We start from the raw sequence: 71,469 nt of genomic DNA on the forward strand, positions 1-71,469 counted from the left end.
CTACATTGGGCAGCAGGTTAGTATAGTGATCAGCACTATGGCTTCACAGTGCCAGGATCCCAGGTTCGATTCCCATCTTGGGTCACTGTGCGGAGTCTGCACGTTCTCCCCGTGACTGCGTGGGTTTCCTCCGGGTGCTCCGGTTTCCTCCCACAGTCCAAAGTAGTGCAGGTTAGGTGGATTGGCCTTGATAAATTGCCCTTAGTGTCCAAAATTGCCCTTAGTGTTGGGTGGGATTACTGGGTTATGGGGATAGGGTGGAGGTGTTGACCTTGGGTAGGGTGCTCTTTCCAAGAGCCGGTGCAGACTCATAGAACATAGAACAGTACAGCACAGAACAGGCCCTTCGGCCCTCAATGTTGTGCCGAGCAATGATCACCCTACTTAAACCCACGTAACCCGTATACCTGTAACCCAACAATCCCCCCATTAACCTTACACTACGGGCAATTTAGCATGGCCAATCCACCTAACCCGCACATCTTTGGACTGTGGGAGGAAACCGGAGCACCCGGAGGAAACCCACGCACACACGGGGAGGACGTGCAGACTCCACACAGACAGTGACCCAGCCGGGAATCGAACCTGGGACCCTGGAGCTGTGAAGCATTGATGCAAACCACCATGCTACCGTGAGGCAAATGGCCTCCTCCTGCACTGTAAATTCTATGATTCTATGAAACAGTTTGGCTGTTCAGATGCAGATGGTTTATAAGATGCCGTACATTTAATTTCCCTTTCTGCAACGTGCAATAAACACAAAATGTTTGTCATTCCAGAGGTTGTGTTAGGGTAATCATCAAAATGTCTTTATTTTGTATAAAAATTCCATTCTGGCTTGAAAGGAGTTGTGTTTCCTGACTGAGCAGTACTGTACTGTAACAAACATCACGCGTTGAGAATATCTTCTCCTGCAAATCTCCTGCCTTGAGTTAGGACAAGCAACCTGGGTGGATCCATTTGATCAGTAACTCCTCAGGGGCTTTGAGAACAGGTAAGGTGGAGCTCTGAGGGAGTTTAATTTCCAGTTAACAACAGTTGATCTATTTGCAGCTTTTTAAAAAAAAACAATAAAGAGTTTGACAAGCACAATCTCGTTACAGTATAAACTATGGTAATACTTGACGTTTTACACGGACAGAATGAGGAAGGTTAAGTGGTTCAATCTGACGGGCTCTCGGGCAGTTCTGATCTTCTAGTTCAAAGCAGAGGGATTCAGAGCTGCTCTCCCCATCTACGATGAGACATTTAATCATCACCTCCGCACAGGGCCAGCATAACACGCTGGTAATCACCTCTCGTTGAAGACTAGAAGAGAAAAATAAGCACCGGTTACGTGTGGCAGATCAGCTATGTCCACAGGGTTCAGACATACACACCTGTAACTTAAAAGCACAATGCTGGAAACTTGAAATAAGGAAATGTATAGCGCCTCATCCTTCTCCACGGTACAGCCTTTCAACAGATTTCAGGCCATACTCTCTGTTCCATTTTGTTTCCTTCCCTCTTTTCTTTTTCTCGGTCAGAAGCACACCGCTTGGTATGCGCACCATCCAGCATACACACTCGCCAGGTACACACACACGCCAGGTACCACTCTGCCAGGTACACACATTGCCAGGCACACACATTACCAGGTACACACACACGCCAGGTACACACACTCGCCAGGTACACACACGCCAGGTACACACACTCGCCAGGTACACACACTCGCCAGGTACACACACTCGCCAGGTACACACATTGCCAGGCACACACATTACCAGGTACACACACTCGCCAGGTACACACACTCGCCAGGTACACACATTGCCAGGCACACACATTATGAAAATGAAAATGAAAATGGCTTATTGTCACGAGTAGGCTTCAATGAAGTTACTGTGAAAAGCCCCTAGTCGCCACATTCCGGCGCCTGTCCGGGGAGGCTGGTACGGGAATCGAACCGTGCTGCTGGCCTGCTTGGTCTGCTTTAAAAGCCAGCGATTTAGCCTTGTGAGCTAAACCAGCCCCAGGTACACACATTACCAGGTACACACATTGCCAGGTACACACATTGCCAGGTACACACTCGCCAGGTACACACTGGGTACACACATTGCCAGGTACACACTCGCCAGGTACCACTCTGCCAGGTACACACTCGCCAGGCACACACTCGCCAGGCACACACGTTGCCAGGTACACACATTGCCAAGTACACACATTACCAGGTACATACACTCGCCAGGTACACACTCGCCAGGTACACACATTGCCAGGTACACACATTGCCAGGCACACACATTACCAGGTACACACATTGCCAGGTACACACATTGCCAGGTACACACTGGGTACACACATTGCCAGGTCAACACTCGCCAGGTACCACTCTGCCAGGTACACACTCGCCAGGCACACACGTTGCCAGGTACACACATTGCCAGGTACACACATTGCCAGGTACACACATTGCCAGGTACACACATTGCCAGGTACACACATTGCCAGGTACACACTCGCCAGGCACACACTCGCCAGGCACACACATTGCCAGGTACACACATTGCCAGGTACACACATTGCCAGGTACACACTCGCCAGGTACACACATTGCCAGGTACACACATTGCCAGGCACACACATTGCCAGGTAACACACATTGCCAGGTACACACATTGCCAGGTACACACATTGCCAGGTACACACATTGCCAGGCACACACATTGCCAGGCACACACATTGCCAGGTAACACACACTGCCAGGTACACACATTGCCAGGCACACACATTGCCAGGCACACACATTGCCAGTTACACACATTGCCAGGTACACACTCTGCCAGGCACACACTCTGCCAGGCACACACTCTGCCAGGCACACACTCTGCCAGGTACCCACTCTGCCAGGTACACACATTGCCAGGTACACACATTGCCAGGCACACACTCGCCAGGTACACACTCTGCCAGGTACCCACTCTGCCAGGTACCCACTCTGCCAGGTACACACATTGCCAGGCACACACATTGCCAGGCACACACATTGCCAGTTACACACACTCGCCAGGCACACACATTGCCAGGCACACACATTGCCAGGTACACACATTGCCAGGTACACACTCGCCAGGTACACACATTGCCAGGTACACACATTGCCAGGCACACACATTGCCAGGTACACACATTGCCAGGCACACACATTGCCAGGTACACACATTGCCAGGTACACACTCGCCAGATACACACATTGCCAGGTACACACATGAGACAAAGATGTGCGGGTTAGGTGGATTGGCCATGCTAAATTGTCCGTAGTGTCCTAAAAAGTAAGGTTAAGGGGGGGTTGTTGGGTTACGGGTGTAGGGTGGATGCGTGGGTTTGAGTGGGGTGATCATTGCTCGGCACAACATCGAGGGCCGAAGGGCCTGTTCTGTGCTGCACTGTTCTATGATACAAGCACGCATGCCATTCAGTACACACACCTCCCAGTACACACACTGCCAGGTACTCTCGCCAACAGGTACACACACTGCCGTGTACACACACCATCACACTTTCACTGGAGATACAATTCGTTTTTGACCATGCCACGTGTTCCAAGGGTGTAGCAAACTCGCCCAGTAATCTCCAGGAAAATACATGGCAATGCAGGTAGGCAGATAGGTGGTTGGAGGAGCGGGTAGTTCGGTAAGGAAGCTGTGCGGTCGAGGTGGTTAGGATGTGGTTCGCACGGCAGATCAGTAGGGAGGTTGACAAATGGATAGATACTTACTGAGAGATATTGGTGCAGAGTTTGCCCGGTTTTCTTCTTGAACTCTTTCTTGATGTTCTGTAGGTCGATTTCAGAGCGGGATACCACAATCCTGGTTAGCACACTCCTCTTTATAGTGCTCTGCAGAGAATACACCTGAGGTTAGATTCTACTTCCTAATGCAATGTCAGGCAGAGCCCTCTGAGAAGAACCTTTGTGCAAATGATGCACGAGTTATCGCTTTTACCTGGCATAACTTGTCATTGAAAAACTCCGGTTTGTTCTGGATACACTGGACTGTAGAGAGAGGGAGAAATGAGGCAATTAACAGCCCAATCTGAACCAGTTTCACAGAAACATCTTGAGCAGAAGAATTAACCAAGCTAAGCTTGCTACCATCAGAACCGGTACTCGAGATCCGTTTGGATATCAGTGACAGGAAAGCGGTCAATATTCCCCAAAGAGTCCGCCTCTCTTCAGCTGCTTTTATTGATCTTTTATTATTACCATCTGACAAACCTTATTACCAACACAGTATTAAACTTGCACAAGAAAATAGCTTACAGCTACTCCGTAAAAATGCCCGAAAAGGCGGGGACTTCTGGCGGTGACATGTCGGTGGAGGTGGCTCCCGCTAGAGCTTTCATGTTTGAGCCCTTTTCACCTAGTTTTGGGGGGGAAATTAAGTATGAACGGTCTCCGGTAAGGTTGTGGTAATTAGAAGATGTTGAAAGCCCAATGGAAGAACAGAGGGTGAAAAGGAACGAGCACTCGTCCAACTGAGAGCTCTGGTTCGGTGAAAGTGCTGTGGGAGGAAAGATGTTAGGGGCAGCACGGTAGCATAGTGGATAGCACAATTGCTTCACAGCTCCAGGGTCCCAGGTTCGATTCCCGGCTTGGGTCACTGCCTGTGCGGAGTCTGCACGTTCTCCCTGTGTCTGCGTGGGTTTCCTCCGGGAGCTCCGGTTTCCTCCCACAGTCCAAAGATGTGCAGGTTAGGTGGATTGGCCATGCTAAATTGCCCTTAGTGTCCAAAATTGCCCTTAGTGTCGGGTGGGGCTACTGGGTTATGAGGAATAGGGTGCAGGTGTGGGCTTGGGTAGGGTGCTCTTTCTAAGAGCCGGTGCAGACTCGATGGGGCCGAATGGCCTCCTTGTGCACTGTAAATTCTATGATCTATGTTGGGAGCAAGCTCGGCGGGTGGGGCTGCACCCATTACGGTGGACAGGCTGGCCGAGGTGTTGATGGTGGAGTTCGAGCGGCAGTGTGCCAGGCATTTTGAGCAGCATGGGAAGAAGATAGGAACGCTCAAACAGTTGGTGGACCATATGGTGGGCCCGATAAAGGAGGCTCTTCGAAAGACGTTGGCAGCGGTACGGGAGCAAGGATGGGGTGTTGAAGGGGGCGGAGGAGGCATTGCCATGGCACAGTGACCAGCCCGCCTCGATGGGAGAGGAGCCGTGGAAGGTGGAGGAGAACAATAAAGGACTGAGAGCCAAGGTGGAGGACCTGGAGAACAGGTCGAGACGGCAGAATCTCTGGATCGTGGGACTGCCTGAGGGGCTGGAGGGCCAGAGGCCGACAGAGTGTTTCTCGGAGATGTTTGCTAAGTTGTTGGGGGAGGAGAGAACACCTTCCTCTTTGAGCCGAATTGGGCTCATCGCTCATTGAGCAGAAGCCGAATGATTCCGCAGCGATCAGACGAAGGAGAAGGTGCTGAGATGGGCCAAGCTGAATCGAGAGGTGAGGTGGGGAGGCAGTGTTATTCATATCTACCAAGATGATGGGCAGCCTTTAATAGGGCGAAGGCAGTGCTTTACAAGAGTAATGTGCGGTTTGGGGTTGTCTACTCGGCGAAGTTGGGAGTGACGCATAACTCCAAGGATTATTACTTTGAGACGGTGGAGGAGGCAGAGGCATTTGTGATGACTGAAGGATTGGGACTGAATTGAGTTTGGACTTTGCTTTCTTCTGTTGTGGTTGGATGGGGACTGTTTGGGGATGTTGGGGTAATATGTTGGGGGAGTTTTCTCCTTTGGGGTGTTTTAGGTGGGGTTGTTTAGAAGGATGGGGGGGGTGGTTCTGTTGTTTCTGTACAAGGCATGTGGGTGGAGGGGGCTCTGGTAGAGGCACCTCACTTGCAAACGTAAGTTGGCTGATGAACGGGAGCGGGGTGGGGGGGTGGGGGGGCGCGGCTGGCTGCGCCAAGCCTCTGTGGACAGTTTCGAATGGCCTGGGAGGTGTGAATGGAGGGGAACTGGGAGTATGCAGAGAGAAGTGGGTTGGAGAGGAAGTGGCTGGGGGCTTCTGGGAAGGTGGGGAGGGGTAGCTGGCTGACAATGACTCAGGATAGGGCTTGGTCCCATTTCTGGGGATTGTCATGACTGATAGGACGGTGGGGGGGGGGGGGGGGGAAGAGGCCCCTGGTCCGAATGGTAACGTGGAACGTGCGGGGATTGGGGGACCGGTGAAGCAGGCGAGAATCTTCTCTCATTTGAAGTGTTTGAGAGCGGACGTGGTGTTGTTGTAGGAGAGATACTCGAGGGTGAAGGACCAGGTTAGGCTACGGAAGGGTTGGGTGAGTCAGGTATTCTACTCGGGCTTCGATAGCAAGACCCGGGGGATAGCGGTACTAGTGGGTAAGTGAGCTCGATTTCAGATAGAGGTGTTGGCAGATCAGGGGTTATTGTAACGGGTGCGTTGTAGGGCAGGTCAGTGGTGTGTATTCCCCGAATTGGAATGATACAGGGTTTATGAATAGGATATTGACAGCCAGACCATGTCTAGACACGCATCAGTTGATTTTAGGTGGGGATTTAAACACAGTGTTGCATCCACCATGTGGTGTGAGGTGTTGGGGAAGGTGAATGCCTCAAGCTCATGGGCAAGGCTGGGACAGGGGCTGGTTTAGCACAGTGGGCTAAACAGCTGGTTTGTGATGCAGAACAAGGCCAGCAGCGTGGGTTCAATTCCCGTACCGGCCTCCCCGAACAGGTGCCAGAATGTGGCGACTAGGGGCTTTTCACAGTAACTTCATTGAAGCCGATCTGTGACAATAAGCGATTATTATTTTTATTATTAAGGCTGGGGTAAATAGAGTTAAAAGTGGTGCACAGGGCGACCCTGACCAGGTCATGGATGAGCTGGTTGTTTGAGGGGGTGGAGGGCATCAGCCAGCGGTGTGGGAGGGGCCAGCCAATTATGTAGCTATGTTCTGGTCCTGCCCAAACTTGGAGAAACATTGGAGGTTGTTTCTCAGCATCATATCGGCGATCCTACACATAGACCTGGAGCCCAGTCCCCTGGGGACCATGTTTGGGGTGTAGGACCTGCCGAAGCTGCAGACGGGAGCGGAGACAGATTTCTTTGCCTTCGCCTCACTGAGTGCTCGCAGGGCGGGTCCTGTTGGGGTGTAGGTCACCCTGCCTCCCATTGCCTCAGTACAGCTTGGGGACCTGATGGAATTCCTGTATTTGGAGAAGGTTAAGTTTACATTAAGGGGGGCAGTTGAGGGATTCCACAAGAAATACGGCCTGTTCATTCTTCACGTTATAGAGTTGGTTCACGTCATCTGCTAGGGGAAGGGGGGATTGCACAGGAGGTAGGGGTGGGGGGACTGTTCTTTGACTTATTGGGGTGTTGCTTGGTAGAGTGGGAGGGTGTTCTGTTGTGCTTTTGTTTTGCATTTTGTTTTATATATAAAATGTAAAAAATCGAATAAAATGTATTTTAACCAGCACTGACTGACGCCACCTTCAAAAGGTGGAGACAGGACGGGGGGACACTGACAGTCAGGGACCTATACACGGATGACAGGATCGCAACACTGGACGAACTGACAGAGAAATTTCAGCTAGCTGGGGGGAACGAGCTACGGTACCTGCAGCTCAAAAACTTCCTACGAAAGGAGACAAGGACGTACCCACAACCGCCACGACAGACACTACTGGAAGACCTACTGGACGCAAGTATCCTAGAGAAAGGGAACTGTAGCGACATGTATGACCGACTGGTAGATAGGGACGACACCGTACTGGACGCAACAAGGAGGAAATGGGAGGACGACCTGGGGGTGGAGATAGGGTGGGGACTCTGGAGCGAAGCACTGCATAGGGTCAACTCCACCTCCACGTGCGCAAGGCTCAGCCTGACGCAACTAAAAGTGGTACATAGAGCCCACTTAACGAGAAACCGTATGAGTAGGTTCTTCCCGGAGGTGGAGGACAGATGTGAGCGGTGCCAAAGAGGCCCGGCCAACCACGCCCACATGTTCTGATCTTGCCCCAGACTTGTGGAGTACTGGACAGCCTTCTTCGAGGCGATGTCCAAAGTGGTGGGGGTGAGGGTGGAGCCATGCCCGATAGTGGCGGTCTTCGGGGTTTCAGACCAGCCAGATCTATTCCTGGGGAGGAGGGCGGACGCCCTTGCCTTTGCCTCCCTGATCGCCCGCCGTAGAATCCTGTTTGGCTGGCGGTCAGCAGCACCGCCCAGAGCTGCAGACTGGCTGTCCGACCTCTCGGATTCTCTCCAAATGGAGAAAATCAAATTCGCCATCCGAGGGTCGGACGACGGCTTCCACAGAACGTGGGAGCCATTCATGCAATTGTTCCGGGACCTGTTTGTGGCCAACGTACAAGAGGAAGAATAGTCGGGGGAAGGTAGCCGGCGGGGAGGGGGGGGGGGGGCTACGGGCTCGTTACGGGGGTTTGATGGCTAGCTAAGGCCCAAAACCAAACTAAATAAATGCCAATAAACATGTTGGGGAATGTAAAATATGTATGCCGGCAAAGAGGGGGAGGCCACAGTTATTACTACGAAGATGCTCACCTGTAAATATATATGTTAATTTTTGCGTGTTTTTTTTCCACTCTCTAACAATTTGTAATTTGTTCAATATAAAACATGAAAACTGAATAAAAAACATTTATAAAAAAAAAATGTATTTTTTTTAAAAGTTGAACAATGACAATGGAACACTAACTCCAAACTGTTATCCCTTGTCTCCACTCAAGCAAAATCCATCTCAGGTCAAACCCCACTTTTAAATACTGTCATGTGAGGATACCTTTAAGAAATGGGTGTTTATCAGTGATGTCAGAGAGTGGGTGGTGCTTGGCTGTCTGTCAGCTTTTTTACTTTCGTTTTAAGCTGTTTGCTGCAGGGTGTGTTTTAGTTTTGTTTTCAGTGTTGGAGCTGAAGCCAGACAAAGCAGGTGTACTGTTGATCTCTCTGCCATGAAAAGACTATCTCTTGATAATTTGGTGAATTCGGAATTATAAATGTTCTCAGTAGTGAATGTAAACCTGATGTGCTTCTGTTAAAAGCTTTCTTTTGTCTTCTGGATGTTGTTTGGGAAATTATTAAGGATTACTTAGTGTTGTATTCTTTGGGGGTTGTATTTGAATTGATGGTTGCTAAGATAATCACTGTATGTTTTAAAAAGGTTAATTTAAGTTCATAGAATAAACTTTGCTTGGCTTTAAAAAATACTTTTCCATTTCTGCTGTAGAGTGGGCCGTGTGCTCCTAATACCACAATCTAGTAAAAGTTGTGGGTCAGGTGAACTCTGGGACTGGTTTAGCACAGGGCTAAATCGCTGGCTTTTAAAAAAGCAGACCAAGGCAGGCCAGCAGCGCCGTTTCAATTCCCGTACCAGCCTCCCCGAACAGGTGCCGGAATGTGGGACTAGGGGCTTTTCACAGTAACTTCATTTGAAGCCTACTTGTGACAATAAGCGATTTTCATTTTCATTTTTCATTCATTTTTCAACTCCAGGATACCACTTTGGGGTTCTCTAAAACCTGGCCCACAACAAACTGGGGGCTCATCCGGGATGAAAGTCTATCTATTGGATTGGCTCAGTGAACTTAAAGACAGTGAGGGGTGAGCATATTGTGGGTGCTTATCAGGTGTGGTATTTTAGTCTAAGTAGGGAGTGTATTGTGGACAATGGCTCTTTCAGAGGCTCTGAAGTTTTTGGGGGTGGAGACGGTCACACGCAGTACCTTAAGGACAGAGACTAAAAGCAGGCTGTTAGATTTGGCAAAAACATTGCAGTTAACATTACCTGACAAAATGCGAAAAGGTTATGGCAGTGGCTCAGCATTTAAAGTTGCCTGAGATACAGTTTGACTCATTGGAAATGGCACAAATTGATACACTTTGTGGTTCTCTAAACCCTGGATCATGACAATACAGTTACCCAACTCAGGAACACTTGTTTTATACTTAGAGTCCCTTTTAAAAGTTTGGTTGGGGAGAGAGAGAGAAATCCAGCCAGGAAACAGCCTGCAGATTCTTGTCCGTCTCAGGCAATTGTTTAACCTTCCAGCTTTTGACAAACTGCTCCCGTCCTATTCACAGAGAAATCTTTAACTCTCCGTTTTTCCAGAGACTGCTGGTCTGTCCGCATCCCCAGTCTAAACGGAATTTTAACACTGAAACCTCAACACCTGATGCGTCCGTCTCTGATTCCTCTCATTAACCTTTGTCTTCAAAAAGCCCAGCTACCTTTCAAACCAGGATTTAAAAAAACATGACTACAGCAGTCGCGCACTAACCCAGGATTTAACCCTTTACTGCACCAAATATATATAATACCTAATATCCAAAATTCCTTCATTCACCACACCTTTCAGTTTGTGATGAGACAGCCTATTGGGATTTGGCAGGAATTGGCTCCATATTTACCAGACTCTCGGCTGATCTCACTCCTCACCTGGTGGTGAGGTTCAGACTACGAACACGATGCTGGCACTTGTCTGGGGAGATGTATAATTAAGACCGATCGATCAGTCAGCCCGTTCAAGCCTGTTACGCAGGAACAGGAGACCATTCAGCCCCTCTCGGGAGGCCATTCAGCCCCTCTCGGGAGGCCATTCAGCCCCTCTCGAGTGTCTGCTGCACAATAACCATTTGGACCCTCACAAGCCTGTTACACAGGAGAAGGCTATTCAGCCCCTCGAGCCCATTCCGTTGCCATTCAGCAAGACCATGGTTGATCTGATTTTTAATTCCAGCCTCTTGTCACTATCTGATTCTCGAGTTGGGTGGGTGATGTGTCCCACAATAGAACATAGAAAAATATAGCACAGAACAGGCCCTTCGACCCACAATGTTGTGCTGAACTTTTGTCCTAGTTTAATCATAGTGTCCAAAATTCTATGATAATCTAAGGGCAATTTATCATGGCCAATCCACCTAACCTGCACATCTTTGGACTGTGGGAGGAAACCGGAGCACCCGCAGGAAACCCACGCACACACGGGGAGGATGTGCAGACTCCGCACAGACAGTGACCCAAGCCGGGAATCGAACCTGGGACCCTGGAGCTGTGAAGCAATTGTGCTATCCACAATGCTACCGTGCTGCCCTTAAGAACAAATTAATCTACACTCCATTATTCTACCATAATCCATGTACCTATCCAATAGCCGCTTGAAGTTCCCTAATGTTTCCGACTCAACTACTTCCACAGACAGTGCATTCCATGCCCCCACTACTCTCTGGGTAAAGAACCTACCTCTGGCATCCCCCCTATATCTTCCACCATTCACCTTAAATTTATGTCACCTTGTAATGGTTTGTTCCACCCGGGGAAAAAGTCTCTGACTGTCTATCTATTCCCCTGATCATCTTATAAACCTCTATCAAGTCGCCCCTCATCCTTCTCCGTTCTAATGAGAAAAGGCCTAGCACCTTCAACCTTTCCTCGTAAGACCTGCTCTCCATTCCAGGCAACATCCTGGTAAATCTCCTTTGTACCTTTTCCTAAGCTTCCACATCCTTCCTAAAATGAGGCGAACAGAACTCCACACAGTACTCCAAATGTGGCCTGACCAATACAAGACTAACACAAGGAGAGTCAGATCTCATCTGCAATAACACTGTTTTCAAACGTAAATCCTCCCACCTTTCCATCTCTCGCTCTGGGCTATGTGGCAACCTGTATCTCATTACAGTGAGCCTGGCTGCATGGGGTCCAAGTTAATGGGGTTAGGAGTAGAGCTGACAGATTCTGAGGCTTGTCTACAGAGTCACTGACGAGAAGTTCTAAGCAAACCCTGGGCTAGATCTACCCCAATGCTTAAAGGTAGCACATGATCACATCTCCTTGGTGTATATGGTGAGGGCACACTACTCGGGGAGGCTCAGTGGAAAGTTGGCAACTCAGACCTGATTCCTGGGATCCCTGACCAAATTCCCAGGTTGACCACTATTCACTGGTATTGTTTAAGGGTGTGGACTGATTTGAGTGGCGAGACCTGCACCCTGTGCTCCTCACATAGTCAATCTCCGCAGCGTTCAAGGAGTCGACCCACTTTTTAAGAGGATTCATGATTAACAGCACCCCGTTAAGCATAATGTCAATGAGGAAGCCTTTTGAATGGTAAGTTCCAAATGTCTTTGCATGCCTCCCATGCCATGTTTTGCCCCACTCACCCCCTTGGTGCCTTCTACCCTTCATGCCCAATCACCCACTACACATTCTGCACAGAACTAATAAACCCTACAATGTGTTAAAAAAAAACTTTTGAAAAACCTCATTCATTCTTAAAGTAGCTTTTATATTAGCCCAATAAAAGCATCAATCAGCCAGACTCTTTAAAGCATCGGTAGCAGAAAGTGCAAACACCTGAAACCTCTTCATCTTGTGTAAGTAAACATTGTGAAATTGACAGAATAAATCAGAGTTGGAGCTGTAAATCAGCCTGGGCCACAGCTATTTCAGCATTCTCATAGCTCTCTGAGTTCTCAGCGAAGAATCAACAATGAGGATGCTTCCACACCCCACCTGGCAACCTCTGACCTTTTCCGTGGGGGGGGGGAGGGGGTGGGGGGTGGGCAAGCCCTACTTCTGTATGCACAGTCTGTCCCCACAATCCCCCAGACTACCCCCAACGGAACAAAAATCCTGCCATTAATGACACTGAAGCGGGCACAATGTCGAGCCAGACATTTTTCCAATACCTGTTCCCTGCCCCTGCCAGCGTGGAATTGAGAGCCTGATTTGACGGCTCAGGAGATTTCAGAAGGATGGCCAACCAGTGATCCCTCCCTCCCACTCGATCACCTCTTGGGCCAAGAACTGGAGCAGCGGCAGAGGATGAGGTAAAGACAAAAACAATTGTTTAAGGCGTGAAGTCACTCTTACCCAGGGCTAGAAAAGTAGTCCTCAGATCAGCCTTGACCCCATGTTTAATGCTCTCAATAATATCGCAGCTGCTGTAGGTCTTATATCGGCCAAAAACTAAACAGAAAATTCAAATTAGAACTTTACTCAGGTGAATGCACCATTACTGGTGAAACTGAAATACCGCGCGTGAAATAATTGCTGGTAAAATCACATTATTGCTCACACAAATTAACCACTGAAATCTCATGATTCAATCAAGATGAACCAAAATACTATTCATGTACTATACATATGTGCATCTGTCTGTTTCGGTATGTGCGTTCATGTGCATGTGCTGCTTCACTATTCATGCGTTGTAAGGTTTGTTTGTGTGTGTCTGCGAGCGCTTGTGCAGTGCCCACATGCGCGTGTGTGATTGCACATGTGTTCACTCATTCACTATTCTGAACTTTGTGTGTGCCAAGTGATGCTTCACTATTCATGTACAATGTGTAAGTGCATCTATACTGGTGAACATGCCTGCACCATGTGTGGGCATTTGCGTGTGTGTCTTTGTGTGCTGCTTCACTAATACTCTACTCACTGCGTGAATGCACTGTTTCACAATTACTATACTCAGTGTGTGTGTGCTGGTTCACTATTACTAAACTTACACTGGTTCACTATTACTGTACTCACTGTGCGTACGTTTCACTACTACTGTACTCAGTGTACGAGTGTTGGTTCACAATTCCTGCACTCAGTGAAAGAATGAAATGAAAATGAAAATCGCTTATTGTCACGAGTTGGCTTCAAATGAAGTTACTGTGAAAAGCCCCTAGTCGCCACATTCCGGCGCCTGTTCGGGGAGGCTGTGTATGCTGGTTCATTATTACTGTACTCACTGTGTGTGTGTGTGCTGGTTCATTATTACTGTCCACACTGTGTGTGTGCTGATTCACCATTACTGTACTCTCTGTATGTGTGTCTGTGTGCTAGTTTACTATTACTGTACTCACTATGTGTGTGTGCCGGTTCACTTTTACTGTACTCACTGTCTGTGCGGGTTCACTATTACTGTACGCTGTGTTTGTGCGGATTCACTATTACTGTACTCACTCTGTGTGCGTGTTCACGCTTACTATACTTTGTGTGTTTGCTGTTCACTGTTACTGTACTCACTGTGAGCGCACTTGTTCACTATTACTATATTTGCTGTATGTGTGCTTATTCACTATTTCTGTACTCACTGTGTGCTGGTTCACTATTACTATACGCAGTGTGTGTGTGCTGGTTCACAATTACTGTACTCACTGCGTGTGTGTGCTGAGTCACTATGATTGTACACACTGAGTGTGTGCTGTTTCACTATTACTATACTCACTATATGTGTGTTCACTATTGCTATACGCACTGTGTGTATGACTGCTGGTTCACTATTGCAGTACTCACTGTGTGTGTACTAGTTCACTATTACTGTACTCACTGTGTCTGCTGGTTTACTATTACTGTGCTCATTGTATATATACTGGTTCACTATTACTGTACTCACTGTTTGTGCGGGTTCACTATTACTGTACTCTGTGTTTGTGCGGGTTCACTATTACTATACTCAGTGTGTTTGTGCGGGTTCACTATTACTGTACTCAGTGTGTTTGTGCGGGTTCACTATTACTGTACTCAGTGTGTGCTTGTGCACGCTTACTATACTTATTGTGTGTTTGCTGTTCACTGTTACTGTACTCACTGTGAGCGCACTTGTTCACTATTACTATATTTGCTGTATGTGTGCTTGTTCACTATTTCTGTACTCACTGTGTGTGCTGGTTCACTATTACTGGACTTACTGGGCGCAATTCTCCCGAGTTACGAAAAATCGAGAAGCTGGCGTCAAAAACGGGCGTGTTTGACGCAAGCCTCCCCCCCCCCCCCCCCCCCCCCCCCGACCGGGAACCGATTCATCTCCCCGGTCGGGGCTAGCATCCCGCGGCCGTGAACTCCGGCATCACGGGCTTAACGAATTTCGTTAAGCCCGCTAGCCAAAGTTAGCGACGGCTGACGCGTCAGATGACGTCAGCCGCACATGCGCGGATTGGACGACTCCAACATGCGTATGCGCGGATGATGTCATCACGCATATGCGTGAAACCCGCGCATGCGCGGGCCAGTATGCCCCGCAGAAGCCCCGCGGATGGATCCATCGGGGCGGCGGAGGGAGAAAGAGTGTGCGGGGTAAGTACCCGCTGCCCGCGATCGGTGCCCACCGATCGCGGGCCCATGGCACCCTTGGCACGGCCGCACGTGCCATGGTTCCCGAGAACGGGACTTTACGGCCGTTTTTACGAACGGTCAGACCAGGTGTGTTTTACGCTTGTAAAAACAGCCGTAAAGGCCTTGGAAATCGGCCCATCGGCCAGGAGAGAATCGCTGCTCGCCGTAAAAAATCGGCGGGCAGCGATTCGTGTCGGGAGGCGGGCGTGGGGGGGGGGGGGGGGTGGAGAATAGCGGGAGGGCGTCGGACCAGCGTGTCCGTAAAAATTTACGCCACCCGCTATTCTCCGATTTTTCGTAAGTCGGGAGAATCGCGCCCACTCTGTGTGTTTGTGTGCTTGTTCACTATTACTGTACTCAGTGTGTACACTGAATCACTATTACTGTATTCACTGTGTGTGTGTGTGTGTGTGTGCTGCTTCACTATTACTGTGCTCACTCTGTGTGTGTGTGAGTGCTGGTTTACTATTACTATACTTACTGCGTGTTTGCTGTTCACAATTACTGTACTTACTGTGTGTTCTTGTTCACTATTACTATACTCACTGGGCGTGCTGGTCCATTATTATTGTGCTCATTGTGTTTGCTGTTCACTATTACTGTACTCGGTGTTTTCTGTTCACTATTACTATACTCACTGGGTGTTTGCTGTTCACTATTACTGTACTCAGTGTTTGGTGTTCACTATTACTGTACTCACTGTGTGTGCTTGCTCACTATTACTATACTCACTGGGTGTTTGCTGTTCACTATTACTGTACTCAGTGTTTGCTGTTCACTATTACTGTACTCACTGTGTGTGCTTGCTCACTATTACTATACTCACTGGGTGTTTGCTGTTCACTATTACTGTACTCAGTGTTTGCTGTTCATTATTACTGTACTCACTGGGTGTTTGTTGTTCACTTACTGTACTCACTGTGTGTGTGCTGATTCACTATTATTGTGTGTGTATATCTGTGTGTGGGCACTCACGGATGCTCAGGTTCACAGTTACACCATGTTATTCACAGTTCCATTACCTCTCTGGAGGTGAGGAATACTCCTCTTGGTCATTATCGTGATCCACTTTTCAATGTCGGGTTTAGATTTCTTATCCCCAGCATAGAGCTCCTGAGGAAAACAATTTCAGCAACATCACCAATTAATTGCCTCAGAAATTAATACAACCTCGGGTCTCTGCTTTGCAATTGAGTACTAACTCAGTCTCTAACTCAGTCTCCGGCATGGGGTCTGTACCTCAGTCCCCGGCCTGGGCTCTGGGCCTCAGTCCCCGACCTGGGCTCTGTACCTCAGTCCCCGGCCTGGGCTTTGTACCTCAGTCCCCGGCCTGGGCTCTGGGCCTCAGTCCCCGGCCTGGGCTCTGTATCTCAGTCCCCGGACTGGGCTCTGGGCCTCAGTCTCCGGCCTGGGCTCTGGGCCTCAGTCCCCGGCCTGGGCTCTGTACCTCAGTCCCCGGCCTGGGCTCTGTACCTCAGTCCCCGGCCTGGGCTCTGGGCCTCAGTCCCCGGCCTGGGCTCTGGGCCTCAGTCCCCGGCCTGGGCTCTGTACCTCAGTCCCCGGCCTGGGCTCTGTACCTCAGTCCCCGGCCTGGGCTCTGGGCCTCAGTCCCCGGACTGGGCTCTGTACCTCAGTCCCCGGACTGGGCTCTGTACCTCAGTCCCCGGCCTGGGCTCTGGGCCTCAGTCCCCGGCCTGGGCTCTGTATCTCAGTCCCCGGCCTGGGCTCTGTACCTCAGTCCCCGGCCTGGGCTCTGTGTCTCAGTCCCCGGCTTGGGCTCTGTACCTCAGTCCCCGGCCTGGGTTCTGTATCTCAGTCCCCGGCCTGGGCTCTGTGTCTCAGTCCCCGGCCTGGGCTCTGTGTCTCAGTCCCCGGCCTGGGCTCTGTACCTCAGTCCCCGGCCTGGGCTCTGTAGTTCAGTCCCCGGCCTGGGCTCTGGGCCTCAGTCCCCGGCCTGGGCTCTGTACCTCAGTCCCCGGCCTGGGCTCTGTAGCTCAGTCCCCGGCCTGGGCTCTGTATCTCAGTGCCCAGCCTGGGCTCTGGGCCTCAGACCCCGGCCTGGGCTCTGGGCCTCAGTCCCCGGCCTGGGCTCTGTGCCTCAGTCCCCGGCCTGGGCACTGGGCCTCAGTCCCCGGCCTGGGCTCTGTGCCTCAGTCCCCGGCCTGGGCACTGGGCCTCAGTCCCCGGCCTGGGCTCTGTATCTCAGTCCCCGGCCTGGGCTCTGGGCCTCAGTCCCCGACCTGGGCTCTGTACCTCAGTCCCCGACCTGGGCTCTGTACCTCAGTCCCTGGCCTGGGCTCTGTATCTCAGTCCCGGCCTGGGCAAAGTAGCAAAGGATGGGGGGCTCGCAATGGCGGTGCTGTGGGAATGTTTGCGTGCAATCCGCTGTCAGTAGACACTGGCCTCGAAGTTACCCCAAACGGCCTGAGCCCTGACCACGTGCCGCCATCCCATAGTGATGGCAGTGATAGTTTCAGGAACACTTTGAGTCAGTTTTGAGCATAAGACATTTCATTCGGCCATGAGCTGGTGCAGAGTAACGTACCCGGGCATCTGTGTCAATCAGTTCATTGTCAATCACATTGGAGGGTTCCGACCGGTTTCCCTGTGAACAGAAAGACCACATGAAACGTCACTGAGGGGCACAGTCAAATTCAAGCCCCTGTTACGAAGGGCACACTTTTCAGAATTTGGTTATTCGAGACAGCACTGCTACCCAGTGATGGTAATAACCCTGATAACCTCCTCATAATAACCCTGCCATGATTCACTTTGAATCTCTTTCCCTTCAGATTTTTTCACACACGTTTCATCTTTTATTTTTTGCATTTTACCGGGGTTGCCATCCTTCGTTTGTCACCCGAAATCCTCATCTTTGCCCCTCGACACTCTTTGACAAGGTAGCCATGGTGTGGAGATGCCGGCGTTGGACTGGGGTGAGCACAGTAAGAAGTCTTCCAACACCAGGTTAAAGTCCAACAGATTTGTTTCACATCACTAACTTTCGGAGCACTGCTCCTTCCTCAGGTGAATCATGAGTGAACCTGGTGTTGTCAGACTTCGTACTGCACTGACAAGGTACTCAGCCTTGGCAGGAATTTCAACCTCGCGCCGCTGGGAAACCCACGGGTGGGGGTTGGGCTGCTGGTGGGAAAGGAAAATCCCAATTGCCGGAGAATTCCGGCCAATATGACACCAGTGACACCATTCTGTTCTGGCAATGCCCAGGGACTCCGGGGGTCAGTTCTAGTCACGTGCCACAGGAGTGAACTGGTCTGGCTCAGAGAAAGCAACTAAACTGAATTGAAGAAACTTTGAATCCTGGAATGAAATGGCCAGTTTTGATGATTTAAAATTTGTCAGAGTAGAACTGTCAATCTGTTCGCTCCAGGATCAGACAAATCAGGTCTGTTTCCAATGTTTACATTCTGCCCTGACCCCGGGTGTTTAATCCAGCATGAGGAGGAGAGGTCGGTTTGTAAAGTGTTAGATATTTTTTTACTTCATTCATGGGGCATGGGTGTCGCTGGGCAGGCCAGCATTTATTGGCCATCCCGGGAAAGGTGGTGGTGAGCTGCCTTCCTGAACTGCTGCAGTCCGTGTGGTGTAGGTACACCCACTGTGCTGTTAGGGAGGGAGTTCCAGGATTTTGATCCAGTGACAGTGAAGGAACGGCCGATATATTTCCCAGTCAGGGTGGTGAGTGACTTGGAGGGGAACCTCCAGGTGGTGGGGTTCCCAGGTATCTGCTGCCCTTGTCCTTCTAGATCAGGGGTGGGCAAACTACGGCCCGCCAAAGGTATTTCTGCGGCCCACCAAGTCATTAAAAAAAAAAAAAAAAAATTTTTTTTAAAACATTTTTTTTTTTTTTTAATTTTTTTTTTAAAGGTTAATGGGTGGGGGGGCTGTTGGGTTACTTACTGGTATAGGGTGGATACGTTGACTTGAGTAGGGTGATCATTGCTTGGCACAACGTCGAGGGCCGAAGGGCCTGTTCTGTGCTGTACTGTTCTATGTTCTATATGAGGCGCCCACAATCATAACCGGGTGAAGTAATTATTTTACTTAATATACTATGCGGCCCTTTGTGAATTGTGAATTTCTGAATGCGGCCCTTGCACGGAAAAGTTTGCCCACCCCTGTTCTAGATGGTAGAGGCCGTGGGTTTGGAAGGTGCTGCCTAAGGAGCCTTGGTGAGTTGCTGCAGTTGCATCTTGTAGATGGTACACACGGCTGCCACTGTGCGTCGGTGGCGGAGGGGGTGAATGTTTGTGGAAGAGATCCCGGCTGGGTCACTGTCTGTGTGGAGTCTGCACGTCCTCCCCGTGTCTGCGTGGGTTTCCTCCAGGTGCTCCGGTTTCCTCCCACAGTCCAAAGATGTGCGGGTTAGGTGGATTGGCCAGGATAAATTTGCCCGTAGTGTCCTAAAAACTAAGGTTAAGGGGGGGGGGAGGGTTGTTGGGTTACGGGTATAGGGTGGATACGTGGGTTTGAGTAGGGTGATCATTGCTCGGCACAACATTGAGGGCCGAAGGGCCTGTTCTGTGCTGTACTGTTCTATTAAAAGAGATGCCAATCAAGTGGGCTGCTTTGTAGGTGTCAAGGGTCTAGAGTGTTGTTGGAGCTGCACTCGTCCAGGCAAGTGGAGAGTATCCCATCACACTCCTGACTTGTGACTTTGGGGAGTCAGGAGGTGAGTTACTCGCCGCAGGATTCCCAACCTCTGAGCTGATGTGGTAGCCACAGTATTTATATGGCTGAGCCCAGTTCAATTTCTGGTCAATGGATGTTGATAGTGGAGGATTCAGTGATGCCAATGCCATTGAATATTGCAGGGCACAGTGATTTTCCTGCCTCCTGCCTTGTCTTTGAGCGATGGGGTAAATTCCACAGAAACCTGGGCAGACATGGGCTCCGTCACCCTGGGGTTCCTCGTGGAACCGCTGTCACCCAATCCAGGGATACCATCTAACCAGCGGAGTCAGAGACTGGGAGATTCGCTCAATGAGGCTGGTTTAGCACACTGGGCTAAATCGCTGGCTTTTAAAGCAGACCAAGGCAGGCCAGCAGCACGGTTCGATTCCCGTACCAGCCTCCCCGAACAGGCGCCGGAATGTGGCGACTAGGGGCTTTTCACAGTAACTTCATTGAAGCCTACTCGTGACAATAAGCGATTTTCATTTCATTTCATTTCTAACTGCTCGTCTTATATTCAACGAATAATTTTGGGCCATACCTGTGCTAAAGCAGTGAGAAGTTCACGGAAATGCTGAGAAGTATCATCTCGGATGTCCTTAATCATGTCTTTCTTGAAAACTGCAAAGAGGAAAATTTTTACAGTCATCATTTTGTTAGCAATGGGCAGGTCTTATTCGGATTGGCAGGGTGTGGCGAGTGATGTACCACAGGGATCAGTGACGGGACCTCAACTGTTTACAATCTTGGAACATTTTTAATGCAGAGCTGGATAGATTCTTGATTAACAAGGGGGTGAAAGGTTATCTCGGGTCGGCAGGAATGTGGGGTTGTAGTTACAATCAGATCAGCCACCATTTTATTGAATGAGCAGGCTCGAGGGGCCGAGTGGCCTATTCCAGCTCCCAATGTAATGCATGCTGATTTGTTACTTGGGTACTGCAGCACGGTAGCATTGTGGATAGCGCAATCGCTTCACAGCTCCAGGGTCCCAGGTTCGATTCCCGGCTTGGGTCACTGTCTGTGCGGAGTCTGCACATCCTCCCCGTGTGGGCGTAGGTTTCCTCCGGGTGCTCCGGTTTCCTCCCACAGTCCAAAGATGTGCAGGTTAGGTGGATTGGCCATGCTAAATTGCCCTTAGTGTCCAAAATTGCCCTTAGTGTTGGGTGGGGTTACTGGGTTATGGGGATGGGGTGGAGGTGTTAACCTTGGGTAGGGTGCTCTTTCCAGGAGCCGGTGCAGACTCGATGGGCCGAATGGCCTCCTTCTGCACTGTAAATACTATGTAATTCTATGTAATCTTTTGGAATATTTCTCCCATCATTATCATCCTTTGCAAAGGGTTGGGTGGATTATTATAACCCTGTTTCTCAAATATTCCTGCGACTGCTGTTCAATGGCCCATTTCCCAGGGTACTGTCTCCATTGATGTGTTCACCATGCGTGCTCCTGAGCTCCTGTGCCCTGTGTCAGCCTCTGACTCCAGAGAAGGGGACAGAACCGTCCACTTCGAGCCGGCCGTCAGGGATGATGTTAGGGAGCGCTCCGTTACAAAAAGGGCAGACGGACTCTCTCTCCCCAAAAAGGGTCAAAGCTGGAGGTCGCTGCTGGCGGAGAGGAAAAAGCTGCAAACGGACTTTAACCTGCTATCCAATAGGAAAGCAGTGTGCCAACTCCGCCAGGCACGGGGGGGGACCTTCTACCAACACGGAGACAAGGCTGGCCACCTATTGGCTCACCAGCTGAGAAAGCAGGCAGCCACGAGGGAAATAGCGCAGGTTAAGGATAGCAAAGGCAGAGCCAAAGGAGGTCAATCGGGCATTCAAGACCTTCCACCGGGGATTGTACGCCGTTGAGCCCCCCGACGGGGATGCGGGGATGAAACAGTTCCTAGACAGACTGGAACTGCCAGTGGTGGGGGGAGGACAGGCGGGGGGAGCTGGAAGCACCAATAGACCTGGGAGAAATCACGGGGAGCCTCAGCTCCATGCAGGCGGGGAAGGCACCGGGACCCAACGGCTTCCCGGCGGACTTCTACAAAAAATTTGCACCAGTTCTGGCCCCACACCCAAGGGACATGTTGATGGATTCACAGGCAGGGGGCACCCTGCCTCCAACGCTAGCGCAGGCCACAATCTCACTAATACCCAAAATAGATTAAGACCTGATGGAACATGGATCATACAGACCCATTTATATCACTGCTGAACGTGGATGCGAAAATACTCGCAAAGATCCTGGCCAAAAGGCTGGAGGGCTGCGTACCAGAGATGGTCACAGAGGACCAAACGGGCTGTGTAAACGGTAGGCAGCTCACAGTGAACATCAGGCGGCTGCTGAATGTGATAATGGCCAACCCCCCACCGGGGAGAGAACACCAGAAGTGATGGTCTCCCTGGATGCAGCAAAGGCCTTTGACAGAGTCGAATGAAGCTACCTCCTCGAGGTACTGGAACGGTTTGGGCTAGGAGCGGGATTCACCGCCTGGGAGAAAAATGGGGAAACCACAGGAGAAGAGGCAGGGTGCTGAAACCAATGGGGGCGGGAAGGAGGAAGGGGGGGATACCATAGACCGACCCAGAGGGCAGAGAAATGTACGTACAGTTAGTCAAATGAAAGACAAAACAAATCTTTCTGTAAAATAAAGCAAATTAGCGCGGGCAAGAAAAATGTGGGGCGGTATTCTCCGCCGGCTCCAAAGATCGCGAAGGCTGTCGTGAACTCGGCCGAGGTTCATGACGGCCTCAGGGCCCGCTCCCCGCACCTAATTCACCCCCACCCGGGCGGCTAGGAGCGGGCCCCCGTCGTTCCCGGCCGCGACCTCGGCCGGCGGAAATGACGACCGAACAGCGCTTCGCGGATGACATCAGCGCGCAGACGGCACGAACCCGCGCATGCGCGGTGCCGTCTTTCTCCACCGCCGCCCGGCAAGACGTGGCGGCTTGATCTTGCCGGGCGGCGGAGGGGAAAGAGTGCGTCCGTTTTGGACGCTGGCCCGACGATCGGTGGGCACCGATCGCGGGCCTGTCCCCTCCCGAGCACAGTCGCGGTGCTCCCGTCCCAATCGGGCCCCTAGATGCCCCAAACGGGCATCCGGCGCCCGTTTCACGAATGCAGTGACCAGGTGTGGTTGCTGCCGTGGTGAAACGGGCGTGAAGGGCCGGCCGCTCAGCCCATCGGGCTCGGAGAATCGCCGAGCGCCGTGAAAAACAGCGAGCGCCAATTTTTCCGAGGGGGGGGGGGGAGAAACGCGGGGGCGCCAGGGGGGGGCGTAAAAAATGTCAGGAGGCCCTCCCACGATTCTCCCAGGCCACGTGGGGAGCGGAGAATTCCGCCCGTGGTGTTTATAAGCAACTACTGTTTATAAATATGAGAAAAGCCAATAAACAGATTTTCAAAAAAAAAAGCTGGAGGTCAACTGAACACCAAGATTGATAAGAGTTTTGATGGGTAGGGGGAGAGCAAATAGATTTGGACCAAAGTCAGTCGATGCGGTTCAGAGACGGGCCAGCCAAGTTCTAACTGAATAGTGGGAGAGGTTTGAGGGGCTGGGTTGCCTCCTGTTCCGATACGCTGACTGAACAATAAACCTGTCTGAATCTTTGACGAGAGATTAAATCAGCAACAACCAGCCAAGCGTCTGACAAAGTGAATCTGACAAAGGAAACTAGGAGGTGGTGGAAAACCTGGTGAGGGAAGTGAGTGTTTATATGGAAAGGGAAGGCTGGTCAGGGCTGTGCATTGGAATAGACAAACTGGGAGATCACAAAGGCCCGAAAGGGGGGCTTTTCCGTATCAATCACCTGAGGCAGGGCAGGATTCGGGTGATGTTATGGAAGTGACAAGAGGTGAGAATGGCGAGGGAGAGGATTTGCGGTTGGGAATTCAGCTCCGAGATCAAATCCAACATCGAGACTGCAAACAGTTTGTCTCAGCATCTAACGGTTACCAGGGTGAGGAACAGAGCCAGCGACAAGGGAAGATAGTAATTGACAGGTTTCCTCCCACAGTCCAAAGATGTGCAGGTTTGGTGGATTAGCCACGATAAATGGGCCGAATGGCCTCCTTCTGCGCTGGAGGGATTCTGTGATTCTATGAATATTTAATTGGAGGAAATGTTTGCTCATCCGGTCCTGGATGACAGATGGGCAATTGGAAAATGTAGAGAGACGGTGAGGTGTCAGGAGAGAAGGTGGCGGGATAGAGCTGGGTGTTGGCAGCGTAGACATGCAAACTAATATTCTGTTTTCAGGTAATGTCACCGAGGACCAGTCTGTGGACGAGAAACAGCAGGGGTGGGCCTCACGGTAGCATGGTGGTTAGCATCAATGCTTCACAGCTCCAGGGTCCCAGGTTCGATTCCCGGCTGGGTCACTGTCTGTGTGGAGTCTGCACGTCCTCCCCGTGTGCGCGTGGGTTTCCTCCGGGTGCTCCGGTTTCCTCCCACAGTCCAAAGATGTGCGGGTTAGGTGGATTGGCCATGCTAAATTGCCTATAGTGTAAGGTTAATGGGGGGATTGTTGGGTTACGGGTATACGGGTTACGTGGGTTTAAGTAGGGTGATCATGGCTCGGCACAACATCGAGGGCCGAAGGGCCTGTTCTGTGCTGTACTGTTCTATGTTCTATGTTCTATGATAGATGCTTAAAGGGGGCTAACACCAGAGACGACCAGATTTAGCTTGAGGAAATTAAGCTGGGCAGGCGAATAGGGGGTGTGTAGGAGAAGGTTCGAGTGATAATGATCATAATTCCTTTCCGCTAAGGGGGGCAACATTTTCGTCATTAGTCCGCCTGTCTGGAAACAATACTTCTCAACAACTAATGGACGGGTTTCGACAAAATTCAATACAGAGATAGGATACAGCTCAAGAAAGAACTGATTAGATTTTGGCAAAGATGGTGATCTTGGATTTCTTTTTAAAAAAGGAGATTGGGAGAATTTATTTACTGTTTTAGAAAGTTGCGGATAGATTGATTTGAAATGTTGTGGATTGTTCCATCTGCTCTAGTTGAATTTGTCCAACCAGGACCAGAATTTTCAGAGCAGGTTGTTGGCTGCGGACTCTGTTCAGCAAGATGGAAGCTCTTAGTAAAAATATTTCCTTTTTTTCAGCTTCGTACTGGCAAAGCAGCAACCCAATAGGGAAAATCTTCAAAGGCGAGCTGCGTGATTGTATTTTTAAAAAAAAAATTCAGAGTACCCAATTCTTTTTGTTTTAAATTAAGGGGCAATTTAGCGTGGCCAATCCACCTAGCCTGCACATCTTTGGGTTGTGGGGGTGAGACCCACGCAGACACGGGGAGAATGTGCAAATTCCTCACAGACAGTGACCCGGAGCCGGGCTCGAACCAGGGTCCTCGGCGCCGTGAGGCAGCAGTGCTAACCACTGCGCCACCGTGCTGTCCAGCTGCCTGATTGTAATAAGGTTGACGCGGCAGTGTACTGGATGTATGTGCTCCACATGGTGCTCACTTCACACGCTCGGTTAAATTTAGCGCAGTGACGGAATAGCACTGGGTGACTGCTTTCAGTCCACATGCAAGGGCTCAGTACCTCGCCCATTCCTGGATCAGCTATTTAGAGTGAAATATAGCGGACCGGATTCGGAAGCTTACAGATGATACAAAAATTCCCTCATGGTGATCAATACGGCTACAGACTGCAGAGAGATATCAATGACGAGTCAGGCGAGCAGGGCCATGACACACCGAGTTCAACCCGAGGAGGTTTGAGGTAACGTATCTGGGGAAGGCTAACGAAACGGGGAAAGAACACATTTACAAAAAAAACCGATATTGAGAGATGGAGGGAAATGAGGGGGTGGCGGACATTGGGGCGAATGCTCAAGGTCCCTTGAGGTGGCGGGACAGGTAGTAGTGGAGGGAGATGGGAAACTTGATTTCTATTAGCCATGGTACAGCAGGAAGGCGAGCGAGAACTGGATAAAACATTCAGATAAAAACAAAATGCATTAAATCTGAAATAAACAGAAAACACGGAATAAACTCCTGCGTTGTCTGTGTAGGGAGAAAGAGAGGGCGCGATTCTCCCAAAACGGGAGAAATCGTAAGGCTGGCGTCAAACCCGGGCGGGTTTGATGCCAGCCCCCCACTTCCCGACCGGGAACCGATTCTGGTCCCCGGTCGGGGCTAGCAGCCCGTCGCCGTAAGCTCCGGGCATCATGGGCTTAACGAATTTCATTAAGCCCGCTTGCCGGAGTTAGCGCCGGCTGACGCGTCATTTGACGTCAGCAGCGCATGCGCGGATTGGAAGACTCCAACCCGCGCATGCGCGGATGACGTCATCGCGTATTTGTGCGAAACCCGCGCATGCGCGGGCCGGGATGCCCCTCAGCCGCCCCGCGAATGGATACTGCGGGGCGGCGGAAGGAGAAATAGTGCACGGGCATCGATCGCGGGCCCATGGCACCCTTGGCACGGCCGTGGTACTGCCGTGCCAATCGGTGTCATGGTTATAAAAAGCGAGTTGTTCCCGCCGTTTTTACGAACGGCCAGACCAGGTGTGTTTGCCGTTCGTAAAAACAGCGTAAAGGGCTGGGACTTTGGCCCATCTATCAGCTGTGAATCGCTGCCGGCCGTAAAAAACCGGCGGCAGCGATTCGTGTCGGGAGTTGGGCGGGTGGGGGGGGAGAATAGCGGGAGGGCGGGAAAAATGTCGGGAAGGCCCTCCCGCTATTCTCCGACCCGTCGTGGGGGGCGGAGAATCGCGCCCAGAGTGTTTTTAAAAATAAATTTAGAGTACCCAATTATCTTTGTTCCCAATTAAAGGGGCAATTTAGCATGGCCAATCCGCCTACCCTGCACATCTTTGGCTTGTGGGGGCGAAACCCACGCAGACACGGGGAGAAATGTGAAAACTCCACACGGACAGTGACCCAGAGCCGGGATCGAACCCGGGTCCTCGGTGCCGTGAGGTAGCAGTGCTGGCAGAGTTAACATTTCAAGGCCGTGCGACTCTTCCCTCAAAACATTAACTCTGTCACTCCCTTCACAGATGCTGCTCAGAATCCTCAGCATTTTCTGTTTATACTTCACGTTTGCGCAGATGCTGATCCGGAGAATCTTGACGATGATGGAAGACTGAATCAGCTGAGATTCTGTTCATGGGAACAGAGATGGCTGAGGGGTGCTTTCAGTGAGAGGTGCCCATGTATATATCCGTGTGGGACTGAGGTGAGGAGAAACTCGGAGGGCAGTGAACCTGTGGAATTTTCCAGAAGGCCGTGGAGACCAAATCGCTGAATATATTTAAGAAGGAGATCTATGGATTTCTAAGCTCTAAAGGTGTCAAGGGCAGTACGGCGAGAGTATGGAGGTCAACCATGATCATAATGAATGGCCGAGCACCGAGCAAGCTCGAAGGGCCGAATGGCCTCCTCCTGATTCTATTTTCTATACAATTGAGAAGAGCTAGGATAGGGCGGGAGTTCAAACAGGATTTTTCCTTACTTACTTTCTTGATAAGCCTTGCTCATGTCCTGGATTTGCTTGTTTGTACGGGAGCATAGAATCTCAATCAGAGTGTCTTCATTGGTTCCCAGGCCCTGTCAGAAGCAGATTTTTAAAATTTAATTTATTTTCCCGCGGATAGATATTCACACAGTTCCACGGGTTCAGCAGCACAGAGCAGAAAGGGGCAAAGTGCTCGCAGCTCGCGACAGAAAGGAAACTCGGGAGGATCGTTATAGACATTGACATAGAACAGTACAGCACAGAACAGGCCCTTCGGCCCTCGATGTTGTGCCGAGCCATGATCACCCTACTCAAACCCACGTATCCACCCTATACCCGTAACCCAACAACCCCCCCCCCTTAACCTTACTTTTTTAGGACACTACGGGCAATTTAGCATGGCCAATCCACCTAACCCGCACATCTTTGGACTGTGGGAGGAAACCGGAGCACCCGGAGGAAACCCACGCACACACGGGGAGGACGTGCAGACTCCGCACAGACAGTGACCCAGCCGGGAACCGAACCTGGGACCCTGGAGCTGTGAAGCATTTACGCTAACCACCATGCTACCGTGCTGACGGTCTGTGGGATCTTCCTGTGCCCAGTGATGCCGCCTTTATGGATTTCCAAACTCTAAAGGTGCCAAGGAGAGAGCGTGGAGCTGTCCATTAATAATTGCCCCAGCTTTCAATCACACCTCCCGCAGCCACAGCCAGCAGCCACCAGATGGCACATCGAGCACTGGCTGGGACTGAGACACACATCTCACCCTCTCGGATTGAACAAGTGAAATTATTTAGAACTTGCTGTCCCGACCGTGGATAAGTGAAAACTGCATCACGGAGCCAGCACAGCGTTCGCTTCACATAGCTGTGCCCAATGGTTCCTCTAACGCAGCCAGCAATGGGATTACGTGAGTGCGATGAGTCAGTAAACATCTGTCTTACGAGGTATTCCTGTTGTATCTATGCATCTGTTTGTATGTACATCTTGATGACAATATATACTTGTCATGACCTGGGCACCTGGGCGAATGTATATGTGAGGGGATATATGGGACACGTGTGTGTAGTATGTGTGCAGTGTGTGTTTGTGTGCATGTATGCATACACACGTGTGGAGTGTTTCTGTCTATATATGTGTATATGAGTGTGTGTGTGTGTGTGTGTAACTGTGTGTGTGAGTCTGAGTGAGATTGTGTGTGTGAGGGTGTGTACATGAGAATGTGTATATGAGTATGTGAATGTGTGTGAGAGTGAGTATGTGAGTATGTGTGAGAGTGCGTGTGTGAGTGTGTGTAAGTGAGAGTATGTGTGAAAATGTGTGTGTGTGTGTGAGAATGAGAGTGTGTGAGAGAGTGTGTGAGGGAGTGTGTATGTGAGAGTGTGTGAGTATGTGAGAGTGTGTGTGAGTGTGTGTGTGAGAGTTCGTGTGAGAGAGTGCGTGTGACAGTGCGTGTGTGTGAGTGTGTGTGTGTGTGAGAGTGTGTGTGTGAGAGTGTGTGTGTGAGAGTGTGTGTGTGAGAGTGTGTGTGAAAGTGTGTGAGAATTTGAGTGTGTGAGTGTGAGGGAGTGTGTATGTGAGAGTGTGTGAGTGTGAGTATGTGAGAGTGTGTGTGTGTGAGAGTGTGTGTGTGTGAGAGTGTGTGTGTGAGAGTGTGTGTGTGAGAGTTGGGGTGGGTGTGGGGTGTGGGGTGGGTGTGGGTGTGGGGTGGCTTTGGTGGGTGTGGGGTGGGTTTGGGGTGGGTTTGGGGTGGGTGTGGGGTGGGTGTGGGGTGGGTGTGGGGTGGGTTTGGGGTGGGTGTGGGGTGGGTGTGGGGTGGGTGTGGGGTGGGTGTGGGGTGGGTGTGGGGTGGGTGTGGGGTGGGTTTGGGGTGGGTGTGGGGTGGGTATGGGGTGGGTGTGGGGTGGGTGTGGGGTGGGTTTGGGGTGGGTTTGGGGTGGGTGTGGGGTGGGTTTGGGGTGGGTTTGGGGTGGGTTTGGGGTGGGTGTGGGGTGGGTGTGGGGTGGGTGTGAGGTGGGTGTGAGGTGGGTGTGTGGTGGGTGTGAGGTGGGTGTGAGGTGGGTGTGAGGTGGGTGTGAGGTGGGTGTGAGGTGGGTGTGAGGTGGGTGTGAGGTGGGTGTGAGGTGGGTGTGAGGTGGGTGTGGGGTGGGTGTGAGGTGGGTGTGGGGTGGGTGTGGGGTGGGTGTGGGGTGGGTGTGGGGTGGGTTTGGGGTGGGTGTGGGGTGGGGTGGGTTTGGGGTGGGTGTGGGGTGGGTTTGGGGTGGGTGTGGGGTGGGTGTGGGGTGGGTGTGGGGTGGGTGTGGGGTGGGTGTGGGGTGGGTGTGGGGTGGGTGTGGGGTGGGTGTGGGGTGGGTGTGGGGTGGGTGTGGGGTGGGTTTGGGGTGGGTGTGGGGTGGGTGTGGGGTGGGTGTGGGGTGGGTGTGGGGTGGGTTTGGGGTGGGTGTGGGGTGGGTGTGGGGTGGGTGTGGGGTGGGTTGGGGTGGGTGTGGGGTGGGTTTGGGGTGGGTGTGGGGTGGGTTGGGGTGGGTTGGGGTGGGTGTGGGTGGGTTTGGGGTGGGTTTGGGGTGGGTTTGGGGTGGGTGTGGGGTGGGTTTGGGGTGGGTGTGGGGTGGGTTTGGGGTGGGTTTGGGGTGGGTTTGGGGTGGGTGTGGGGTGGGTGTGGGGTGGGTTTGGGGTGGGTTTGGGGTGGGTTTGAGGTGGTCAGCCTGGTGGGATCTTGCGCAGCTTTGCACCTGGAAACACAATTCCTAATCTGATTCTCGGTGTCTCTCCAAGTATTCTGCACATGATGTGGAGATGCCGGCGTTGGACTGGGGTGGGCACAGTCAGAAGTCTTACAACACCAGGTTAAAATCCAACAGGTTTGTTTCAAACACTAGCTTTCGGAGCACTGCTCCTTTCTCAGGTGAGCATACCTCTGGAACCTACCTCTTCATTCACCTGAGGAAGGAGCAGTGCTCCGAAAGTTCGTGTTTGAAATAAACCTGTTGGACTTTAACCTGGTGTTGTAAGACTTCTTACGGTATTCTGCCTTGTATTGCTGTCTATTATTCCCTGCTGTATCCCACATCCTCCCAATCTACTTTCAAACCTTTTGCTCGCTTCCTCGCTTTGCCAAATGTAATATTCAGTATTTGGGGCCTAATCGGTGTCATCCTGCAACCATGTCTCTGCAATGTTATTGTGCCAGACTTGTTTCTTTTAAAATGCTACACTAGTTTGATCTTTAGTTTTATCCCTTGTATTATTTTTGTAATCTGTCACTATCATTTCTCAGTACTCCAATTGACCCACAGTCTTGACAGTAAATTTGGGGCAGAGAGCTCGGGGTTTTCCTGACCCTCTACATGAGGAAGTGCTTCCTGACATCACCCCTGAACATAAGAACTAGGAGCAGGAGTAGGCCATTTGGCCCCTCGAAGGGTCTGGCTCTAATGTTAAGGTTTCACCCTGTTGTTCTGGGCTCTCCCCACCAGGGGGAAAGGTTTCTCTCTGTGATTTTATTGAATCCTTTCGTGATCGTTAGCATCACGATCTTCCCCCCCCCCCCCCCCCCCCCCCTTAATCTAAACTCGAGAATACAAGCCTTATGTCATAGAACATAGAACATAGAACAGTACAGCACAGAACAGGCCCTTCGGCCCTCAATGTTGTGCCGAGCCATGATCACCCTACTCAAACCCACGTATCCACCCTATACCCGTAACCCAACAACTCCCCCTTAACCTTACTTTTATTAGGACACTACGGGCAATTTAGCATGGCCAATCCACCTAACCCGCACATCTTTGGACTGTGGGAGGAAACCGGAGTACCGGAAGGAAACCCACGCACACAGGGGGAGGACGTGCAGACTCCACACAGACAGTGACCCAGCCGGGAATCGAACCTGGGACCCTGGAGCTGTGAAGCATTTATGCTAACCACCATGCTACCCTGCTCCCTGATTTAATCCTGATTTAATGTCGTTAAATCTACCAAAGCCTCTCCCCCCACCTTCCTATAGGAGAAGTGAGACGGGGGCTCGGGTTTGTGGGTCATGGTAGACGTCTTGAGGACAGGTAGGCCTCACCTCCTGATTTCAATTCTCCATCATCACCCCATCCAAAATCCTCCCCACCTGCTGGTTAAATCCTCACCTTGACTGCTCCTTTGATTTCAATGGCGTCGTACTTGGCCGGAGTCTTCATCAGCGCCAAGATGATGGTCCTCAGATACTCGGAGAGGGCAATGTCCAGGACTTCCTCCAGATTCTACAAATACAAATGGTCGACAATCATGATTCAGCCTCATCTGCTCACAGCTGGGGAGGTCCCCCCCTCCTCCGGCTAACTGTCACCAGGTCAGTAAACTATAGGGATATACAGAGAGAACACGGGCAGATACTCAATCCACGCTGTGGGAATTACAACCTCTACCACGCAAGATCAGGTGTAGTGCCTGTTTTTTAATAAAATCCCTATGGTGCAGAAGGAGGCCATTTGGCCCATCAAGTCCGCACTGACCCTCTGAAAGAACACCCCCACCTAGGCCCACTCTTCTGCTCTAACCCCATGACCCCACCTAAGCTGCACATCTTTGGACACTAAGCAGCAATTTAGGATGTCCAATCCACCTAACCTGCACACCTTTTGGACTGTGGGAGGAAACCGGAGCACCCGGAGGAAACCCTTGTGTCAGCCAATCGGAATGAGGATATTTCCGACGCTGCACCTTCTCCTGATGGAATGTCTAACGCTTCGCCACAAGGCGGAACTCACCCTCTTTGTTCTCTTCTCAAATGCGAAGGCAATATCTTGTCTTTGCGCATTGCTGCGTTTTGTCAATACATCGATGATGGTGTGTTCATCAATACCTAGAATAGGGACAGAACATCACAGTTTTATAAAACCAGGGCTGAGGTCGCAACCCAAGCGCACTACGATGGAGTACGTGTGAAGTACGACCATTGTTGCAATAACAGACACACGGAAACGAGAACAAACTCCCACAAACAGTGGGCAGATACTCCAGAAAGTAAGAGGCATGTCGTCGCAGCTTTTCATCTTCAGGACAGACACTAGAATACCAAATTTCATAGTGAGCAACAATTCATGCAGCATGGGGAAAAGGGTACGGATTGGTTGGCGAGCGGGAATGATTGGCCAAGGGGTTGCCATGGAGAATGCACCAGCAAATAAAAAGGGTGACCAGCCCTGTCACGCCCGACTCGGTGACTCAACAAGGCCGTTGCATCACGCAAAAAGTGTAGAACTCTGCCAAGATTAGTGGCAGGGCAGAATATAAAACCAGCAAAAACTGACTAAAATGGCACAAGGTGGGAGAAATTAGAGAATGAGAGAAAGTTAGCGAGAGATATAAAAACAAACAGTGAGACGTTCTACAGTAATTAAAAAGGAAAAGAGCAATTATAGTGTCATGTGAGAGTGCCTTTAAGAAATGGGTGTTTACTACTGCAGTGATGTCAGAGAGTGGGTGGAGCTGGTCTGTCTGTCAGCTTTTTACTTTCGTGTAGCAGCAATCCTTCCCACCATGAAGAGGCTCCTCTGGCTTCTCAACTTGCTCCCCAACTTGGTTGCCCTGTTGGCCAGCGATGTGTGCAGGCTCAGGACTGCCCTGGCCTGGCCCTGGAGGAAGGTGAGGATGATCAGGAGGAGGGTGAGGCTGAAGGAACAGACCCAAGCTCTGGAGCAGGAGGTCAAGTTGGAAGAGGAGAAGGAGGGAAAGAAGGAGGAGGAAGAGGAGAAAAAGGCGGTGCAAGGGGTGGAGGATGTGCCCCTTGTTGCCCCCCCCCCCCCCAAAGCCCCAGGCAGCTGGCTGGCCCTCAGCTGGAGGTGCCAAACCCCCCCGGCGATATCCGTTGAGATATCCTTCAACTTTGGCAGGCACCTCTTCGACACAATAGAACATAGAACAGTACAGCACAGAACAGGCCCTTCGGCCCTCGATGTTGTGCCGAACAATGATCACCCCACTTAAACCCACGTAACCCGTATACCCGTAACCCAACAATCCCCCCGTTAACCTTACACTACGGGCAATTTATCACGGCCAATCCACCTAACCCGCACATCTTTGGACTGTGGGAGGAAACCGGAGCACCCGGAGGAAACCCACGCACACACGGGGAGGACGTGCAGACTCCACACAGACAGTGACCCAGCCGGGAATCGAACCTGGGACCCTGGAGCTGTGAAGCATTGATGCTAACCACCATGCTACCGTGAGGCCCCAATCGTGGTGGGTTTCCTCTGCCTGGCATGGCCAGTCTTCAGGGTGGTCCTGGATGTCCTGGGACTCCCGGGCTAGCTCAAACTCTGGCTCCACGGCACGGCGCTCCTCCTGGTGGTCTCCTATGGAATGGCGCTGGTCCTCTGGCTGATGCAGATCTACATCGTCCAGCTGGCCCTGCACTTCGGCGCAGTGCAGCTGATGGTCCTGGGGGTGAGCGGCTAGCAACAGGAGAAGGCGGATCTGGAGAGGGAAAGGATTTGGAGGACCCTATCGCACCATCAGACCTCTGATGCTACCCCCCGCTCCCCCTGGCTCCCCAGCGAACCATGCCCAAGGGTTGTACGTGTCTTGCGTGTGCACACGTGGGAATTATAATTATTTTTAACAAGACAAAGAAAACGAATGGGACTCCCCAAGGCGAATTGCTGCAGCGTTTTTTTTTACTTCAGTCTCTCGAAATGTATGAAGGCAACATGCATAAAAGTTTGTATGATGACTTTGTGATTTTCCACCAAGATGCAAAAAGGACATTTTTGCACAGACTTGGGGCGAGGGGTTGGGGGGGGGGGGGGGGGGGGGGGGGGGGGTGGGGGGGGGGGGGGGAGAGGAATTTGAAGAGGCACCAAGTTACTGATCAATGCCTCCTGACCATTGTTAAACTTGACCCTGGGTTCTGAGTCCAGAGGGGGACCAGTATCCACCTGGGTGCGTACCAGGGACGGTGATGCTGCGCACGGGGTGTGGGTGGGGGAGGGAGGAGGTTATGGGGGGCGGATGCGGCCATTGGAATCAGTGGGTGATGCTGTCCCTTGTTGAGCAGCTGTGGAGCCTGTTACGCCCCCCCCCCCCCCCCCCAAAACTCCACCAGGCTCGTAGAATATTGGTATGTGATTTGGAAACGGGATTTTGGGGAAGCGTTTGACTGACACACTGCCCGGATGTGACATTGCTGGTAGGCGCCAACTGCGAATGGTACTGTTAGCAATAGTACTGCCTGACCATTTACTTTTGGGGCTGGTTTAGCACACTGGGCTAAATCGCTGGCTTTGAAAGCCGACCAAGGCAGGCCAGCAGCACAGTTCAATTCTACCAGCCTCCCCGAACAGGCGCCGGAATGTGGCGACTAGGGGCTTTTCACAGTAACTTCATTGAAGCCTACTCGTGACAATAAGCGGTTTTCATTTCATTTTTCATTAATTTTCATTTCATTTCATTTTCACATCATTCCTTGTGTTATACCTGGCCCCCACCTCGCACCTCCTTTAACACATGAAAGTGTATTGAGGTGTATTTACAGGGTTCCTATGATTGTCACTGTACTGTCCCCCCCCCCCCCCCCCCCCCCCCCCCCCACACACACACCCGCCACTGAGCACTGCCTGACCATTTACTTCGATTGGAGGATGTCGGATCAGAGATGGTTCAGAAAGCAGAGCTAGGAGGGGAGACGATGGCGTGGTGGTAATGTAACCAGGCCAGTAATCCAGTGGCCCAGGCTATGACGCTGGGGGAAACGCGGGCTCAAATCCCACCACGGTAGCGGGTGGAATTTAAATTCAGCTAATCGAACTGGAATTGATGAACCAGTCTCGGCTATGGTGGCCAATCATCAATTGTCGTAAAAACCACCTGTCTGGTTCACTAATGTCCTTTGGGGAAGGAAATCTGCCGTCCTTACCTGGTCCTGACCTACACGTGACTCCAGACCCACAGCAATGTTCTTGACTCTTAACTGCCCCCCTGAAATGACCCCAGGGCTAAATAGCTGGCTTTTAAAGGCAGGCCAGCAGCACGGTTCAATTCCCGTACCGGTCTCCCCGAACAGGTGCCAGAATGTGGCGACTAGGGGCTTTTCACAGTAACTTCATTCGAAGCCTACTTGTGACAATAAGCGATTTTTATTTCAAGTCTCTCCATTCAAGGGCAATTAGGGGAAAAAAAAGTTAATGGAAAAGGTCCTGAAGGATAGGATTTATGACCATTTGGAAAGATGCAACTTAATCCGGGATAGTCAACACGGATTCGTGTCTTGCCTCACAAATTTGATTGAATTCCTTGAGGAGGTAACTAAGTGTGTAGATGAAGGTAGAGCAGTTGATGTTGTATACATGGATTTCAGTAAGGCGTTTGATAAGGTTCCCCATGGTCGGCTTCTGAAGAAAGTAAGGAGGTGTGAGAAATTTGGCCATTTGGATAAGTAACTGACTATCACATAGAAGACAGAGGGTGGTGGTGGATGGAAAATTTTCAGCCTGGAGACCAGTTACCAGCGGTGTACCACAGGGATCAGTGCTGGGTCCTCTGCTATTTGTGATTTTGATAAATGACTTGGAGGAGAGGGCTGAAGGATGGCTCAGTAAATTTTCAGATAACACCAAGATTGGTGGAGTAGTGGATGAGGTGGAGGGCTGTTGTAGGCTGCAAAGAGACACTGATAGGATGCAGAGCTGGGCCGAAAAATGGCAGATGGAGTTTAACCCTGATAAGTGCGAGGTGATTCATTTTGGTAGGAAAAATTTGAATGCGGATTACAGGGTCAACGGCAGGGTTCTGAGGAATGTGGAGGAACAAAGAGATCTTGGGGTTCATGTCCACAGATCTCTGAAGGTTGCCACTCAAGTGGATAGAGCCGTGAAGAAGGCCTATAGTGTGTTAGCGTTTATTAACAGGGGGCTTGAGTTTAAGAGCCGCGGGGTTATGCTGCAACTGTACATGACCCTGGTGAGACCACATTTGGAGTATTTTCTGCAGTTCTGGTCACCTCACTATAGGAAGGATGTGGAAGCATTGGAAAGGGTGCAAAGGAGATTTGCCAGGATGCTGCCTGTTTTGGAAGATAGGTCTTATGAGGAAAGGTTGAGGGAGCTAGGGCTTTTCTCTTTGGAGTGGAGGAGGATGAGAGGTGACTTAATAGAGGTTTATAAGATGATGAGGGGGATAGATAGAGTGGACGTTCAGAGACTATTTCTTTGGGTGGATGAAGGTGTTACAAGGGGGCATAACTATATAAGGTTCAGGGTGGGAGATATAGGAGGGATGTCCGAGGTAGATTCTTTACTCAGAGAGTGGTTAGGGTGTGGAATGGACTACCTGCTGTGATAGTGGAGTCAGACACTTTAGGAACTTTCAAGTGGTTATTGATAGGCACATGGAGCACACCAGAATGACAGGGAGTGGGATAGCTTGATCTTGGTTTCGGACAATACTCGGCACAAAATCGAGGGCCGAAGGGCCTGTTCTGTGCTGTACCGTTCTATGTTCTATTTGAGCAGGCTGCAGGGTGTGTTTTAGTTTCGTTTTCAGTGTTGGAGCTGAAGCCAGACCAAGCAGGTGTTCTCTCTGTCATCAAAAGACTATCTAATTTGATGAATTCAGAATTATAAATGTTTTCAGTAGTGAATGTAAACCTAATGTGCTTCTGTTGAAAGATGTTTCTTCTGTATTCTGGATGTTGTTTGGGAAGTTATTAAGGATTACTTAGTGTTGTATTCTTTGGGGGTAGTATTTGAATTGATGGTTGCTAAGATGTTCACTGTATGTTTCAAGAAGGTTAACTTGAGTTCATAGAATAAAAACTGTTTTGTTTTAAAAAATACGTCTCCATTTCTGCTGTACCACACCTGTAGAGTGGGCCGTGTGCTCCCCATACCACAATCTAGTAAAAGCTGTGGGTCAGGTGAACTCCATGATACACTTTGGGGTTCTCTAAACCCTGGCCCATAACAACAGTGAGTGTAGTTCTCCGGAGAGTGAGTCAGGAGGATTAATAATGAGAAATAACGAAATGGGGGAGGCATTGATCAGATATTTTGTCTTCACTATGGAAGACAGACACATCAGATATAAGGATCTAAATGCATTGGAGGTTGTTCAGAGCAGCTTTGTTAGATCGATAGCTGGAATTAGTGGGTTTCCTTATCAGGAAAGGTTGGACAGACTGGGCGTGTGTCCACTGGAGTTTAGAAGAGCGAGGGGGTGACTTGATTGACATTTATAAGATCCTGAATGGACTTGACACGGCAGACATGGAGAGGATGTTTCGTCTTGTGGGTGAGTCCAGAACTAAGGGGGGGGGGGGGGGGGCACGGTTTAGAATTAGGGGGTCACCCTTCTAGGTCAGAGATGAGGAGATTGTTTTTCTCTCTGATGATTGGCCAACTTTGGAACTCTTCGACTTAGGAGGCGCTGGAGGGCGGGATCACTGAATTATTGCCAAGGCAGATAGACTCTAGTTAGGCAAGGGGATCAAAGGTTATCAGGGAGTTGGGGGGGGGGGTCTGTATGGACTGTAGAACTTGTAACAGATGGAGCGGGATTCTCCCTCCCGCCGCACCCATTTTCTGATGCGTTGGCAGCGGGTCCTCCGTCCCGCCAGACGGCCAATTGTGGGCACCCCCACGCCGTCGGGAAATCCCCGGGCTTGAGTGCGCTGCCGGCGAAAACAGGGGATCTCGCCGACGGAGAATCCAGCTGATGATCTCGTTGAAGAGCGGAGCAGGCTCGAGGGTTAAATGGCCAACTTCTGCATCTATTCCATTTGTTCAATATACATAAGTAACATCCCAGAATTACCCGTGAATGAAGAGGCAAAAGAGAGGGAGGGACTGCAAATAATTACTCTCACCAGAGGAAGGGTACTGAGAAAACTATTAGAACTAAAGGTTGACAAGTCTCCAAGGCCTGGTGGACATCATCCTTCAAACAAGTAGCTTCAGAATAGTAGATGCATTGGTTTAAATTTTCCAAAATCCCCTTGATTCTGGGAGAGTCTCAGTGGATTTGAAGGTAGTGGATATAACTCCAAGAAAGGAGGAATACAAGAAAGCAGGGAACTGCGGGCCAGTTAGTCCAACATCTGCATGGGGAAATGAAAGAATCTATTATTAAGAAAGTTAATAGCAGGCCACCTAGAAAATCCAGATGCAATCAGATAGAGTTAACATGGTTTTGAGAGAGGAAATCATGTTTGGCTAATTTATTAGTCCTTTCAGGAATGGACGAGGAACATAGACGGGAACCTGCTTCGATTCCCCCAAATATTTGTGCTTGGATTCCCAAAGGGAAGCTGTATTTCCCAAAAGGTATTTGATAAGGTCTCATATCAATGGCTACTACACAAGATATGAGGAAGGTAAGAGAAGTGATGAGGGCCTCAGTTTGACATCTTACCCAAGGAGGACACTTCTGACAGCGAAGCCCTCCCTCTGTATTGACAAGGGGGAGTGTCGGGGCGGGGTCACTCTGTTCCACTCTGTGGAGAGAGCACTTGAACCATGTCTTATTGACACTGCGGCGAGACGTGAGATAAGAGACCGCGCGGCACTGATAACTGGAGCCGGCACGAGGTGATCTGCATCACCAACTTTAAGGGCATTTAAGTGGTCGCTGGATAGACATATGGATGAAAATGGAATAGTGTAGGTCAGATAGGCTTCAGATGGTTTCACAGGTCGGCGCAACATCGAGGGCCGAAGGGCCCGTACTGCGCTGTAGTGTTCTATGTTCTAATTCGAAGGAATTCAGTCTGCATTGTGCCAACAGATGAAATAAAGAACGGTTCTCCACCAGCACTGTCTCTTTCCGAGCAAATTAACCCCAACCCAAGAACTGACCTTTGGTTTCCAGTGCCTTCTGCAGGGCAGCAGCATCATTCTCCACCACAAAGTCAACAAAGGGTTTCACTGTGGCCCCGCCGCTGAGCTGAAATACAAGGCAAGAGTCAATACCCTCCACCACAATCCTCGCTATCCGCGTATTCCCATCCAAGGATTTTCTCACCGCATTCCCAGAAATCCGGCCACCACAACCCTGGGAGTCCCCTCATCTCCAGCCAGGTAATTTTTCATTACCTTCCTGGGAATTGCATCCGTTACATTCCCGGGAAAACCAGCCCCCTCCCCCGCCCCCAAATCGCACGTTTTCCGCCAGTCCAGCCCGTTTTACTGATCGAGTCCTGGATGATAGAAACCCCGCAGGGCAGAAGGAGGCCACTCGGCCCTTCGTCGCTTGACCGACCTTCCGTAAAAGCACTCCGCCTAGGCCGACAGCATAACCCCGTAACCCCACCTAACTTTTCTTTGGACATTAAGGGCCCAATTCACCTAACCTGCACACCTTTGGACTGTGGGAGGAAACCGGAGCACCCGGAGGAAACCCACGCAGACACGGGGAGGACGTGCCGACTCCGCACAGGCAGTCACCCGAGGTCGGGATTGAACCCTGGCTCTGTGAGGCAGCAGTGCGAACCACTGTGGCACCCAAACTCAACTCGGAAAGCTCAGCAGAGGCAATGGGTCCAGACCCAACCGAGCTGACAAGCTTCTTATCCTCCCGAAATCCCCATTTTTGGCCATCAAATGGCATTCGATTGAGGAAGCCCCTCCCCCCCCTCCTCCTCCTTGTTGGCTCCATCCTAGGTGCCCTGTGATCTGGGCTCAACGAAGATGGAAAATTGAAATGAGGGCCAGAGAACGGGGAAGGGGAAGAAAGTGGCGAATAGTCAGGAGGAGACGTCACTGAGGGGAGATTTACAGAAAGAGGGAAAGACATGAGAGAGAAACAAGGGCAGGGATAGAGAGAACGGAAGCAGTGAAGAAATGGGCAAGGATCAGAGTGGGACAGAGAAATCAAACAGAGATAGAATTAAACGTTCCTTCATTAAATGTTTCCAAGATAAAGATAGATAGTTTTTTGAAGAATAAAGGGATTAAGGGTTATGATGTTCGGGCCGGGACGGGAGCTGAGTCCACGAAAAATCAGCCATGATCTCATTGAATGGCGGAGCAGGCTCGAGGGGCCAGATGGCCTACTCCTGCTCCTAGTTCTCATGTCCTTAATTACACCGAGACTTTGAAAAACAGGGAAGAGTGGGATACAGTCCCAGATTTGTTGAGAATTTTGAACTTTGAGCAACTCCCTTCGGCCAGAATCTCTGCTTTACTTTAACTGCAGAAACTCCAGTTGCTTTATGGTCGAATGGCAAAGCTGAGGAAATGAAAGGGATTCTCATTGGAAACAAAGGACTTGGGTTGGGAATTTCCCAACTCCGCCAGTGGCGGCCATCATTGCGAGTGAGATGGGACGCCCACACAGGAAAATCCCAGTTTTGATGTGCCTTCGGTGATGGGCAGCAGAGGTTTGGATGGTTTCACGTTTACAGGCTATCGGGGCCACCCAGAAGTGTTTTGAACTAATCCAATCCAAAGGTAACAAAGGCACAGAATGAGGGATCCAATAGAGGGTGAGCTGAGGGAGCGTGGATTGGGCGCTGCGATGGAGGTGGAAGTAGGCGATCGCAGCGACAGCATGGACATGAGGTATGACGTTCACAGGACAGACCAATTGTCAGCCTCAGAGAGACGTCATGGAGAGATACGGAGCTGGATTCTCCGGCCCACCGGCCATGCACCATTCGCTGGCGGCGGCATTCTATCTTCCCGCCGCTTGTCAATGGAATTTCCCGTTGTGATCGTTCCTCGCCGCAAAGCGGGAGTGCACTGCTGCCGGGAAAAGCGAATCGCAATGGCCGGAGAATTCCAGCCACGGAGGTAGTTACTAGGGAGCAGAGATTGTGGTGGAGACTGAAGACAATGGCTTCAGTCGTCACGGTATTTAACTGGAGGACGTTTCTGCTCATCCAATACTGGGTGTAGATCAGCAATCTGATAGCGTAGAGAGAGTGGAGGAATCAGGAGGGGTGGTGATGATGGAGAACTGGGTCTTGTCAGTCGACATGTGAAAACTAACACTGATGTCGCCGAGGGGCAGGATGTAGATGGGAAGGGGTGGAGATGGGGATGGGATATGGGAGGGGATGGGAAATGGGAGGGATGGGGTGGGAAATGGGAGGGGAGGGGAGGGGAAGGGGGAGGGGAGGGGAAAGGGGAGGGGAGGGGAAAGGGGAGGGGAAAGGGGAGGGGAAAGGGGAGTTGAGGGGAAAGGCGAGTTGAGGGGAAAGGGGAGGGAAGGGGAGGGGAAAGGGGAGTTGAGGGGAAAGGGGAGTTGAGGGGAAAGGGGAGGGAAGGGGAGGGGAAAGGGGAGTGGAAAGGGGAGTTGAGGGGAAAGGGGAGGGGAGGGGAAAGGGGAGGGGAGGGGAAAGGGGAGGGGAGGGGATGGGAAATGGGAGGGGAGGGGAGGGGAAGGGGAGGGGAGGGGAAAGGGGGGGGGAGGGGAAAGGGGAGGGGAGGGGAAAGGGGAGGGGAGGGGAAAGGGGAGGGGAAAGGGGAGAGGGAGGGGAGGGGAAGGGGAGGGGAGGGGAAGGGGAGGGGATGGGAAAGGGGAGGGGATGGGAAAGGGGAGGGGATGGGAAAGGGGAGGGGATGGGAAAGGGGAGGGGATGGGAAAGGGGAGGGGATGGGAAAGGGGAGGGGATGGGAAAGGGGAGGGGATGGGAAAGGGGAGGGGAGAGGGGGGAGGGGATGGGAGAGGGGAGGGGAGGGGAAAGGGGAGGGGATGGGAGAGGGGAGGGGAGGGGAAAGGGGAGGGGAGGGGAAAGGGGAGGGGATGGGAAAGGGGAGGGGAAAGGGGGAGGGGATGGGAAAGGGGGGGGTAGGGGATGGGAAAGTGGAGGGGAGGGGAAAGGGGAGGGGATGGGAAAGGGGAGGGGATGGGAAAGGGGAGGGGAAGGGAAAGGGGAGGGAAAGGGAAAGGGGAGGGGAAGGGAAAGGGGAGGGGAAGGGAGAGGGGAAGGGAAAGGGGAGGGGAAAGGGGGGAGGGAATGGGAAAGGGGGGGTAGGGGATGGGAAAGGGGGGAGGGGATGGGAAAGGGGGGGAGTGGATGGGAAAGGGGGGGAGGGGATGGGAATGGGGGGGGGGAGGTAAAGGGTCCCTCCCCGGGTGATGCAGAGGTAACAGTGAGGGAGCATAAAGAGAATTCATTGCTGGTGATTTTCTGGCTATGATTAGATGGATAAGAATGGAATCGAGGGTGTTGGGGGGGGGGCGGGGGGAGCAATCCTAGCTGGACGACAGCATTGAAGGAGGAGGATTGGCTGGTCAACCATGTCAGACAGGCGGAGAAAGGTGGAGGGAAGGTTTAACCTTGTCACAGTCACACGGGATATCATTTGTGACTTTGATAAGAGCTGTGGCAGGGACGGGAATCTGGAGGGAACAGGGTTTTGGGACGTGGCACATGTCAGGGCACGGAAAGGGAGGTTGAGGGTAGTTTGAAGGGATGGAGGATTGGTTCAAGGAGAAAGGTGATGGTGGTGGAGGATTGGTTCAAGGAGAAAGGTGATGGTGGTAGTCCTTTCAAATAGTGTCATGTGATGATACCCTCTCCCATGAGAGAGAGATACCTACGGCACTGGGAGATGCATCTCTCCATCCTGTGTAGGTGGAGCTGGGAGAGATCCTGGCTCAGGAAGGGGGAGGGGAAACAACAATCCACTCAGATTGATGGGAGGAGATAGTTGGCTGCCCAACTACGTGCTCCTCGGTAAAATGGGATTGTTTTTTTTTATTCATTCATGGGATGTGGGCATCATTGGCTGAGCAAACATTTATTGTGCCTCCCTTGCCAGAATGTTTCAGAGGGAGGGGCCCACATTTCGGTGGGTCTGGCCTCACATGTCTGCCCGACCAGATCCCTGAACGATATTAGTGACATGGGGCAGAATCGCCCGGCGCCGGCGTCAATCCCGCCCCTGCCCTGGCCGGAATTCTCCGCCACCCGGGAATCGGCGGGGGCGGGAAGAGCGCTGCGCCGGTCGGCGGGCCCCCCGGGGCGATTCTCCGGCCCGCGATGGCCCAAAATCCCGCCGCTGTCAGGCCTCTCCCGCCGGCGTGGTTTAAACCACCTCTGGTGCCGGCGGGAGCAGGCACCGCGAGCGGGCCCCGGGGTCCTGGGGGGGGGGGGGGGGGGGGGGCGCGGGGCGATCTGACCCCGGGGGGGTGCCCCCACGTTAGACCCTGGGAATGAACGGTGTGGGTGGATTGGCCAAGGAGGTATCTGCTCACACGTCACCTGCCTGGTGTTGTGTACTGAGCGGGTGACAGAGAGGCCAGGAGGCGAATTTGGATGTCATTTGGACAGGAGGATAATCATCTGATTAGTCAGCAAAGAGGGAGCGACTGAAATCTGCAGTTTCCTGAGTGAGTGCGTCAGAAAGTGTTAAGATAATGTTTTATTGGTATTAAATAATAAAGTGTTTGCCACAGTAAGAAACAGACTGTTTCAGAATATTAAGCCTGGTTCTGTCAACCACAGCCTATGCCAAAGCCCAAAGCCCCACCCCTAGCCCAGAGCCCCGCCTCCAGCCCAGAGCCCTGCCTCCAGCCCAGAGCCCCGCCCCCAGCCCAGAGCCCCACCTCCAGCCCAGAGCCCCGCCCCCAACCCAGAGCCCAGCCTCTAGCACACAGCCCTGCCTCCAGCCCAGAGCCCCACCCCTAGCCCAGAGCCCTGCCTCCAGCTCACAGCCCCACCCCTAGCCCAGAGCCCTGCCTCTAGCCCAGAGCCCTGCCTCTAGCCCAGAGCCCTGCCTCCAGCCCAGAACCCCGCCACCAGCCCAGAGCTCCGCCTCCAGCCCAGAGCCCCGCCTCCAGCCCAGAGCCCAGCCTCTTGCACACAGCCCTGCCTCCAGCCCAGAGCCCCACCCCTAGCCCAGAGCCCTGCCTCCAGCTCACAGCCCTGCCTCCAGCCCACAGCCCCACCCCTAGCCCAGAGCCCCGCCCCAGCCCAGAGACCCGCCTCTAGCCCAGAGCCCTGCCTCCAGCCCAGAACCCCGCCACCAGCCCAGAGCTCCGCCTCTAGCCCAGCGCTCCGCCTCCAGCCCAGAGCCCTGCCCCAGCCCAGAGCTCCGCCTCCAGCCCAGTGCTCCGCCTCCAGCCCAGAGCCCCACCCCTAGCCCAGAGCCCCGCCCCCAGCCCAGAGCTCCGCCTCCAGCCCAGAGCCCTGCCTCCAGCCCACAGCCCGACCTGCAGCACACAGCCCCGCCTCCAGCCCAGAGCCCCGCCTCCAGCCCAGAGCCCTGCCCCCAGCCCAGAGCCCAGCCTCTAGCACACAGCCCTGCCTCCAGCCCAGAGCCCCGCCTCCAGCCCACAGCCCCGCCTCCAGCCCACAGCCCCACCCCTAGCCCAGAGCCCCGCCTCTAGCCCAGAGCCCCGCCTCCAGCCCACAGCCCCACCCCTAGCCCAGAGCCCCGCCTCTAGCCCAGAGCCCCGCCTCCAGCCCAGAGCCCCACCTCCAGCCCAGAGCCCCGCCTCTAGCCCAGAGCCCTGCCTCCAGCCCAGAGCCCCGCCACCAGCCCAGAGCACTGCCTCCAGCCAAGTCCCACTTCCAGACCAGAGCCCCGCCTCCAGACCATAGCCCCGCCTCTAGACCAGAGCCCCGCCTCCAGCCCAGAGCTCACCTCCAGCCCAGAGCTCCGCCTCCAGCCCAGATCCCTGCCTCCAGCCCCGATCCCTGCCTCCAGCCCCGATCCCTGCCTCCAGCCCCGATCCCTGCCTCCAGCGCCGAACCCCGCCTCCAGACCCGAGCCCTGCCTCCAGACCCGAGCCCCGCCTCCAGACCAGAGCCCCGCCTCCAGCCCGGAGCCCCACCTCCAGCACGGAGCCCTGCCTCCAGCCCAGAGCCCCGCCTCCAGCCCAAGCCGTGCCTCCAGCCCCAAGTCCCAAGTCCCATCCCCAGCCCCAAGCCCCGCCTCCAGCCCCAAGCCCCGCTTCGAGCCCCAAATCCCATCTCCAGCCCCACCTCCAGCCCAGAGCCCCGCCTCCAGCCCCAAACCCCGCCACCATCCCCAGCCCAGATCCCTGCCTCCAGCCCAGATCCGTGCCTCCAGCCCCAAGTCCCATCCCCAGCCCCGAGCCCCGCCTCCAGCCCGGAGCCCCACCTCCAGCACGGAGCCCTGCCTCCAGCCCAGAGCCCCGCCTCCAGCCCAAGCCGTGCCTCCAGCCCCAAGTCCCAAGTCCCATCCCCAGCCCCAAGCCCCGCTTTGAGCCCCAAATCCCATCTCCAGCCCCACCTCCAGCCCAGAGCCCCGCCTCCAGCCCCAAACCCCGCCACCATCCCCAGCCCAGATCCCTGCCTCCAGCCCAGATCCGTGCCTCCAGCCCCAAGTCCCATCCCCAGCCCCGAGCCCCCAACACCATACTCGAGCCCCGCCTACAGCCCTGAGCACCGCCTCCATCCCAGAGCCCCGCCTCCAGCCCAGAGCCCCGCCTCCAGCCCAGATCCCTGCCTCCAGCCCCAAGCCCAGCCTCCAGACCAGAGTCCCGCCTCCAGCCCAGAGCTCCGCCTCCAGCCCAGAGCCCTGCCTCCAGCCCTGAGTCCCGCCTCCAGCCCTGAGTCCCACTTCCAGCCCTGAGCCCCGCCTACAGACCAGAGCCCCGCCTACAGACCAGAGCCCCGCCTCCAGACCAGAGCCCCGCCTCCAGACCAGAGCCCCGCCTCCAGACCAGAGCCCCACCTCCAGACCAGAGCCCCACCTCCAGCCCCGAGCCCTGCCTCCAGCCCCAACCCCGAGCCCCGCCTCCAGCCACAAGCCCCGCCTCAAGCCACAAGCCCCGCCTTCAGACCAGAGCCCTACCTCCAGACCAGAGCCCCGCCTCCAGACCAGAGCCCCGCTTCCAGCCCTGAGCCTCACCTACAGCCCCAAGTCCCACCTCCAGACCAGAGCACCGCCTCCAGCCCAGATCCCCGCCTCCAGCCCAGAGCCCCGCCTCCAGCACAGAGCCCCGCCTCCAGCCCAGAGCCCCGCCTCCAGCCCAGAGCCCCGCCTCCAGCCCAGAGCTCCGCCTGCAGCCCAGAGCTCCGCCTCCAGCCCAGAGCTCCAGCCCCGAGCCCCGCCTCCAGCCCCGAGCCACGCCTCCAGCCCCGAGCCCCGCCTCCAGCCCCGAGCCCCGCCTCCAGCCCCGAGCCCCGCCTCCAGCCCCGAGCCCCGCCTCCAGCCCCGAGCCCCGCCTCCAGCCCCGAGCCCCGCCTCCAGCCCCGAGCCCCGCCTCCAGACCCGAGCCCCGCCTCCAGACCCGAGCCCCGCCTCCAGACCCGAGCCCCGCCTCCAGACCCGAGCCCCGTCTCCAGACCCGAGCCCCGCCTCCAAACCCGAGCCCCGCCTCCAAACCCGAGCCCCGCCTCCAAACCCGAGCCCCGCCTCCAAACCCGAGCCCCGCCTCCAAACCCGAGCCCCGCCTCCAAACCCGAGCCCCGCCTCCAAACCCGAGCCCCGCCTCCAGACCAGAGCACCGCCTCCAGACAAGAGCCCCGCCTCTAGCCCAGAGCCCCGCATCCAGCCCAGAGCCCCGCATCCAGCCCAGAGCCTCACCTCCAGCCCAGAGCTCCGCCTCCAGCCCAGATCCCTGCCTCCAGCCCCAAGCCCTGCCTCCAGCCCTAAGCCCTGCCTCCAGCCCCGAACCCCGCCTCCAGACCCGCGCCCCGCCTCCAGACCCTAGCCCTGCCTCCAGACCCGAGCCCCGCCTCCAGACCGGAGCCCCGCCTCCAGCATGGAGCCCCACCTCCAGCCCGGAGCCCCGCCTCCAGCCCAGAGCCCTGCCTCCAGCCCCAAGCCCTGCCTCCAGCCCTAAGCCCTGCCTCCAGCCCCGAACCCCGCCTCCAGACCCGCGCCCCGCCTCCAGACCCGAGCCCTGCCTCCAGACCCGAGCCCCGCCTCCAGCCCGGAGCCCCGCCTCCAGCATGGAGCCCCACCTCCAGCCCGGAGCCCCGCCTCCAGCCCAGAGCCCTGCCTCCAGCCCAGAGCCCCGCCTCCAGTCCAAGCCGTGCCTCCAGCCCCAAGTCCCATCCCCAGCCCCGAGCCCCGCTTCCAGCCCCAAATCCCATCCCCAGCCCCGCCTCCAGCCCCAAACCACGCCTCCAGCCCGTCCCATCCCGAGCCCCGAGCCCCCAACCCCATACTCGAGCCCCGCCTACAGCCCTGAGCCCAGCCTTCAGCCCAAGCCCTGCCCCAAGTTCCGCCTCCAGCCCAGAGCCCCGCCTCCAGCCCCGCCTCCAGACCAGAGCCCCGCCTCCAGACTGGAGCCCCGCCTCCGGACCCGAGCCCCGCCTCCGGACTGGAGCCCCGCCTCCAGCCCAGAGCCCCACCTCCAGCCCAGAGCCCCACCTCCAGCCCAGAGCCCCACCTCCAGCCCAGAGCTCCGCCTCCAGCCCAGATCCCTGCCTCCAGCCCAGATCCCTGCCTCCAGCCCCGATCCCTGCCTCCAGCCCCGATCCCTGCCTCCAGCCCCGATCCCTGCCTCCAGCCCCGATCCCTGCCTCCAGCCCCGATCCCTGCCTCCAGCCCCGATCCCTGCCTCCAGCCCAGAGCCCCTCCTCCAGACACGAGCCCCGCCTCCAGACCCGAGCCCCGCCTCCAGACCCGAGCCCCACCTCCAGCCCCGTGCCCCGCCTCCAGCCCCGTGCCCCGCCTCCAGCCCCGAGCCCCGCCTCCAGCCCCGAGCCCCGCCTCCAGCCCCACCTCCAGCCCCGCCTGCAGCACCGAGCCCCGCCTCCAGCCCCGAGCCCCGCCTCCAGCCCTGAGCCCCGCCTCAAGCCCCAAGCCCCGCCTCGAGCCCCGCCTCCAGCACCGAGCCCCGCCTCCAGCACCGAGCCCCGCCTCCAGCACCGAGCCCCGCCTCCAGCCCTGAGCCCCACTTCCAGCCCCAAGTGGGCGGCACGGTAGCACAATGCTTAGCACTGTTGCCACACAGCGCCAGGTTCGATTCCCGGCTTGGGTCACTGTCTGTGCGGAGTCTGCACGTTCTCCCCGTGTCTGCGTGTGTTTCCTCCGGGTGCTCCGGTTTCCTGCCAGAAGTCCCGAAAGACGTGCTTTTAGGTGGATTGGACATTCTGAATTCTCCCTCTGTGTACCCCAACAGGTGCCGGAATGTGGCGACTAGGGGATTTTCACAGTAACTTCATTGCAGCGTTAATGTAAACCTACTTGCGACACTAAAGGTTATTACCATAAGCCCCACCTCAATCCCAAAGCCGTGCCACACCCTCCACCCCCCCCCCCCCCCCCCAGCAGCCACTCAAACAGTTTGGGTTTAGAGTGAGGTACTCACATCATCGCCGGTCAGGGACACTTGAGCCATCATGTTGTGAACGTCTGCCATTTTTGCTCAGAGAACAAACTGGGGCAAAAAGAAAAGAATCAGAGATCAGAACAGTTTGCAACATACTGAAGTAGGACATTTTTTAAGGCTATATTGGATTCGTATTAATATTTACATCATCAAAGCATTCTTCATTTATTGGTCTGATTGGCACCATTTATGATGTAAAGGGATGGGCATTCATTTGATTCCCATTGTTGCACAGCTGAGAAACCTTTTTCGAACGAAATGGAGAACCTATAATCTGCCTAGCAACAGCACGAAGCTGCATCTTAAAACGGCACCATGGCCAGAAGATCGGGATATCTGCGATTCAAGACCCTGACAGTGGGGCAAATATATATATATATAGTGATTAAAACTAAGACTTAAAAAATGAAATGATATAAAATGAAATGTTGTAACACCAAAATGACCCAGGCAGGCAAAAGAAACCCAAGGATTAAATATATTGATTAGATTAGTTTTACACACAGACACAAATCCTACCAAACTGGAGGCTGACACAATAGATTCCCAGGTTAACCCAGGAACCACACTCAACACCTAATCAAGGTACAGCATAGAGATAATGGGACCCCATTGTAAGTCAAGGGAACACCCATTAAAACCAAGCAGATAACGAGACATTGACGTCAGAGTCAGGAAGCCCAGGAAACCATGTATCTGTACTATTCATCTGTACTATTCAAATGTAAAATGGCAAAAGCCTGCCAAGACCTTGCAAATGCTTGTACTCTCTATAAATATTGAACCTTGTCTGCATATCGGAGAGATCACCGTGATCAAGCCATTGTTAGGAGCTGGCTGCGTGGGTCTCCCTGAAGGATTTCAGAACTCGTAAAATACAGTAAAAACGCTTTGAACCTTGCCTTGAGACTCGACCTCTTGAATGCACTGGCACAAGGGATTTTTCCCTACAACAATACGGTGTTCCCACAATAAAGTGGATTGGGCAGCATCCTGGGCAACTATTGCAGCTCACACACACCACAGTCAGCAGCCGGCATTGATGAATCCCCCCCCCCCCCCCCCCCCCCGTGCTGGACGAGAGAGAGAGAGAGAGGGGGAGAGGGAGAGAGGATAATTCCCAAACTCCAGCCTCTATCTGGAAAGAGTGAATCAGACTTGCAGACATGGGAGTGAGAGAAGGAGAGCTGGATCCAGTTAAAATGCCGTGAGGGTTTTCAATCAGACTTGTGCTCGGTCTCTCCTCTCTACTAACGCCAGAGTGGCAGCAGAAAGTTTTCCATTTTTACAATCTGCAGGTTAAATAAATTCCTTTCTCAGTTGTCCAACAAGCGAGTCAAACTTCCTGCAAGTTTGACGTGGGAACAAGGTGAAGGGACAGATTAAAACTTGCACGGGCCCCGAGCACTTTGCAAACACTCCCTGTTACACAGGCAGAATGGAATGTCTCTGTGGGTGCAACTTTTCCAAAAAAAAAACCAATAGCAACGCTGAGACTGAAAAAAAACTTTGGCCGTTGCTGCCACAGACTGGTGGCAGACCGCAGCCTGTGAATAAAGCAGTTGGATGTGTAGAGCTCCTCGTGAGTCAACGATAAAGCTCCCTTCCCATTAAATCTGTATTCGATTAAAGAAAGAGTCAAGGATCAATAAGTCGAACGGGGGGGGGGGGGGGGGAACACTTCAATGCGAAAATTAAAACAGGATTGAAAAGCAGCGAATTTGGGGCTGTTTAGCACAGGGCTAAATCGCTGGCTTTGAAAGCAGACCAAGGCAGGCCAGCAGCATGGTACCAGCCTCCCCGAACAGGCGCCGGAATGTGGCGACTAGGGGCTTTTCACAGTAACTTCATTCGAAGCCGACTCGTGACAATAAGCGATCTTCATGTCATTTCATTTCATTTGCACCACACAAAACAACCAAGGAAAATCGAGTGTCCCTCACAATAGTTTAGCAATCTCAGCCATGCTTTCCATTCTTTTCAGAAGGCCCTTTCTGGCTGTCAGTTTGAACTTTCTCCAATATTGGTGTCAAACTTGTAACTGTTCGCACCAGATCTCATTTTTTAAAACAACTAAACGGCTGCTGAAACAGCAGTTATGGCAAGTCAATATTCATAGAATCAGAGACTCTTTGATTCGTGTGGCACGGTAGCACAGTGGGTAGCACGGTTGCTTCACGGCTCCAGCGTTCCAAGTTCGATTCCCGACTTGGGTCACCGTCTGTGCGGAGTCTGCACCTTCTCCCCCTGTGTGCGTGGGTTTCCTCCGGGGGCTCCGGTTTCCTCCCACAGTCCAAAGATGTGCGGGTTAGGTGGATTGGCCATGATAAATTGCCCTTAGTGTCCAAAATTTCCCATCATGTTGGGTGGGGTTACTGGGTGGAGGTGTGGGCTTGGGTAGGGTGCTCTTTCCAAGGGCCGGTGCAGACTCGATGGCCCGAATGTCCTCCTTCTGCACTGTAAATTCTATGATTCTATGAATCCCTACAGTGCAGAAGGAGGCTATTCGGCCCATCGAGTCAGCACCGACCCTCTGAACAAGCACTCCACCCAAGCCTGCTCCCCCACTCTATAGCACTAACCCCTTAACCGACACTAAGTGACAATTTTGCACGGCCAATCCACATAACCTGCGCACCTTTGGACTGTGGGAGGAAACCGCAAGGCCCAGAGGAAACCCACGCAGACACGGGGAGAAAGTGCAGTCTCCACACGGCCAGTCACCCGAGACTGGAATCGAAATTGGGTCGCTGGCGCTGTGAGGCAGCAGTGCTAATCACTGTGTCACCATACCGCCCTGGTACTGTGAGGCAGCAGTGCTAACCAATGTGTCACCGTACCACCCTGGTACTGTGAGGCAGCAGTGCTAACCAATGCGTCACCATACCGCCCTGGTACTGTGAGGCAGCAGTGCTAACCAATGTGTCACCGTACCGCCCTGGTACTGTGAGGCAGCAGTGCTAACCAATGTGTCACCGTACCGCCCTGGTACTGTGAGGCAGCAGTGCTAACCAATGTGTCATCGTACCGCTCTGGTACTGTGAGGCAGCAGTGCTAACCAATGTGTCACCGTACCGCCCCTGGTACTGTGAGGCAGCAGTGCTAACCAATGTGTCAAAGTGCCCTTTGTCTCCTTTAATCTTTTCTTTGTCGCCTTTGACTGAATATTTGTCGAGCGCAAACCAATCTCAGCCCAAACTTGTGCTATCTGAAACGATGAAAGGGGTGGAAGGGTGGGGCAGATAGCAGAAGATTTTTTTCCAGTCATTCCATTAGGATAGGGAGCAAGTTACCAGGGCTGTACACAGAGGGTGGTGAGGCCATGGAAAGTATTGTTGGACCTGACCATTCAAGCAGAGGCCAAGTTAACGATTGAAACCAAAGAAAGGGCAATAAAGGGTTAAATAAAGAAAGAGTTGCCTTTATAAAGTGACCGCAGACATAGAACATTACAGCGCAGTACGGGCCCTTCGGCCCTCGATGTTGCGCCGACCTGTGAAACCATCTGAAGCCTATCTGACCTACACTATTCCATTTTCATCCATATGTCTATCCAGTGACCACTTAAATGCCCTTAAAGTTGGCGAGTCTACTATTGTTGCAGGCAGGGCATTCCACACCCCCACTACTCTCTGAGTAAAGAAACTGCCTCTGACATCTGTCCTATATCTACCACCCCTCAGCCAGGGAAAAGCAGGTTAACACCAAGAGGACAGAGCCTACCACCCCAGGATGTCTCTCCTGGGAAGGCGGAATGGAGACCTGGAGAACAAACCCACTCAACCCCCAATTCTCAGACGTGCGGACACACCCATGCTGCCCCCTCCCAGCGCCAGCACACTGCAGCCACGGAGACAATGGAACAACAGTTCTGTAAACCGCCCAGGGGATTTGACAGCGAGGATTGACAAGGGCAATCAACAAGAGAAGTTGATGAGGGGAATTTGTGAGGGGAATCAACACGGGGGTGGGAGGGGGCCTGTTTTTTTGAGTCCATGCTGACCTTTGCTTGCTCAGAGGCTGAGGTCACAGGGCTGGACCCTGGCAGTAACAGGGAAATTAGAATCGCTCCGCTCTTCAATATGCTTGTGCCTGGGGAAGGGAGGGGGGGGCGAGGTGCAGCTCCGTTAGCTGGACAGCTGGTCCGTGAAGCAGAGCGAGGCCAACAGCGAAGGTTCAATTCCCCGTACCGGCTGAGGTTATTCATGAAGGCCCCGCCTTCCCAACCTTGTTCCTTGCCTGGGGTGTGGTGACCCTCAGGTTAAATCACCACCAGTCACCTCTCCCCCCTCAAAGGGGAAAGCAGCCTGTGGTCACCAACTTTACTTTTACTTCAGAATTGCCCCTGCTCTTCAATATGCTTGTACCTTGCTCTCATTAGAAACTGCCAAGGTAGCATTTCCCATGTTCTGGAGATGGGAGGTAAATTGTTTCAAAGTCAGAATATTATTCACTGACTCCCGTTTCCATCAAACAATCCATTTGGATCACTGTGTCTCATTCCTAACCTCAATCCAAAACCAACTCTCACTGTATTCCCTAACATTGCCCCTTCCCCACCCCACCCACAGCCAACCCTGCTTCTCAAACCCTCGCCCAAGACATTCTCCAAATTCCACAGTCCCAATACTTCCCTCAACTTTGAGCTGCCCACCTTCGGCTGATCCAAAACCCCTCCAGCTCAAACCCTGCATCGCAGCAAGTCCCATTCACCTCCGGCCTCCTGGTTTACACTTGCTACCGATTTCCCTTTTTCACCCTCATTCTCCAAATTCTCATCCCCGCTCACCCCCTTCCAAGACACCCCGCCCTTTGACGGCAAAGAAGAAAGTTGCCTCGGACTCAGTGGAGCAATCGAAAATCTGTGAACAGTATCAGCAAATATTCCCCACCCATCCGATGCCCCTGACAGCAACCAAGGAAAGACTTTCTTTCGAGCCACACAGATTTATGGAACAATAAACTCCTGATTCAGAGAGCCCTGGGGGGAATCTGCCAGCCACTAAACCAAAAGCTTCCAGACTTAAAACTCCACTCACTGCAGTCAGTAGTTCTGTTAGTCATTGGCACCAGTCCAGGGCTGGTCCAGAGGGCGCGGCATTCGCTACATTACTTGAGTCTGATATTTTATACAGTCACATATTTCACATTTCACAATCACAGAACCATCCCCAATCAGTTAATTTGCAGCTTAAAAAAAAAATCTGGGCAGCAAATGCAGTTTAAGAGATTTTAGAGCATTGCACACAATGATAATGGAGCAGACAAATAAGTAGGTGCTGCTTTTGTCAAGTGGGTTGATTTACAGTTGTTCACCCGGGGGGGTCTACAGTAACGAGAGTCAGTATTGGAGACTTACCTGTCTGCTCACCAAGTGGCTGAATGAAGACTAAACTTTCTGCAGCTTCTGGGTGTGGTTTTTAAATACCAGCTGACTGTGGCCACATCAACACTCAGTATTTCCCCACCCCCTGAACAAGCCCAGCCTTTTCCCTGGAGCACTGAATGTGTTCACTTCCTATTGAAATAGTGATTTGGAAAAACAGGTCTGATCCCCAAACGAGCACATTCCCTCCAGTAAGTGCCACCTCCAAAGAGAAAAAGTGCTCCTCACTCCGTACATCCCACTCTGAAAGCCCACAGCTATCGCCTGTAACTTGGGGGCAAGGGGCGGTGAATCGAGTGCCACCGCTGGCCTCCAGCCTCTGCGAAAGACACTCGATTCCCACTTCAAACCTGAACAAGTTCCAAACTACAGCTTGCTTTGTCAGGAAGGAACGCGGAGTGGAACAGTCAGGAAACTGGGGCAGATCAGCACTGTCAGGAGGTGATCAGTTAAATGTGGAAGCCATCATCCGTTTCAAACCCTTAAACCAGTTTACGAACAGGATTGGGGGCGGTTTAACGTGGGGGCCTGTGACAGGATAAACTAGTGTTTGAAGGAATATCTTCCTCAGATCGAAATGCAGTGCATGGACAGTGATCTATCCAACTCCACAATCCCACTCATGAAACTTACAACATCCACTCATTCCTTTAGACCTTCAGTGCAAAGTATTTTTAAAAATTTGACCCTCCCCAGCCCTCCCACCCCCCCCCCCCCCCCCCACAGCCACACCCCTCCAACTGGGGGTGAGAGTGGGAGATACTGCCAGTGAACAGGGTGTGGTGAATGTAATATGATAATTCACACTATATCTTTGTAAGCGCAGTAGCGTTATCCGAACACTAGGGGGAGTAGCTCTGGGAATGCTCAGGAGCTTGTACAGGGCTCCACCCTTGGCTCCCCCCACAACTCCTCCCCCTTGCGCTGCTGTATAAATACCCTTGTCCAGAGTCGGCCTGCAGTTCACTGACAGTTCATCAATGGGTAACAGGCTGGCTCTGTAGTAAGTCGATTAAAGCCAATATTCATATCGGAAAAACGTGTCTGGTGAACTGATGGTTCCATCACAGGGGAGGGGAGATACTGCCAGTGAACAGGGGAGCGGAGATGCTGCCAGTGAATTGGGGAGGGGGAGATACTGCCAGTGAACAGGGGAGGGGAGATACTGCCAGTGAACAGGGGAGGGGAGATACTGCCAGTGAACAGGGGAGTGGGAGATACTGCCAGTGAACAGGGGAGTGACAGATACTGCCAGTGAACAGGGGAGGGGAGATACTGCCAGTGAATAGGGGAGGGGGAGATACTGCCAGTGAACAGGGGAGGGGAGATACTGCCAGTGAACAGGGGAGGGGAGATACTGCCAGTGAATAGGGGAGGGAAGATACTATCAGTGAACAGGGGAGGGGAGATACTGCCAGTGAACAGGGGAGGGGAGATACTGCCAGTGAACAGGGGAGGGGGAGATACTGCCAGTGAACAGGGGAGGGGAGATACTGCCAGTGAACAGGGGAGTGAGAGATACTGCCAGTGAACACGGGAGGGGAGATACTGCCAGTGAACAGGGGAGGGGAGATACTGCCAGTGAACAGGGGAGGGGAGATACTGCCAGTGAACAGGGGAGTGGGAGATACTGCCAGTGAACAGGGGAGTGACAGATACTGCCAGTGAACAGGGGCGGGGAGATACTGGCAATGAACAGGGGAGTTACAGATACTGCCAGTGAACAGGGGAGGGGAGATACTGCCAGTGAACAGGGGAGGGGAGATACTGCCAATGAACAGGGGAGGGGAGATACTGCCAGTGAAAAGGGGAGGGGGAGATACTGCCAGTGAACAGGGGAGGGGAGATACTGCCAGTGAACAGGGGAGTGAGAGATACTGCCAGTGAACACAGGAGGGGAGATACTGCCAGTGAACAGGGGAGGGGAGATACTGTCAGTGAACAGGGGAGTGACAGATACTGCCAGTGAACAGGGGAGGGGAGATACTGCCAGTGAACAGGGGAGGGCTGATATTGCCAGTGAACAGGGGAGGGGAGATACTGCCAGTGAACAGGGGAGGGGAGATACTGCCAGTGAACAGGGGAGGGGAGATACTGCCAGTGAACAGGGGAGGGGAGACATTGCCAGTGAACAGGGGAGGGGAGATACTGCCAGTGAACAGGGGAGGGGAGATACTGCCAGTGAACAGGGGAGGGGAGATGCTGCCAGTGAATTGGGGAGGGGGAGATACTGCCAGTGAACAGGGGAGGGGAGATACTGCCAGTGAACAGGAGAGGGGAGATACTGCCAGTGAACAGGGGAGGGGGAGATACTGGCAGTGAATTGGGATGGGGAGATACCGCCAGTGAACAGGGGTGGGGAGATACTGCCAGTGAACAGGGGAGGGGAGATACTGCCAGTGAACAGGGGAGGGGAGATACTGCCAGTGAACAGGGGAGGGGAGATACTGCCAGTGAACAGGGGAGGGGAGATACCGCCAGTGAACAGGGGAGGGGAGATACTGCCAGTGAACAGGGGAGGGGGAGATACTGCCAGTGAACAGGGGAGGGGAGATACTGCCAGTGAACAGGGGAGTGAGAGATACTGCCAGTGAACACGGGAGGGGAGATACTGCCAGTGAACAGGGGAGGGGAGATACTGCCAGTGAACAGGGGAGGGGAGATACTGCCAGTGAACAGGGGAGGGGAGATACTGCCAGTGAACAGGGGAGTGACAGATACTGCCAGTGAACAGGGGAGGGGAGATACTGCCAGTGAATAGGGGAGGGGGAGATACTGCCAGTGAACAGGGGAGGGGAGATACTGCCAGTGAACAGGGGAGGGGAGATACTGCCAGTGAACAGGGGAGGGAAGATACTATCAGTGAACAGGGGAGGGGAGATACTGCCAGTGAACAGGGGAGGGGAGATACTGCCAGTGAACAGGGGAGGGGAGATACTGCCAGTGAACAGGGGAGGGGGAGATACTGCCAGTGAACAGGGGAGGGGAGATACTGCCAATGAACAGGGGAGTGAGAGATACTGCCAGTGAACACGGGAGGGGAGATACTGCCAGTGAACAGGGGAGGGGAGATACAGCCAGTGAACAGGGGAGGGGAGATACTGCCAGTGAACAGGGGAGTGGGAGATACTGCCAGTGAACAGGGGAGTGACAGATACTGCCAGTGAACAGGGGAGGGGAGATACTGGCAGTGAACAGGGGAGGGGAGATACTGCCAGTGAACAGGGGAGGGGAGATACTATCAGTGAACAGGGGAGGGGAGATACTGCCAGTGAACAGGGGAGGGGAGATACTGCCAGTGAACAGGGGAGGGGGAGATACTGCCAGTGAACAGGGGAGTGACAGATACTGCCAGTGAACAGGGGAGTAGGAGATACTGCCAGTGAACACGGGAGGGGAGATACTGCCAGTGAACAGGGGAGGGGAGATACTGCCGGTGAACAGGGGAGTGACAGATACTGCCAGTGAACAGGGGAGTGACAGATACTGCCAGTGAACAGGGGAGTGACAGATACTGCCAGTGAACAGGGGAGCGGAGATACTGGCAGTGAACAGGAGAGTGACAGATACTGCCAGTGAACAGGGGAGGGGAGATACTGCCAGTGAACAGGGGAGGGGAGATATTGCCAGTGAACAGGGGAGGGGAGATACTGCCAGTGAACAGAGGAGGGGAGATACTGCCAGTGAACAGAGGAGGGGAGATACTGCCAGTGAACAGGGGAGGGGAGATACTGCCAGCGAACAGGGGAGGGGAGATACTGCCAGTGAACAGGGGAGGGGCGATACTGCCAGTGAACAGGGGAGGGGAGATACTGCCAGTGAACAGGGGAGGGGAGATACTGCCAGTGAACAGGGGAGGGGAGATACTGCCAGTGAACAGGGGAGGGGCGATACTGCCAGTGAACACGGGAGGGGAGATACTGCCAGTGAACAGGGGAGTGGGAGATACTGACAGTGAACAGGGGAGCGGAAACACTGCCAGTGAATGGGTGAATGGGAGACACTCCCAGTTCTCATGGGAAGAGCAGACATTGCCAGTGAATGGGGGAGGGGGAACAGTGAAGGGATTAAATTTGATGTACCCTGAAGATGTACAGTGGGTTTATGATGTTTTAACAATCCCACGCCTGTTAATTACAATCCATGCAGATGACAACCTCATGCTATCTGCTCATTCTAATAATTTCACTGTCCACACAACGCTGACCGTCCTGTTGTTTGTCTGGAAGTATCGGTTTGGGTCCATCTGGTTAGTGACCTGCTCTGTGGAACGAAGGGGGGTATCATTGCAGTTTGATCAGTACCCTCATTGTGTTGAGTTGCACAACCACCCTACCAAATGGAATAGACATTGAACAGATCTAGCAACTCAATATTGAGCATCACTGTGGGCCATCAGCAGCAGCAGAATTGTACTCAGCCACAATCGGCAATGTTACGCCACCCTGGGCTAGTGCGCAGTCATTTCCAGCCCCCACAGGCCCCGTAGTCACAACACAAGTGGAGTAACCAATAATTCTTAGAAACATTCCCAAAATCTGTAGCCCTTGGCTGTCCAATAATTACAGTTACCAGGGTTGCACGTTAAAACACAATTATTGTTTATTTATAACAAGGATAATGCTGAAATATGCAGTAAACAACTGAGTAACAACAAGATACTAGTGCCCCCTTTAACTGTCCCACACTTTACCCACACACACAAGACAGACAAACACAGATGAGTGGAAAGGGGTAAAATAATAAGGATAAAGGTCAAATGGATAAGAGTCTTTGCTTCAGACGATGATCTCTTTGTAGCAGACTTTCCTCAGAGCATGCTGGTTGATCAAAGCCTCTGGTTTACAGCTGATGATGGTCATCTTGGCAAACCCTTTCATTCAGTATGTTACCTACAGGCAGCAAGCCTTCTGGAGACGCCCTTTAGTTCTTACCAAACTGGGCCTTCAACCCAAGGTGCACACTCAGGCCTATTTCTTTCCTGAGACACTTTATTCCATATCAAACCTTGCAATCAGTTTGTGGTTTGGCTTCAAGCCTTTGAAATCTCGAGGGAATGATACCCAGACTTACTGGGGAGAGAGAGACAGCCCTCACAATTACCTTATGGGGAAAGTTTTGCTGGATCTTTCGGGTGGGAAACAGAGTAGGAATGTCAGGATAGATAGGTTGAATGCGTGACTCGAGAGATGGTGCAAGAGGGAGGGATTCAAATTCCTGGGGCATTGGAACCGGTTCTGGGGGAGGTGGGATCAGTACAAACCGGACGGTCTGTACCTGGGCAGGACTGGAACCGATGTGCTTGCTAGAGCTGTTGGGGAGGGTTTAAACTAATGTGGCAGGCAGATGGGATCCGATGTAGGAAGTCGAAGGGAAGTAAAACAGGGCCAGAAACAAAAAGCAGTAAGGGGGAAAGTGTAAGGCAGAGAAGCCATAGTCAAAAATCAAAAAGGGCCACAGTACAGAGTACAGTGACTGAGGAGAGTGTGAAAAGGGAGGTGGTCAATGCAGGATTGAGGGTGTTGTACCTAAATGCGCGCAGTATATGGAACAAGGTAAATGAGCTTCTTGCGCACATTGAAATTGGCCGGTACGATGTTGTGGGAATCACAAAGACATGGCTGCAAGGGGGATCAGGGCTGGGATCTAAATATCCAAGGATATATGTCCTATCGAAAGGACAGGCAGATGGGCAAAAGGGGCGGGATTGCATTGTTAGTAAGGAATGAGGTTAAATCAATAGCAAGGAGCGATATAGGATCAGAAGGCATAGAATCTCTGTGGGCAGAGTTGAGGAATCGCAAAGGTAAAAAGACCCTGATGGGAGATATGTACAGACCCCCTAGCAGTAGTCAGAATGTGGGGCAGAAAATAAATCAGGAGATAGAAAAGGCATGTAAAAAAAGGCAATATTACAATAATCATAGGGGACTTCAATATACAGGTGGACTGGGAAAATCAGGTTGGTAGTGGATCCCAAGAAATGGAATTTGTGGAATGTCTAAGAGATGTTTTTTTGGAGCAGCTTGTGACAGCCTACTCGGGAACAGGCTATTCTGGATTTGGTGATGTGTAATGAGGATGACTTGATTAGGGAACTTGAGGCGAAGGAACCTTTAGGGAGCAGTGACCACAATCTGATAGAATTTACCCTGCAGTTTGAGAGAGAGAAGCTGCAATCAGATGTAACAGTATTACAATTAAATAAAGGTAACTACAAAGCCATGAGGAGGGAGCTGGCCAGAGTTGATTGGAAAAGGAGCCGAGCAGGGAAGACAGTGGAACAGCAATGGCAGGATTTTTTGGGGGTTACTGGGATCGAACAACAGAAATTCATCCCAAGGAGGAGGAATCATGCTCAGGGGAGGACAAGGCTTCCATGGCTGACGAGGGAAATCAAGGACAGCATAAAGCAAAAGAAAAAGCATACAAAGTGGTGAGGATTAGTGGGAAACCAGAGGATTGGGACGCCTTTAAAAGTGAGCAGAGGACAACTAAAACAGCAATAAGGGGGTGGTGGGGGGGGGGGGGGGGGGGGGTGGAGAGAAGATGAAGTACGAGTGCAAGCTAGCTAGTAATATAAAGGAAGATAGGAAGCAATTTTTTCAATATATAAAAGGTAAGAGAGAGCCAAAATAGAAATTGGACCACTGGAAAATGTGGCTGGAGAAGTAATAATAGGAAACAAAGAAATGGCAGATGAACTGAATAGTTACTTTGCATCAGTCTTCACAGTGGGAGACACCAGTGGGATGTCAGAGCTCCAGGAGAACCAGGAGGCAGAGGTGAGTGCAGTGACCATTACTAAGGAGAAGTTTTTGGGGAAACTGAAAGATCTGAAGGTGGATAAGTCACCTGGACTACACCCCAGGGTCCTAAAAGAGATAGCTGAGGAGATTGTGGAGGCATTAGTGATGATCTTTCAGGAATTACTGGAGGCAGGAGGGGTCCCAGAGGACTGGAAGGTGGCAAATGTAACACCACTGTTTAAGAAGGAAGGGAGACAGAAGACAGGAAATTATAGGCCGGTTAGCCTGACTTCGGTCATTGGTAAGATTTTAGAGTCTGTTATTAAAGATGAGATCGCGAAGCACTTGGAAGTGCATGGTAAAATATGACTGAGTCAGCACGGCTTTGTCAAACGGAGGTCGTATCTAACAAATCTGTTAGAGTTCTTTGAGGAGGTAATAAGCACGTTAGACAAAGGAGAACCAGTGGACGTGATTTATTTAGATTTCCAGAAGGCCTTTGACAAGGTGTCGCATAGGACACTGTTAAATAAGTTAAGACCCCATGGTGTTAAGGGTAAGATCCTGGCATGGATAGAGGATTGGCTGACTGGCAGAAGGCAGTGAGTGGGGATAAAGGGGTCTTTTTCAGGATGCCAGCCGGTGACTAGTGGTGTGCCTCAGGGGTCAATAATGGGACCACAACTTTTCACAATAGACATTAATGATCTGGGAGAAAGTACTGAAGACACTGTTGCTAACTTTGCAGATGATTCAGAAATCTGTAGAGGGACAGGTAGTATTGAGGAAGCAAGGGCGCTGCAGAAGGTCTTGGACAGGCTAGGAGAGCGGGCAATGAAGTGGCAAATGAAATACAATGTGGAAAAGTGTGAGGTTACGCACTTTGGAAGGAGGAATCTCGGCATAGACTATTTTCTAAATGGGGAAATGCTTCAGAAAGCAGAAGCACAAAGGGACTTGGGAGTCCTTGTTCACAATTCTCTTAAGGTTAATGTGCAGGTTCAGTCGGCAGTTAGGAAGGCAAATGCAATGTTAGCATTCATGTCGAGAGGGTTAGAATACAAGACCAGGGATGTACTTCTGAGGCTGTATAAGGCTCTGGTCAGACCCCATTTGGAGTATTGTGAGCAGTTTTGGGCCCCATATCTAAGGAAGGATGTGCTGGCCTTGGAAAGGGTCCAGAGGAGGTTCACAAGAATGATCCCTGGAATGAAGAACTTGTCGTATGAGGAATGGTTGTGGACTCTGGGTCTGTACTCGGAGTTTAGAAGGATGAGAAGGGATCTTATTGAAACATACAGGATGCTGCGAGGCCTGGATAGAGTGGACGTGGAGAGGATGTTTCCACTTGTAGGAAAAACTAGAACCAGAGGACACAATCTCAGACTGAAGGGACGATCCTTTAAAACAGAGATGAGGAGGATTTTTTTCAGCCAGAGGGTGCTGAATCTGTGGAACTCTTTGCCGCAGAAGGCTGTGGAGGTCAATTCACTGAGTGGGTTTAAGACAGAGATAGATAGGTTCTTTTTTTTTAAAATTTAGATTACCCAATTATTTTTTCTATTAAGGGGCAATTTAGCGTGGCCAATCCACCTACTCTGCACATTTTTGGGTTGTGGGGGCGAAACACATGCAGACACGGGGAGAATGTGCAAACTCCACATGGACAGTGACCCAGAGCCGGGATCGAACCTGGGACCTCAGCGCCGTGAGGCGGTTGTGCTAACCACTAGGCCACCGTGCTGCCCCGATAGATAGGTTCTTGATTAATAAGGGGATCAGGGATTATGGGGAGAAGAAGAATGGGAATGAGAAAATATCAGCCATGATTGAAATGCGGAGCAGACTCGATGGGCCGAGTGGCCTAATTTTGCTCCTATGTCTTATGGTCTTATGGACCCTGACAGCAACTCCATGGTGCGGCATATCCCTCGCGATACCATTTCCACCAAGCCCGGGGATCAACTCAGGTTCAATGAAGAGTGCAGGAGGGCAACACCAGGCATAACTAAAAATGAGGTGTCAATGACACAGGCCTATTTTCATGCCAAACAGCATAAGCAGCAAGTAATAGATAGACGTACGGAATTCCACAGCCAACGGGTCAGATCTAAGCTCTGCAATCCTGCCCTGAATGGGGGTGGACAATTAAACAACTCACTGGAGGAGGATGTTCCACAAATATCCCCATTCCTCAATGATGGAGGATCCCAGCACATCAGTGCAAAAGACAAGGCTGAAACATTTGCAAAAATCTTCGGCCAGAAGTTATGAGTGGATGATCCATCTCGGCCCCTTCCAGAGGTCCCAGCATCACAGACGTTAGTCTTCTGTCAATTCGATTCACTCCACATTATATCAAGAAATAGCTGAAGGCTCTCGATACTGCAAAGACTATGCATACTGGCAACAGTACTCCAGAACTTGCCGCACCCCTAGCCAAGCTGTTCCAGTACAGCTACAACACTGGCATCTGGAAAATTGCCCAGGTGTGTCCTGTACACAAAAAAATAGAATAAATCCAACCCGGCCAATTACCATATTATCAGTCTACTCTCCATCACCAGCAAAGTGATGGAAGGGGTCATCGAGCAGCACTTAATTAATGAGAACCTATTCACTGATGCTCAGTTTAGTTTCTGCCAGGGTCACTCAGCTCCTGACCTCATTACAGCCTTGGTTCAAACATGGGCCAAAAGAGCAGAATGCCTGAGGTGAGGTGAGAGTGACTGCCCTTGACATCAAGGCAGCATTTGACTGAATGGAGTATGGGAATCGGGGTTTGGGCTGACAAGTGTCAAGTTACATTTGCGCCGCACAAGTGCCAGGCAATGACCATCTGCTACAAGAGAGGATTTAACCACGGCCCCTTGACATTCAATGACATTAACGTCACTGAATCCAGAATATTAACATTCTGGGAGTTTTTCTTCTTCGATGGTCACTTGCTAACAAGTATGATTGTCCACCTAAGAAACGCTGTGTTACTGGCTATGGGATCTTTGGGTTCTTACGTGGTTGATGAGCCCGATCCTAGAGCTACATCTTTGACTGCACATCTCACAGGTATTTCCGGGAGGTGGGATTGGTCCTTGCACTCTTGATATTCCTTTCTCAGGTCCTTTTCGGGGCCTCTTCTTGCCATTGGGCATCCTCCGCTTGTTGGGAAGCCTTCCTTGAGCTGGGAAAAGAAGATTTTCTTGAGATTGAGGCTGAGACTGATACTTTGGTATGCTTCCCCACTGATGTCTTTGCATGGCTGGGAGATTGTCTTCTGGAGAGCGGAGTTGGCGATGTCATCTGCATACTGAAGTTTTATGAGTAATGGCAGTGTCATTTTCTTCTTTCAACCGGTCAAGGTTGAAATGGTTCTGTCCATCCTGTAGATGATGTCCACTCCCCTGGGAGGCTCGTTCTTGACGAGGTGGAAGGATGGCGATGAAGATGGAGAAAAGGGTGGGTGACGATGACACATCTCTGCTTGACTCCAGTCTTGACCTCGAGGTTTTCTGTATTATTTCCATCGGTGAGGGCTGCGACACCCTGTCGTGGAGGTGTCGGAGGATGTTGCTGAATTGCTCTGGACAGACGGCCTTTGATCGGGTCTTCCCTACACCACCACCTGCAAGTGCCCCTCCACGTCACACACCACCCTGACTTGGAAATATATCGGCCGTTCCTTCACTGTCGCTGGGTCAAAACCCTGGAACACCCTCCCTACCAGCACTGTGGGTGAACCTACATCTCAGGGATTTGAACAGAAGGCAGCTGACCACCATCTTCCCAAGGGCAATCTGGGATGAGTAATAAATGCTGGCCTGGGCAGCACAGTGGTTAGCATTGCTGCCCCACGGTGCCGAGGTCCCAGGTTCGATCCCGGCTCTGGGTCACTGTCCATGTGGAGTTTGCACATTCTCCCCGTGTCTGCGTGGGTTTCAGCCCCACAACCCCAAAGATGCGCCGGCTAGGCTGATTGGCCACGCAAAATTGCCCCTTAATTGGAAAAAATGAATTGGGTACTCCAAATTTATATTTTAAAAAATGCTGGCCGAACCAGCGACGCCCACATCCTATAAATTAATTTTTAAAAATTTAAACAACATTCTGTTTTTCTCTTCTCAAAAGTGGAAAACCTTACATTTTACCACATTATACTTCATCCATCAAATTTGTGTTCTTTTCTTAACCTATCTGTATCACTTTGAACACTCTTTGAATGTTCCTCACAATTTATTTCCTATCTTTCTTTGTATCATTAGAAACGTTGCTGACAATATCGTCTATCCCATTTTTCAAGACCTAAATATAGATGGTGGCAGCCCAGCATTGATGCCTGCAGAATGCCACTGGGTACAGCTTGCCAACCTGAAAATGACACTTTATCTGCACTTGCCATTCCTTGTGTATTCACCAATCTTCTACCTATCTAAATATATCACCCCCAACACTGTGAGCTCTTAACTTGTATTGTAACCTTTTATGTGGTACCTTATCAAATACCTTATGGAAATCCAAATACACCGCATCTACTGGTTTCCCTTTATCCACCCTGCATCTTAAATCTTTAAAGAACTCTAATAAATTTGTCAAACACAATTTCCCTTTCACAGCACAATCAGACAGAGTCAGCATGGTTTTATGGTTTTCTAAGTGTCCTGCTGTTACTTCCTCAATTATGATGTGGCAAGACATGCCAGATCATTGACACGGATACCGCCATTACACGTGAGAACACCACCCACCAGGTACGGGGTACATACTCGTGTGACTCAGCCAACATTGTCTACCTCATACGCTGCAGGAAAGGATGTCCCGAAGCATGGTACATTGGCGAGACCATGCAGACGCTGCGACAACGAATGAACGAACATCGCGTGACAATCACCAGGCAGGAATGTTCCCTTCCAGTCGGGGAACACTTCAGCAGTCAAGGGCATTCAGCCTCTGATCTCCGGGTAAGCGTTCTCCAAGGCGGCCTTCAGGACGCGCGACAACGCAGCATCGCTGAGCAGAAACTTAGAGCCAAGTTCCACACACATGAGTACGGCCTCAACCGGGACCTGGGTTTCATGTCGCATTACATTCATCCCCCACCATCTGGCTTGGGCTTGTGAAATCCTACCAACTGTCCTGGTTTGAGACAATTCACACCTCTTTAACCTGGGGTTACCCCCTATCTCTGGATCTGTGAAGATTCAATTACCTGCAAATGCTCGCATCCTAAGCATTGTCTGGCATCTTTGAATTTGTCTATATATATGTTTCTGGAACAAACTTCTTCATTCACCTGAGGAAGGAGCAGTGCTCCGAAAGCTAGTGTTTGAAACAAACATGTTGGACTTTAACCTGGTGTTGTAAGAATTTTAAATTCCTCAATCATGGAAGTATTTTCTGAATTACAGGTGTGAGACTAACTGCTCTATAGTTTCCTACTTTACTGCTACAAAAGGTGAAGTCACACGGGATCAGGGTTGAGCGGCAAGGTGGATACAGAACTGGCTAGGTCATAGAATGCAGAGAGTTGCAATGGAAGGGTGCTTTTCCGATTGGAGGGCTGTGACTAGTGGTGTTCCGCAGGGATCAGTGCTGGGACCTTTGCTGTTCGCAGTATATATAAATGATTTGGAGGAAAATGTAACTGGTGGAGTTGCAGATAGCGAGGAGGACTGTCAGAGAATACAACAAAATATTTGGAGAGTTGGGCAGAGAAATGGCAGATGGAGTTCAATCCAGGCAAATGCGAGGTGATGCATTTTGGAAGATCAAATTCAAGAGCGGACTATATGGTCAATGGAAGGGTCCTGGGGAAAATTGATGTACAGAGAGATCTGGGAGTTCAGGTCTATTGTACCCTGAAGGTGGCAACGCAGGTTGATAGAGTGGTCAAGAAGGCATACAGCATGCTTGCCTTCATCGGACGGGGTATTGAGTACAAGAGTTGGCAGGTCATGTTACAGTTGTATAGGACTTTGGTTCGGCCACATTTGGAATACTGCGTGCAGTGCTGGTCGCCACATTACCAGAAGGATGTGGATGCTTTGGAGAGGGTGCAGAGGAGGTTCACCAGGACGTTGCCTGGTATGGAGGGTGCTAGCTATGAAGAAAGGTTGAGTAGATTAGGATTGTTTTCGTTGGAAAGACAGAGGTTGAGGGGGGACCTGATTGAGGTCTACAAAATTATGAGAGGTATGGACAGGGTGGATAGCAACAAGCTTTTGAAATGAAAAATGCTTATTGTCACGAGTAGGCTTCAATGAAGTTACTGTGAAAAGCCCCTAGTCGCCACATTCCGGCGCCTGTCCGGGGAGTGGGGGTGTCAGTTACAAAGAGTCTTTCCCAAGAGTGGGGGTGTCAGTTACAAAGGGTCACGATTTCAAGGTGAGAGGTTTGGGGCAGCACGGTAGTGTGGTGGTTAGCATAAATACTTCACAGCTCCAGGGTCCCAGGTTCAATTACCTGCTGGGTCACTGTCTGTGCGGAGTCTGCATGTCCTCCCCGTGTGTGCGTGGGTTTCCTCCGGGTGCTCCGGTTTCCTCCCACAGTCCAAATATGTGCGGGTTAGGTGGATTGGCCATGCTAAAATTGCCCGTAGTGTCCTAAAAAAAATAAGGTTGGGGGGGGTTGTTGGGTTACGGGTATAGGGTGGATACGTGGGTTCGAGTAGGGTGATCATTGCTCGGCACAACATAGAGGGCCGAAGGGCCTGTTCTGTGCTGTACTGTTCTATGTTCTAGAGGGGGAAAGTTTAAGGGAGATGTGCATGGAAAGTTTTTTACGCAGAGGGTGGTGGGTGCCTGGAACGCTTTGCCAGCGGAGGTGGTAGAGGCGGGCACGATAGCATAATTTAAGATGCATCTAGACAGATACATGAACGGACGGGGAACAGAGGGAAGTAGATCCTTGGAAAATAGGCGACAGGTTTAGATAAAGGATCTGGATTGGCGCAGGCTGGGAGGGCCGAAGGGCCTGTTCCTGTGCTGTAATTTTCTTTGGTCTTCGTTCTTATTACAAATTACACCTCCTCTGCATTGACCAAGTGTGATTAACTTCAGATCCCCAGTTTCTATCCTTCGCAGAATGAATTTGACGTCGAACACCACACTTCGCTTCATGAACCAATTCAAAATTGTCAGCCACTTCTCCGGCCTGTCCAGCCATTTTAACTCTTTGCTCCTCCACATGAGTTCTCATTACTGCAGGAAGTGAACCTATTCCTCTAATGTAATAATTTCTCTACTAGGCTCTTGACTGGGAAGTATTTCGTCTTCCTCTGGACCGGTGTTTCTTAGATTTTGTTTGCCCGGGACCCATTTTTACCAACTGGCCATCTTTCAGGTACCACCTTCGCCACCCACCATTTACACTTACCTTTAATGCGACAGGCGAGCCTGCTTGGTCCTCACAATCTCACCTGCTTTGTTATTCAATTTTACATTTCTGCTGAGGACTGCAGCTGATGGTTTATACTCTCCCTGCATCCTCTGAAAAAAATCAAGAGGTTTGTCCTCGAACTCGCCATGTTTAAGTCTTCAAATGTCTGAAATGTTGAGGGTTTTAATCTTCCATTTGCCAGTACTTCCCTGCATGTAACACACAGGAACTTTGCATCCTGATTTGCATCGGCACAATTACTAACCCACACCTCAAGTAATCATCTTTATGCTGCTTTGTTCCTATTTTAAGCTTCTTCTTCATGGGTTGTTCACCAGAGGCCCTGGGGTTCACACCAGCACATCTCTTGCGTCTATAGCATGTGGTGTCAGTGTACGGGGGCACGTGACCTGCTCTCTGCTGCCACTTCTGGAGAGGAGATGCCATCGATTTTCTAAAAGAATCTGCTCCTGAGTCAGCACGCTAACATCAGAAGGGCCCCGTTGGGCTCCGGGCCTCTGCACTGCTGAGGGGGCCACATTTTGAAAGCTGGTCGCAGCCAGAATTTTAAAAAGCTGGTCGCGGCCTTTGGGCACTACTTCCCGCAATCAGGAACGAGGCGACCCTCCCGATACCTGCCTGCGGTCAATTTGTCGTGACCCGGCAGTAGGATGAGTGTTTTCCTGGGTAACAGAACTGTGCAGCACAGTACAGGCCCTTCGGCCCACGATGTTGTGCCCAACTAGTCTGAAACTAAGATCAAATCAACCAACTCCCAATCATTCTAGTGCGCTCCATATGCCTATCCAATAACTGCTTGAAAGTTCCTAAAGTCTCCGACTCCACTACTATAGCTGGGAGTGCGTTCCACGCCCCAACCACTCTCTGAGTAAAGAACCTACCTCTGACATCCCTCCTATATCTCCCACCCTGAACCTTATAGTTATGCCTCCTTGTAACAGCTACATCCACCTTAGGAAGAAGTCACTGAACGTACACTCTATCTACCCCTCTCACCATCTTATATACCTCAATTAAGTCACTTCTCATCCACCTTCGCTCCAATGAGAAAAGCCGAAGCTCCCTCAACCTTTCTTCATAAGACCTACCCTCCAATCCAGGCAGCATCCTGGTAAATCCCCTTTGCACCCTTTCCAATGCTTCCACATCCTTCCTATAATGAGGAGACCAGAACTGCACACAATACTCCAAATGAGGTCTAACCAAGGTCTTGCATAACCAAGGTTGCAGCATAACCTCATGGCTCTTAAACTCAATCCCCCTGTTAATAAATGCTAACACACGATAGGCTTTGTTCACGGCTCTATGCACTTGGGTGGCAACTTTTAGAGATCTATGGACATGAACTCCAAGATCTCTCTGCTTCTCCACATTCTTCAGAATCATCCCCTCCCTTTAACAACCCTGCATGAAGCAGTCTCCAGGCCATTAATATACAAATACATAGTGTGCTTGATAAGACAGCTGATTACATTGTTCCCTTTGATAAATTTGTGTCTGTTGTGAATGTAACATAGAACATCGAAGCAGAAGTCGGCCATTCGGCCCACATGCTCAAACGTGTTGGCCAATTCCCACAGAGTCACTGCATCTGGGCTTCGACAGGGTTCTGGCACGCATCTTGGGTCGTACGTTTTGGAGAACAGGAGATCTTGACCAATGTTTCTAGCATTCAATAAACGGTCATATTCCCCAACAGGCACAAATTTATCAAGTGTTTCTTTTGTCCGAGCAGCTACATTGATGTGCCACAATAAAACCTGGGCCTTTATTTCACCCCTTTCTTGCCATCTCCAGCCCCCATACCCTCTGCCCCACTGCAACCTCTCTCTCCTAAACAGATTCAGCTCCTCCAGTAACTTTCCCCTCCCAGCTTTGGAGATTTTCACCTTTGTTGCTTCAGCTACTACGTTTAGGATTCAAAGTCCCCGATATTAATAAAAATATCAAAGAGATCCCAAAATGGATCTCCACCACCAGCCCCCCCTCCCTTCTATGACCCTGCATGAAGCGATCTCCAGGCCACTCATGTACAAATGCACAGTGTGCTTGATAAGGCAGCTGTTTACATTGTTCCCTTTGATAAATTTGCGTCTGCTGTGAAATATGGCTGTTTGCTTACTGAATATTGGAAGCTTTTGCTTGGATCGCCTGGGTAAGGGTGATAAGGGGTGGGAACTAGGTTATGGAAGCGGCTGAATTAGATCAAAGGGCGGGACTGGTTTGGGGCAAGGTTAGATGGGGGGGTAGGGCTGGTTTGGAGCAGGGATTGCGCTATTTTATTGCAGTGGAGGGGACAGTGTTAGTGCGAAGATGGCTGCGTTAGAGCAGTGGAGGGGTCTGTTAGAGAAGTGGAGCTGGTTTGGGCAGGGAGATGGGGCTGGTTTGGGGTGGAGGGAGGCGGGACTGGGAGGTGAGGCTGGTTTGGGGCGGGGCCAGTTTGGGTGGGGCTGGTTTTGGGCGGGGCCGGTTTGGGTGGGGCTGGTTTGGGGCGGGGCCAGTTTGGGTGCGGCTGGTTTGGGGCGGGGCCGGTTTGGGTGGGGCTGGCTTGGGACAGAGAGGCGGGGCCGGTTTGGGGCGGGGCTGGTTTGGGGCGGGGACGGTTTGGGGCAGGGCTGGTTTGGGTGGGGCTGGTTTGGGTAGGGCTGGCTTGGGACAGAGAGGCGGGGCCGGTTTGGGGCAGGGCTGGTTTGGGTGGGGCTGGTTTGGGTAGGGCTGGCTTGGGACAGAGAGGCGGGGCCGGTTTGGGGCGGGGCTGGTTTGGGGCGGGGACGGTTTGGGGCAGGGCTGGTTTGGGTGGGGCTGGTTTGGGTGGGGCTGGCTTGGGACAGAGAGGCGGGGCCGGTTTGGGGCAGGGCTGGTTTGGGGCGGGGAGGTGGGACTGGTTTGGGGTGGGGGGGGGGGGTGAGGCTGGGTTATGGTGTTGAATTCGGGTTGTGCGCTGGGGTCTGGGCTGAGGACGAAGGCTGGTTTAGGGTGGGGCTGGATTATTGATGGGTGGTAATAAACAGCCACAGTGATTTGCATTTGAAGCCCAGCTAAGGGTCGAGTAAAACATTCATTTCTGGAAATAACGGAGAATCACAAAGGGATCATGAGCACAGATCACCCAGTCGTTTTAACTGAACTCTTTCTGTTAATATCACTGTCTCATTGAGTGCTGTGCCAGTACGCTGCTCTGCTACAATCAGTGCATTGCAATAAAATGAGGACCTCGAGTTCAATCCCCAGAATGAATTGGAAACCTCAAGTTCATTCCCTGGAATGTGCCTGATGAAGGAATGTGTTACTCAGGCTGTTGATCTGTTTGCTGGCAGGTTCCGCTCTGCTGGGCTTCACATTCAGCAACTGCACAACCAGCATCGGGTGAGAAGGAACAGAAACAC

The 71,469-nt window shown here is 52.1% G+C and overlaps 1 protein-coding gene across 1 annotated transcript; it reads right to left on the reverse strand.

Moving 5' to 3' along the window:
- Positions 1 to 782: 782 nt before the first annotated feature.
- On the reverse strand, positions 783 to 54,063 carry LOC119956803 (annexin A2-like). The gene is made up of 13 exons (XM_038784239.1): positions 53,916 to 54,063; positions 48,536 to 48,604; positions 39,151 to 39,238; positions 32,065 to 32,159; positions 31,444 to 31,557; positions 27,300 to 27,390; positions 20,365 to 20,444; positions 17,674 to 17,733; positions 16,151 to 16,241; positions 12,897 to 12,992; positions 3,990 to 4,039; positions 3,764 to 3,883; positions 783 to 1,308 (listed from the first exon to the last, which is right to left on the reverse strand). The coding sequence occupies exons 2-13, from the start codon at positions 48,584 to 48,586 to the stop codon at positions 1,249 to 1,251; spliced, it is 996 nt and encodes a 331-aa protein (XP_038640167.1). The 5' UTR covers positions 48,587 to 48,604; positions 53,916 to 54,063; the 3' UTR covers positions 783 to 1,248.
- Between the last annotated feature and the right edge of the window lie 17,406 nt (positions 54,064 to 71,469).

This window comes from Scyliorhinus canicula, chromosome 24 (genome assembly GCF_902713615.1).
Source record: "Scyliorhinus canicula chromosome 24, sScyCan1.1, whole genome shotgun sequence".
In the NCBI taxonomy this organism is placed as follows: domain Eukaryota; kingdom Metazoa; phylum Chordata; class Chondrichthyes; order Carcharhiniformes; family Scyliorhinidae; genus Scyliorhinus; species Scyliorhinus canicula.

Coding starts and splice junctions, on each gene's coding strand:
- LOC119956803 (XM_038784239.1), bottom strand. CDS start 48,586: ATGGCAGACGTTCACAACATGATGGCTCAAGTGTCCCTGACCGGCGAT. Junction 27,391..31,443: donor AAATCAAAGGAGCAGTCAAG/GTGAGGATTTAA, acceptor TGCTTCTGACAG/GGCCTGGGAACCAATGAAGA. Junction 1,309..3,763: donor CTCTGCACCAATATCTCTCA/GTAAGTATCTAT, acceptor TTTCTCTTCTAG/TCTTCAACGAGAGGTGATTA.